The sequence below is a fragment of the Acomys russatus genome, chromosome 12, assembly GCF_903995435.1.
Source record: "Acomys russatus chromosome 12, mAcoRus1.1, whole genome shotgun sequence".
NCBI classification, from domain to species: Eukaryota; Metazoa; Chordata; class Mammalia; order Rodentia; family Muridae; genus Acomys; species Acomys russatus.
In genome coordinates, this window is record NC_067148.1 from 3046461 (window position 1) to 3118549 (window position 72089).

General features: G+C 44.2%; 1 protein-coding gene and 1 pseudogene across 1 annotated transcript; both read right to left on the reverse strand.

The window, feature by feature from the left end:
• Positions 1-1612: 1612 nt before the first annotated feature.
• LOC127196138 (40S ribosomal protein S16-like) lies at positions 1613-2144 on the reverse strand (annotated as a pseudogene).
• Positions 2145-5138: 2994 nt separating this feature from the next.
• Positions 5139-22538, reverse strand: Nemp2 (nuclear envelope integral membrane protein 2). The gene is made up of 9 exons (XM_051153793.1): positions 22445-22538; positions 16933-17048; positions 13600-13831; positions 13398-13470; positions 12282-12375; positions 11447-11561; positions 9330-9555; positions 5859-6035; positions 5139-5373 (listed from the first exon to the last, which is right to left on the reverse strand). The coding sequence occupies exons 1-9, from the start codon at positions 22536-22538 to the stop codon at positions 5235-5237; spliced, it is 1266 nt and encodes a 421-aa protein (XP_051009750.1). The 3' UTR covers positions 5139-5234.
• Between the last annotated feature and the right edge of the window lie 49551 nt (positions 22539-72089).

Below are 72089 nucleotides of genomic sequence, written 5' to 3' on the forward strand. Positions count from 1 at the left end.
CCAAATTCAACATGCCTTTGTTACAAAATGTTTACTGTGAGCATCGACCCAACAATGCAGTAATTTCCAGCCTTTTGAGCTGACACTCATGAGTTTGTGGACTTTGTGACTTTTTCTTCCTGTCCTTAAAGTGCCATATGTCACTTAACAACTATTAAAGTGGATTCCAATCAAACTTGACTTGAGAATTTTATAGCCCCTCTTGAGACCCCTGGAGGTACTCAAGGGTGTCAAAACCCAGGCTGGTAATCACTTCCTTAGTGACCTGCCCTGCTCCCCTATGCCTGGAGCAGCAGTAAGTTACCCAGAGTTCCGTGTGGACTCGCACTGGCTGACTGCTAATTACTAGACTAGTCTTAAAGCCTTGAGCAGAGCAGAGTAGCAGCACATCACAAATGGCAGTAGACCCAAAACGCCATTTGCAGCACGGTGTTACTTCAAAACCCTAGTTCTGTGGCTGTGGGAAGTGGGCAGGTGGCTTAAGTTCTGGGATTTGCAGCTTGCCCCTGGGACCACTGCCTAAGCAACATGCCCCCCAGCACATTAGTTAAGTGGAGCACCACAGAGGGAAAAGCTCATCCACTACGTGTGCTGAGACTTTCATTTGTCTTTGTTTCTTTAAAGCCCTACCTGTTATACAGCACCATCCTCCCTACAACTGAGGATTCTCAGCTAACGGGGCCTAAGTTTATGGTCGCAGAGCCAGGATTCAGAGTGAAAATTTTGCTACCACCAGAGCCCCCGCTCTGCCTACCACCTCTCCATCCAAATGGGAGGGAAGGCCTCCATTGCAGTAGAAGCCACAGAAAGCCCTGCCCTGAGTGGGGTGTGCCGGAAACCCACGTGTGTTTATTTATTGTGGATTTCCAGACATTCCCAAGTATTAGCCTTACCCTAGTAAATCTTCCTGAAAAGATTGGGGCTTCTTTACTTTTGCTGTCCCAGTGTGAGTGTCATGAGCTGCCTGTGACTCTTACACTTGAAATGTGACTAGTGTGTCTCTGAAAAATTGGGTCTCTAATATTAAACCACTTCCCGCGGGGTAAACTGCCATACTAGACAGCACAGTTTGTGGGACGACATCCCCTGTGGGAAGTCGCAGGTCCTTCACTCTCCATCTTCTGCAAAAGCACTTGGACCCAAGTGAGGTTACTCTCAGAGGATCAGGGTATGACTATGAGAGACTATTACAGGAAAGGAAAATAGTGACGTCCCATCCAGACGTCCTTCAGCCTTCGGTGCCTGAGACAAGACACGGGCTACATTGGAAACTCTAAACCACTCGTGTACTGTTTCTTCAAAGCCTTAAAAAGAATGCCCGATGTAAAACTTCTAAACCAACAGGCAGCTGGGAAAGTGATGCTCGTACAAGAACAGGATAAAAGGGGCAGAAATTACATAATTTATGCATGATAGCTACGGCTTACAAAAAGGAGTTCCTCGCTGATACCTGGGAAAATGTAAGCCAGCCCGGTGAGCAGCATCACACCAGACTCCTACCTGCTTAGGGCAGCTAACACAGTTGCCCCACTGCGGCTCCAGATCAGTTTTTTTTTTTTTTTTAAATCCTAGGATGTTTATTACAAAGGTAACCCCAATCCTTGAGATGGGTTTATCGGTAGGATTTCTGGTACCGAGCATGGGCCCCAGGATCTCCGAGCTTTTTGGACTCGCAGCGACGGGGGTCAGCTACAAGCAGGGTCCGGTCATACTGGATGAGGATGTCTTTGATCTTCTTCTTAGAGGCTTCATCCACATATTTCTGGTAATAAGCCACCAGGGCTTTGGAGATGGACTGCCAGATAGCATAAATTTGGGCCACGTGACCACCACCCTTCACGCGGACACGGATATCCACACCAGCAAACCGCTTCTTGCCCAAAAGCAGAACCGGCTCCAGTAGCTTGTACTGCGGCGTGCGCGGCTCGATCATCTCCAAGGGGACGCCCGTTCACCTTGATGAGCCCATTCCCCCCCCCCCCCCCCCCCCCCCCCCCCCCCCCCCCCCCCCCCCGTTTGCAGTGCGCCACAGCGGTGGCTGTCTTCTTGCGTCCGAAGACCTGCACGGACTGCAGCGGACCCTTGGACGGCATAGCTGCGAGGAACGAACACGAGGTCCTCACCGCGCGGCGCCGTCACCGGAAAAGGGTCCAGATCAGTTTTAACACAGCAACTCAGAGACCTCATAGTACTAGGGTTAAAACTGTGGGCACTGCGGCCAGACGTCTGTCTGGACTGAAGTGTTAGTGATAATTTACATGGGCCTCCTGTATAAATCTGAGGTTTCAATGAGAGACTAAATGGTACAGACCCATCTGCCTTTTGAGACAGAATCTGCTGGCCATGTGAGTCTCGGCGTCTTTCCCACGTACAAAGTATGAAACACTGAACAGACTATAGACTGGTTAATGGGAGACAGGTATTGAGAGAGTCAGCTATGAGTGAGGGCCTGTCCATGCAGTGCCACCCAGTGGGGAGTTGGGGACAACAGCTTGTTCACATCACATCGGAAGATGCCTGCCTTACTGCTCCATCAAACCCTACATCCCATGTTACCTATGCATAGGATCCCACTGCCAGTTAGACAGAAAAGCTAATCCAGAAAATTACACATCTAATTCTGGAGAATCAAATAAAAGATAATGTGAGTCCTACTTGGGTTATTTATCAACATCAGCTATGGGTCTTAAGCTACGTACATGTTCAGAAATACTGATGCAATCCACCAGCTATGCCAAAACATTTAATCTCTTAAATTTCCAGAGAGTCGAAAAAGTCATACATTCAAATATTTTCCTGTAACATGGCCAATCCCCTATAACTCAGCACTAAGTATTCTTGGCAAACTATATAACTAATTCACAAAAGCATTTTTGTGCTTGTAAAATGTGTTTTAAAACCCTTTAAAAATAACATTTAAATGATTAACAATTTTCGAGCCATTTAAGCATGGCCACCCACTGCTTCTCACCCACACATCTGGCGTCAAGCAGCTCAACTTGCTCCTAACAGGAAGCCTTCGTGAGGCAGCTGCTCTAAGCAAGGGCAGGGCACAGGGTTCCGGTGTGCACATGTGCTCACCCAGGAAGGTGTGAAACACAACACTAGCTGCCACCAGTCCGTAGCTGAATGGTCATTGCAAGTCTGTACACTGCTCAGTGGGGAGCAGGGCTGTGACTAGGATTTGTAACAAACACGGAAAAAGAGGATACAAGCCCCCGCCCCAAACATTTACCAGAAACACTTTGTTTAGCTTCCTACAGCTGTCACAAAACCATCTGTTAGGTCTAAGATGCCTTCCAGAAAGAAGTAAGCAGGAAAAACAGCATCCTGAAATACTGCCTGTTTTCACTGTGGTCATCCCGGCTTGGAGCTGTCAGGAGCTGCTGCTTTGCAGTGTGGTCGCTACTGGCTCAGCAGGTGTGTCACTCACACACATATACATTCTACATCGGACCAACTGCTTAGTGAGATGAACACGGCTATGCACAAGGCCTGACACACCTGGCTTGTGACAACACACCACCAATGAGTTACAGAAAACGACAACCTCATTAAGCTCTAATGGAATGATGCAGAACTCCTATCCATACCTGCAACATGGTCGCCAAAGGCATGGAAGCACACCACCTTACACGCGAGTGTTCTGCCTGTGTGCACATACCCCCTGGCACTGGAGTTACGAGTGGCTGCGAGCTGCCATGCCACATGGATGTTGGGGGCTGAACGCAGGTACTCTGCAAGGCTCCTAATGGCTGAGCCATCTCTCCAGATTCCATTCGACTTTTTAAAAACTCCATGTCTATGTAGAGGCACAAATTGAACTGAGTGAAGTTTCTAAGGAAAGGGAAGACTCCTGGTATTAGATATGCCTGTCAAAACGCAGAGCCAGAAACACTGACACAGAAAACGCTTCAAAGGGAGTGTTATTTAATAGTCAATCTAGAAAGTTCCAAAAAGTCTCAGGAAATGACAAAGGCAAACTCTGTATGTCCCTCCCTCACTACGCCCTTTTTTTAAAAAGAGGATTTCTCATGATTTTTTTTTTTTTAATCATCACATTATAAAAAAAAGCTAACCCTGCATTTGATTCTCAGAGGATTGGGCAGGGCTGTCTTCAGTGTTTACCATGCTCAGGCCTTACACCCAGAGTTTCCACTCCTTTACTTGGAGTCAAAGCAGTCAGTGGCTCAGTTCACGTTAGGCTTTAACATGGATCAATAAATAAACATGCATGCTCCGTAAAAAAAAAAAAAAAATCACAAAGCTATTTTGTGAGAAATCATTGCAAACGTATATAGTCAGTTTTTAAAAATAAATCTCAAAAGGTAACAAATGGTTCCATGCGTTCAATTTCAATATATAAAAAGTACAAAAATTATAATTTTTAATCTGTTTGCATATAAAATCATATCAAAACATTAAATATAACTCTAAAAAAGTTTCTTTTTAATCAGTTATTAAGTAGCTAATTGGTTAATATTAAAAAAAAAAAAAAACAACAAAAAGACTTGAGGCACAAAGACGAGAGCAAGGTTGCAGGGACAGAGCTCTGAGCCAGCATGTAAGTAAGTGTCTTATTCCTGAGTCCCAGCATGCACCAGGGCTGGAGTGCTGCCAAGGCTGCTGAGGACACTTCTGTCCTGATGCTCAAACCTAAATTTCACCAGCAACAGCGTTTCCAAACATGTGTCCTAAAGATTATTAATCTCATGAGAAGTGGTTTCCAGTCAGTAAGCCCTTGTATATGAGGTGTGCCTTTTAGGAGACCCACACTACGTTCGCACCACTAAAGGCCGAGAAGCCTGCACGTGTGGCTCTGCGTCAACCACAGCCGGCTCAGAATTCCTTCTTTCTAGTCTCACGTGGACAGCGCTTTAGGAAGCACTGACGGAGGAAGATTAATGCAGCCGATAGAGCTTCAGGGCACCGGGAAAGCAGGTCATGCCTGGTGATGGGAAGGCATCACACCCTGCTCACCGGTCCTAAGCAACAGTTTCCACAGTTCCAATGAAGGTCTTTGGTCAAGGCAAATGGATTGATTCTTAGAGTCTTCCGGCCACATACAGCACAGTGAGTGAGCTGCCAAGAGGAAGTTCTCCTCAGCGAACGTGGTTCTCCTCCTTTGTGTGGCTTAGTTTTCTCTGCAGCGCATGCTCTCTCCCCACCAGGCAGGTTCTGCTCAGCTGTAATAGGGCCTTTGCCTTTTGCCCACTTTGCTGTTCAGAACGAAGTCAACTTGCAGGTAGACCATCAGTCTGCAGGCTAAAGAGCTGCTCTTCTAAGAAGGCACCCCCAAGGCCATACTGCTTCTCATGTGTGCTGACTTCCTCTGGTGACAAGTGGCTGGCTCCGAGAACAAAGGCTGCAAACCTGAGAAAAGTGTGTTTTCAACTGTTAATTCTGTCACAGAGGCTTATCTGAAAGATGATGTGTGCCTCACTCCTTATTCCCTTTAACTGAATTTGACTTGTGTCAGCTGAGGATGGTGGCATTTACACTGTGTATAGGGAATGGCGGTGTGATTCCTCTGCAGACAGCTATGCAGGGGAAGGTGGGAGTGTGGGCAGGTTTATGCACCAGGCAGGTGTGTACCCTGTCATTCACTCATCTCTTCCTCGTTCCTTGAGTGTAGTGTTCAGCCCTCTCTGCTGATGCCTCGCTCAGATCTACATGACACCTCAGACCTCAGCAGCTCTCCCGCCAAGCCAGAGCACCCAGGAAGCAGACCAGCCACAACTCTGCTGTAAGATCTGACAAAAAGCAATGGCTGCTTCTCAGCAGAAATGCATGGCCCCCAAATACTGTGTGACTTTCAAATCACTCAGAACACGAGCTGTGGCCAGGGCAGGACTTACTTTTGAGGAGCCTGGAGTCTGGAGACAGCCAGCCAGGAAGGGAAGTCGGGCCTGCAGCAGGCGCGGCGCAGTTCCTCGAGGGCGCGGGCTGTTTCGGCCTCAGTTTGCTCCCTGTACTCATCATCACTGAGATACCTCAGCACCAGCAGCTCTGTGGTGAACCATGGCCTCATCTTCCTAAAATACACGACATCGGGCTGCCTGATTCCTGGCCAGCTCACTTGACTTTCTGCGGTTCTCTGACTAACGGGGAAAGAATGGGAGCGTGGGCCTACTGTGCTTCCCGTCTTCTCTGACCAGCCTGGTGGTGTCCTAAGGCCTTTTAGAGTCAATTTCTGACTGAGATGTTGATTATATTTTTTCAATGTTTTCTAATCAAGCAATTAGACAAAACACCTGGCATCTTGCTTTGCCAGTCGATTATCTTTAGCACAAACAGAAGCAAGCTTTCATTGTGTCCTTTTATGGAGACCAACAGGGACATCCATCACTCGCTGCCTTTGTGCGGTATCACTCCCACCTAGTGGCAGTACTCCTAATTAACCTGGCACACAAAAGAAACCCCGCACAAAGGTCTGTAATGGCAGAGAACTTGCATTAGCTCTTCTTTGGCTACATATACACTAAGAAGCCAGAAACTAGATTTTCTCTCCCAGTCAGAACAGGGATACGTATGGTAATAATATAGCAATCTGTACTTTAGGAATTAAAGATGCCAATAAAGACATATTCCTGATAAGGTTTTAAGTAACATTTGTGCTACATTCATCAGTGAATCTTAAAAAATGTTTGCAAGTAACTTCACATATAACTTTAGTAGAGATCTTCAAGGATTTAAAAACACACACACACACACACACACACACACACACACACACACACACACACACACACACACTCGAGGGCTGAGATCTTAAAGATCTTTTAATTTTTTAAGGGCTGGTCTAATGGTTGATGAACTGGGTTGAAGAACCAGTGTCATTGCTTCTGGCTCCTTTTCTGAACACCTAGCCAGGTTCCCTACAAGAAAAACCCAGGTTCTGACCCAGACAACTGGAGCCCAACCGGGTTGAGGACTCACTCACTGCCTGAGCTTGGCCAATGCCTTCCCGGTTCTGAGTCACTGTTACATGAAAAGGACAGCAGTGCCATTGCCTTATATGTCACTGTATAGAAGAAGTGGGATATTTATACAAATTGCTCAGCAGTATAAAAAAATAGCTATTTTAACATATATGTAGACAGTTCTTTGAAAACTTGAGGTGTGATACTACATAAGTCAAAACAGTCTCTGATCTATTATTTAGCTTATAGATTCCTACTTTAGTCCTATGGTTTCATATAATTATTACTTACCAAAATTTAAAGGAGACAGCATAGCAATACATATAGATGATTACAGATTGCCCCACAGATACATAATGGAGCCATAGGGCAAATGAGGAAACACACTTGCTACTGGCAAGGCAGATGGGTAGCTAAGGGAAGGAGCCTGGCAAAGATGGTGGCCTGGCCTCCTCCTGGTGGAGGGGCCTCTGGTAATTCCAGATGATGGCAAAGAGAGAAGCCGCTTGGTCTCAATGCCTCCCACGTGTACTGCTACCTTTTAGCCTGTCACTACCCTTCACTGTCACTGACCCCTTCACTCCAGTGATGCGGCCATACGTGCAGCCAACAGATCCATAAACTACCTGTCACCATGGAGTGTCCTTCCTCACAGCCGTTTACCAAACGTCTATTAACTCCTCTTCCCAGCCCTAGTCTCACTCTCCTCACTCTCCTCCCTCTCCTCAAGTGCCTGCCTAGACCCCAAGGGTGTCTAGGAATGTCACCTACTACAGAAGCCCCCTCCCTGATTAACAACCCTGCTGCTAGAAAGCAGAGACGTCCACCCCTCCAGCCAACGATTACCCAACTCTAGCTTGGTTTTTGTCTGTCAGGTCTGCTTTTACTTTTCATTAGATTAACTGCCAACATTTACACTGCGGGGATTACATTTGAATTCCAGTCTACATTTGCAGCTCTCCTGGAATATCAGATCTGAAAGCGGGATCTTGTATGCAGCACCAATCAGCTCCTGCAGGTTTTAACTGCTGGACGCAATACAGACTTTCCCATAGTTGCCCCACTGCCTCACTCGTGCCTGAGCCCAAACTTTCGGATTTATACGTTGTGTCTAGGAAGGCATCAGAGAGAACTAATGGAAATGCAAACTGGTTAGACCCCCACCAGCTCCCACACGCAGAACCAGGCTAGACTCCTCAGGGCAACCTGTGGCACTAACCCTGTGGCACTGCCCCACACAGTCCCACCAGAGCACAGCTCAGTCACTGCACTGAGAGCACCATTGCCTGACGATGACACTACATGGGGCCTTTTCTCTGACAGGAAAGCACTCCATGTTGGTTCAAGGGCTACTCTGGGCCATTAGTTAACATTCAACCCAGGAATGTTATTCCTGGACTAACACCACTTCAGCCCCTGGGCAAGCTTTGTTCTCACAGTTAAAGGATAGAGAAGTCTGGGGCAGGAAAGATGGCTTAGTGGCTAAGAATGGCAACTGCTCCTGCAGAGGGTGCAGTATGGGTTCACAAATGCCCGTAATTCCAGCTCCACAGGATCTAATGCTCTCTTCTGGACATTCTGGAGACCCATAAATATAAGGCAGGTGTGCACGCGTGTGCACAGGCGTACACGCACACACACACACACCTTTTTTTTTTTTTAAGGCAGCAGATATATAAATGTATGCCCATGTTCCACAATGCGCCTCAAGGGCAGGACCCTATCCATCTGTGTGTCTGACACAATTGCCCACGCTAAGGAAATACAATATTGTGTCAGCAGATGTGACCTTTTCTTTCTTTAGTAGAGGCTTAAGCCTTAATTCAAAACCTAAAACAAAGCCAGCCCATAATAAGAATGAATTTAATAACTTCTTCCAATCATTTATAATTCATCTTCCCCCAGTTCTTATCTTATGAGCACTATTAATAATATCACTATAGCAATACTGGCTCTAGTGAAAAGAAATGTCCGATAAAGGTAAGGGTTTATGCAACCCAGAGCCCAAGCAATTTGGCACTGATTTTAGGGAGCTCTAACTATGGAGTAATTGGTGTTACAACAGAACGAAAACAGGAGCAAATGCTTAGAGATGTCTTTCCTCCTGTTCTTTTAGAGTGAGGCCTCCAGATTAAACTTAAGTACGGGCCGGGCGGTGACAGTGCACACCTTTAATCCCAGCACTCAGGAGGCAGAGGCAGGCGGATCTCTTGAGTTACAGGCCAGTCTGGTGTACAGACTGAGTTCCAGGACAGCCAAGGCTACACAAAAACCCTGTCTTGAAACACCAAAAACAAACACACAAACAACAACAAACATTACTTGTAAGATGTAGCCATCTCTCAAACAGTCAATGAAACCAGAACTCAAAATTTTAGCTGTGGTAGCCATAGAAAAGACACCCACCGCCTCAGATAGCCGAGTGCTCTGAGTGGATAGTGCCTACCCCTGGAGAGCAGGAGGAGTGTCGCAGCAGCACAGGCAAACTGAGGCACGGCCACACCACTGTAGACCAGAGCCAGGGAGAGCAACCGCAGTGTCCACATCAGAAGGCCTCTGCTCCTGTCATCAGTGAGAGGCCCGTGACTGTAACAGGCGGCAAAGCTGAAGAGTCCGACAACCAAGACGTAGCCTGGAGACACAGAAGAAGGGCCACAATTTAAGCCTGAACTTGAAAACTGATGTGGAAAACCTGGCAGAGCCGTGACTGAAAAAGAACATCTACCAGAAAACTTTAAACTAAAAAAGTAAGAAAACTAACAAAGAACGTTTCCTTTTCCCAGTGAAGTTTGCAAAAGCGCCTGCAGCTCATTAATCCTAGTGCTTGAACTTAGTGTACAAGGGCTGTGGCTGGCCCTTAAAGTCATATTATTATTTTTTATTATTATTATTATTATTATTATTATTATTATTATTATTATTATTATTATTATAAGTAGTAGTAAGCAGTCGTCGTCGTCTATGTGTGTCCATGTGCATGTGGCATGTACAAGGGCCAGAAGAAGACATCAAACATCCTGGAAATGGATGACAGGCAGTGACAAGCTAACCAGTCTAGGGGCTGAAAACTAAACTCGAAGCCTCTGGAAAAGCAGCAAGAACTCTAAACCACTGAGATATCTCTCCAGCCTGACAGGCTGATTTTTGTTATAATGTAAGATACACGCTCACAAGTATGTATGATAATCTATTTTTAAGCCCAGTGTCCATGGTGGACAAATGGTTTCGTGATTGCTTTGGTAAGCCAGTGGATGCCACACTTTGCTACAAACACTATTTTTCATTTTTACCTTCCAGTCACTAAAGGCGAATGTAGTTGTATAGAGGACCAATCAGGTGGCTTCCCGTTGCTAGGCACCCCAAGTCCATCATTACCAATGGTGTGACCATCTGATACTTTGTTCCCAGTGCTAGCAGATGGTAAGTGTACATCGCTTCTAATGATTCCCATCGTAAGTGCTAAATTTGTTTCTAAGCAAACCTTGAGGTTAAATTTCTTATTTACAGTAGATACAGAGGAGAAATACACAAGCTAAACAATGCCACAAAACAGGGCCCGAGAGGGATGCAGAGAGGGAACTCTCACAGGACACTATATTGGGCTTCTCCAGCACACCTTTGTGAGGCACGGCAAGTTGCCTGGCCTCCTGGCCGCCTGGCTGCTTCAGCACAACATGCAGGTTATACAGACAGCCAACACGGGTAACTAGAAATCTCAGTATGACCTGGGCGATAGGTGACGCTATGCAATTGTTAATCTTTAACATCTACTAGTGAGGTTGGGGGTAGCTCAGCAGAACAGCAGATGCTGAGTACGCGTGAGGCCTCAGGGCCGCCCAACCCCTAGCGCATGCAACTGTAATAAACAGTTATACGAAAAATGCTCTTGGTTTTGGAGACAAAGAGTAAAGTTATAGGAATATTCCATGTTATGAGTAAATTATACTTTAATAGGAAAACGGGCTAAAAATAAAGTCTTCAAGAATGAATTGCTTTTTTTTTTTTTTTTAGCAACATTGCCTTTATATGTGAAATCTCATGTTAATAGGTCTCCATTTCTCATTATTACCCAACACAATGAAAGAATTTTTGTAACACAGAACAAGAGAATTAATGGAGTTTTTAATCCTCTTTTTCTGAAAAGTCAAGTTTTCATTAGTTGCAATTTCCACATAATTTCTTTACATACAGAGTGAATAAAGAAAACCGCGAGCTGGGGCGAGCCACCCTTTAGGTAGGCTTTTCTACCACAGCTAACATGCGGTTAAAGCCCAGCTGCAGTTCTCAAGCATTTACTCTCTTGATGATCTGTACAGGAAACTAAGAAAGGTTATAAAGTAAAAAGGTTTAAAATGGGTCTAAATGAAGTACAGCACCCACTATGGAAAGGAAACGTTATTTTTAAAGCACCTCGCCTTATTACATCAAATGAAATGTGTGTGGAGAGAAACATCAGCCAGAAGTGCTCTGCTCGCACTTTTCAATCTAACCGGTGACAGCAGGGTCTCTGTGTATTTACCTACCTAATACATACATTCTGTTTTCACACCACAGCCGCTTCAGGTCTTCCATCAGCTGGCACAAAACATAAACTGAAGCAAACCAACAACCAACCATTAGCGCCCCAAACGTGCTATACTGTGTGCGGAAGAAAATAAATGACACAATATATACATATATTGGTTCATCCGATCTCATAAAAATAGAAGCAAACAAACAAATTCTTTGTGCTAGAAATGTCTAGGTCAAGTCTCCGTCATGTACTTATCTACTATTCCCTGCGTCTCACTGTTCAAGGGATGGTCTTTCAGAGGGGGAGAGACATTTTCACATAGAAGTTTAATGGCAGGCACGTAGGGTCAGGTCCCACTGCCAGACCAGAATTGACATTTTAACAAGCCCCCCTGGGTATCTACCATGTACATCAGACTTGGAGAGCGCTACTACTAAAAAGTTATCGCAAAATAATGCCGGTATTTAGAGCTTTATTCAGAGTAACCATAAAGTTACCATCATGAATTAATATTTATTTATCCTTTGGGACATTATTTCATTGAAGGTGTAGAGTAGAGCCAACAAGGACAAAAAAAAAGCTGGATGTAGCACAACTGTTATATAAACCTCCAAAGTCTCGGGGTCATTCTGCCAAGATACACTTCACGAAAGGGTCACAAAAATGTCACCAAACTTAATATAATCCTATATATTGCTAATGAATAGATATATTGAAGGTCGATTTATATAGCAGGGGAGCATAGATGGGCTTAGCAAGTGTCATATGGATTAATTTTGATTAATTTTTCATATCTGTAAACTCTTAGATCCCATCCCGCACTTACTTGCATACAGAATACCTACCTTTGGAACGTGTCTCTTAGTCATCAGAAGGACAAAGACCGGTGTCATTACAACCCCTAACACGGTACCCGAAGAGTAATAGAAAACAGAGCTTCTGTCAAGACAGAAAAAAGCCACATAAACACCAAGCAGCATTTCAGCAATAAAAACAGAAAATAAATTCAGAATGCTCAATGTGGCAACAGCAGCCAATAGGGAATATTAAGAAAAGCTCAAGACAAAAACCTTGCTCACAGCCCATATACGTAAAATTGAAATGGGCACTCGAAAATTTCAGTAAATAGACTGCTGTGGCATGTCCATAGTAACTTCTGTATTCAGAATGTCTTCCAACAAGTCCTATGTTCCTGTCACACAGCAAGCACTCTCCTGACAGCTTTCCATGAATTCCCAGGTGGCCACGGGTAAGCGTTACAGAGGAGAAAACTGAGATATGAAGAAGCAAGTCGGCTGCTGGAGGATTCAGGGCAGCAGCCCAGCGCATCAGCACGCAGGACCAGGGTTCTAGGCTCTCCTCTGTCTCTACACGTGCACCTTCCAGTCAGGAAAACTGGCAGGCACACTACACACAGCTGACCAAACCACAGGAGACATTCCCACGAAGTGAACAGCGGTGGGCAGAACGATGCTGGAACATGGGCACCAAGTGAGCATTGGAAAGAGGGTGGGCACAGGAAACAAAGCATCAGGGTGACAGCAAGCATCTGGCATGCCCAGTACCCTGCACAGGGCCCACCGGTCTAGGAGGCAAGCCTAAGGTAACAGCGGCAAGCACATGGTGTCAGAGAACATGAACACAAACCTCAGCACTCATGAGAACAGGTTGAGGGAGGATGGGTGTGGGTTCTATAATCAGCAAAGAACATCAGTGCCCAGTTCATATATGCACATATGTGAACTAATGTAAGCAAAGGTACCCTGCTCCATGTACAGCTCTGTTATCGGTCACTGCTGTCTTTGAAGTTGATTCAAATGCTGACTTCAGACCTATCGCTTATCTGTAAGTCCTACCAGAACCACAGACGCACAGTGGTGTGTAAATTTTTAGCTCAGAGTCACAAACAACCTATACACTTTTAAAACAGAACACTACAAATATAAAAATCTGGCACTTACTGGCTCAAGGTCTTGGCATAAATGAAAAGAAAAATGCCCGTCACAAACACAAGGAAGAGTTTGAAATCCACAGCTGGAAAAAAAAAAACCACACACATATACACAACAGATGTTTTCTTCTGTGTCAGTATATAAAATTGCAGAAAGAACAGGCAAGGCAAGTCATTGGAAAACCAGTCAATTATAGTGAAAACAGACTTACCTTTTCTATTCACGCTTACTACGTAGGTAAATATCCTCCCAACAGGCTTTACAGAGAAGCATACAGTTTCCCCATATGGGCTGAAGACTATGGTCGTTTCATTAGACTCCTCTGGTGCCCAAAAGTTATGAATCACACATCTGATAAACGATAGGACAGTTTCTGGGTGCTGGCACTTGTGACTTCCTGTGATATATACTATGTTGAGCAGGCCTGGACTGGAAACTGTTACCTACGAAACAAGAACAGACCAATCCAGGCAGAGTCAGAACCTTCCCCTTGGATCTTCAAGAAATAAGCAGAGGAGTAAGAAGCCAGGACACCCCAACACACAGGAACACATACGCATTTAGTTCACAGATACTTTGGGGAGTGGATGTTTTGCCAGGTGTGCTGGTGCACATGGCTGTAGTCCCAACACTTGAGTGACACAATGATGACAGCTTAGAGGCCAAGTCGCTAGCAACATGGACGTGCTGGAGACCTTAGTCTTGGTAGCCTTCTGTGTAAACACCCGACTCAAGGAGGTGTTTACAGAGGCTGGGAGAACTGCAGGCTGCAGACATCAACTTTTAGAAGGAATTTTATTGTTGTGAGAAGCAGAAGAGCTAGAGGGAAAATGGAGTCCCTAGAATTCTTACACTTTACAAATGGGAAAGTGTTCCTGTTATTTGTTTGTAGGAATCATGTCATGGAGAGGGTCGTGCTGGTGGGGCGGACTTGAGCAGGCAAGGGTGGGTGTGATTCAGAGTGGTCAAGGACTCAGACACACAAACGTCCTCCACGGCAGGGAGCAGAGCATGTGCCTGCAGGCGCTGAGAGAAGAGCTAGTCCACAATCATTTCTGATGTTTTTCTTTTTCCTTTTCTATATGACTTTAATCTCTACTTTTTACATTTCTTTTTCCCCTTTTTAAATTAATTTTATTTTTAACTTGTTCACTTTACATCCCAGTTGTAGTCCCTTCCCTCATGTCCTCCCAGTCCTACCTTCCCTCCATCCATCTTCCCCCCATACCCCTCCAGTCCTCAGGAAGGGGGAGCCCTCCTCCACTATCATCTGACCCAGCCTATCAACTGTCATCAGGACTGCCTGCATCCTCTTCCTCTGTGGCCTGGCAAGGCCGCCCCACCAAGGGGAAGTGATGAACAAGTGTGCATCAGGGCCCCTACCCCCCATATTACAGGACCCACAAGCAGACTGTGCTGCCTACTGGCTACATCTGAGCAGAGGGTCCCGGTCCTCGGCTGCTGCATCAGTCTCTGCAGCAGCCCCACCCCCAGCCCAGCTTTGTTGGCTCCTTGTGGCGCTCCTGTCCCTTCCAGGTCCTCCTACTCCCCAACTCTTCCGTAAGACTCCCTGTGCTCTACCCCAAAGTTTGGCTGTGAGTCTCAGCATCTGCTTCGACCCCCCTTCCCCACTGGGTGGAGTCTTTCAGAGGACCCCTCCTTTTGTTCAACCACTTCCAATGTCTATTCTACTTTTTACATTTCTTTATATTGAAAATAATTTTTTCTCACGCAATACAATCTGACCATAGTTGCCCCTATCCCAAGTTCTCCCAGATCCTCCCCACCCACCCAAATCCTCATGCACTTTACTCTCTCATAAGAAGACAGGCATCTAAAATGAGTAAGTAAATAATAAAAACAAACAGAAAAAAGTACCCAAAGAAAAAGCACAGGAAACAGGTATAGACACAGAAACACACATTCACATACGAACATCCCATAAAAACACAAAACCAAAAAGACGTGTAAAAAAAATAACTGCAGAACTATCATGGAGTTCATCTGGTGTTGCTCATCTACTGCTAGGCATGGGGCCTGGCCTTAAGTGTGGTTTGTATATCCAGTAAGCCTTTGCTGGAGAAAGCTAAATTTTCCTTTACGAACAGCTGTCAATTGGAGAAGAAGATTCTTGGCTGGAGATGAGGGCTTCTGTCCCCTTCCCTTCTGTGTTGGGGCCCCATGTGGCTTGAACTGTATAGGCCATGGGCAGGCAGCTACAGTCTCTGTGAGTTCATTTATCCATTGGCCCTGCTGTGTTAGAAGGCCTCGTTTTCTTGGTGTGTTTCATCCCTAATGGCTCTTACAATCTTTCTGCCTCCTCTTCCTCGGAGGATTTTTGCCCCTACCCGCCTGCAGTTTTTAATGAAGTGGAAAGATCAGCCAGAGATGAAGATAGGGAAGAGCTGTTGGGAGCTATGGAGCCATTTGTTAAAGAGTAGAATAAATAAATAGGAATGTGGGGTATGAATTACTGCAGCTTTCATGTCCCAAAAGCTCCATGGCAAAATGTCCAAGATGCTGGGCATGGTGGAACAAGAAACCACATGAGCCTCCAACAGCCTACTCTCTAGTTCAGGGTACAAGTCAACATCACGTCCTGGGATGAGGTCAGCCTATAGTATTCCTTTTGCAGTCAACCTTTTGGGCAATTCACTTTACCAAAGTCTTTCGGAGATGTCACATTCTTGGGGAGAACTATTCACATTATTTTTTATTACTGGCTCCCCAACCTTCCTGTCCTGGCTGGTTTTGGGTGTCAATGTGACACAAGCTAGAGTCATCAGAGAGGAAGGCGCCTGAGTTGAGGGAATGTCTCTGAGATCTAGCTCTAAGGCATTTTCTTAATTAGCGATCAGTGGGGGAAGGGCACAGTCCATGGTGGGTGGAGCCATCCCTGGCTGGGAGTCCTGGGTGCTATAAGAAAACAGGCTGAGCAAGCCATGGGGGAGCAAACCAGTAAGCAGCACCCCTCCATGGCCTCTGCATCAGGCCCTGCCTCCAGGTTCTTCCATGTTTGCGTTTCTTTCAATAACGAAGAACAGCATGGACCTGTAAGCTGCATAAACCCTTTTCTCCCCAGCTTGCATTTTGGTCTTTTTTTTTTTTTTGTTTTTTTTTTTTTTTTATCACAGTAATAACAACCACAACTAAGATACTTCCTAATGCTGATAGCTCATGTTGTAGTGATCCCCAATCATAAAATTAGTTTTTTTGCTACTTCATAACTTAATTTTGCTATTATTATGAATAATAATGTAAATGTTTGTGTTTTCTGATGGTCTTTGGTGACCCCTGAAGGGGTTGTAATCCACAGGTTGAGAACCACTGACTTAGATAGTATATTTATTAGGCACAGTCAGGGCAGGACATGGGTAGATATAAAGAGGAATTAATGTCCTCTCCCACATAACTCCTCCTCAGGTCACTGTATCTATCACCCTGATAGATCAGCTATATGCCTTATAAAATGTATTTTTAAATCTCAAAGTGGTGCACTTTAATTCAACACTCTTAAGACATGATTAAAAGAACAGGCCCTGACCTGCACAGTTGACCACACATGCATCCACTCTATCTGTAAGTTTTGATTGTAGCAGTAACAGTCTGACACGGACGTCTTCATTAAGTCTGTTTCCTTCATAGATTTACATCTTGGAACTGAAAGATAAAAAAATAAAATAAAATAAATGGGTTTCCTAAGTATTTAATTATCCAGAATCCTTTTTTAATGTGTTCATAAGAAGCTTTTCATAGCTTTGAGTATCTTATAACCAAAAATTCTTATACACAGTGATTATAGTCCTTCCCAATGTAGCAGGTGTCTGTCTGAAAATAATCACATCCAGAGTCAGTACTCTTATGTCACCTGATGACGTAATACATGCACGGAGAACAGCTGGTTCTAAAGTACACAGCAAGAGTTAAGGGAAGCTTCCTAGAAGAGACTCAAGAATAAAGTACAAGAGTAAGACAGTATCAGAACTAAGAGGTGACAACTGGGAGCATTATGAAGATGAGCAAAGTCATGGCAGCTCAGCTCAGCAGCTGGTGAAGAAGCAAGGACGGAGCGAAACAGATGTAAGGCTGCAGCTGGAGGCAACACGGACTTCACCCTGAAAGCAGAGCACAGAAGGACTTCAGGTAAGTAGCAAGGACTCAGTAGGAAACAGAGGACATTAAAAAGGGCTCAACTCAGCTGCCTCATAAACTGTGGGCAGGCTAGGCACCAGGTCCCAGACAGAGGCACCCACAACAGGATGAAACTTCTATTACCTCCAGGTCCCAAGGCGAAGAGAGGAAGGACCTGATTACTTAGGCTATGAACCAAGGAGGGAAGAAGAACAGATTCCAGAGCTCTTAGGAAGATAAACCAGCACAGTCCGGAGCTTCAGTGGATGAAAGAGACGAAGCTGGAAAGGTTTCTGGTGAACAGAGCGATGGCGAGGCACCTACCCAGCTCAGAAGTGCTAATGTAAATGTCAATTTGTGAGAAGAATAGGAGATGAGCTCAGTTCTGGACAGACAAGCACACACAGGTTTCACTGATGGTTCTAAAGATGATGGACAGTTCTAGAGACAAGAAGACATTTGGCTGGAGGTGGATATGGACATGTGAGTACTATCGTGTGCACAAGCAGCATTCATGTAGTAATGTGATAAATGCTACAGAAGAGTTAAGAATGTGGGTCATTTTTCTTCTGAGGCTGTTTCTGTGTTTGAATTTGTACTAAGTTCTTTGGGATCCAGGACAGTGCGTCAAAGAGGAACACCCCTGAAGAACAGGAATAAGGGGCATAGGTGTGCAGAGAAACAAGCCCTCTGCCCATTCACAGTGCAGGGAGGAAGTCTGCAGACCACCCTGAAATAAAGTCGGAACACACTGTTATAATGGACTAAGTAACCAGTAGCTACTAGTTGATCATGTGTGGAGAGTAACGCTGACTAAGTTCCACTGGTATCTGCCCTGGCCTGAAATATCTGTTGTGACAGGCTGAAGCAAGGACAGGCACAGTTCCATCTCCTGAAGCAGCTGAACCGAAGTGACAGCTCGGTTACATAATGGCCCAGGATGCTCTATTGTGACACATGAATCCTTTCATTTTTTTTTTCCTCTTAGCATAGTGATCAAACACATACGCTTTTAAATTTATCAACAGAGCCTGAGCTGAAAATACAAGAATCTAGGTCAAGAGCCAGGTTTCAAAGCACTTGGGAGAATCTTTGTTAAACACAGGGTAGCAAAAATTAAAAATGCATTCCTCCACGGTATGCTTGTACATCTGAACCCAAAGAAGGGAGCGTGACCGATGCTATGAACACATAAGACAGGCAAGGTGGAGCCACTCTTGGGTACACCTGAGATGCACGCAGCTCAAGGCCAAGGGCAACATGCCCAAAGCAACAGTCTTGGGACATCTAATACTGGCAGTTAGCCAGAGAAAAGAAGGAGGGTACCGAACATGATGTAACAGCAGGAAGTGCTTGAGCAGATGCTTGAATACAGCGACACACCTGGGAAGTCCTACCTGTTCAGCCACAGAACAAAGGATGGAAAGTCTCGGGCCTGGCCTTCCCATATCACATACTCTTTACCTCGCGCAAGGTTGCTGAACCAGAGCTAAATTGGGCAGCTACACCTGAAAACTCTGGACAGTGACTCCGTGATTAGGGATCCGTTTACCACTGGGAAAGAGCATGCCCCAGGAGGAAAGGAGGACATGGGGCCACAGGTTCACAGCCCCAGTGTGCCAGAACTCCATACAAATGTTCACTGGCAGCTTGGCATTTCGTCACCAGGCATGCTTCATGCTAAAGGCACTTTTCTTAGAGATGCCAAAGGGTTCTGCCAACTCCTCCCCTAGTGAGCCCCATTATTTAAGGGCTGAACTAACTCCCACAAAAACCTTAAATCTTTGTGTCTGTGGTCCACAGGAAGCGTCTTCTTGTGAGGACTGAATTTGTAAACAAAGGCTACCATCAAACAAAGGCTTTCCACCGGGTCCCAAGCCTGTCTTCTAAATCACTGGGATGCCTGTAGCTCTTAAAAGCGAGATAGTGTATGCAAGTATAGGTCTATAGCACAGCTGTGGGAACAAACGCTTCTGTTATGCAAATCATGTTCAGTGTGCACTTTAGGTTACCCTAACGGCCCCATGGAAGTTCTATCTACTTCTAAAACCACCCCCATGAGGCCCTCTACAACCGTTCTTCAGTCAGGCACACAGATCTTCTAAAAGCATCACCCAGGGTCCATTACATTTCTCTAATGACTTCCAATACCACCATGACAAAATCTACTCTCCTTTAGAAAGGCCCGAGTGCCTTTCTGACTTCCTCTTCCTCTCTTGCTTGATGGCTCCAGCCATATCAACGCACCAACCCTCCTCAAAGTACCAGCTTACTTCTGCCTCAGGTCTCCTTGAACGCAACTATCTTTGCCCCATCCTGGCAGGGCTTACACTGTCAAGAGCCGTCCTGTTTGCCCTGCTGTCACCTTCTCTGGAAGGCCATCTTTGAGCTATGCCTGAACACGTACACCCAACTATGCTCACCTTCTTCCTGCCGACTACACAGTCTTCATCTTACACACGTACTTCTTATCTTGCCGTCTTTCTGTATCCTGCAGCATTCAAGTGCTTGTCGTAGGAATGTGTGTTGCATTCTGAGGGGATTATGGGATTACCTGGGCAAGTGTAGTCCAGCCAGAGAAAGCAGAACCAATTTCTCTGAAGAACTGTTAACACAAGAGGAGACTGCTCCTTAATGCCCGGGAGCAGTGTCACCCCGTGTTCAGCCTGCCCCATGGCGTTGATTCGAGAGCCCATGCAGAAGGGAGCCAAGTGTGAAGTCACAGCTGCACCCCTCTCCACTCTGTCACCAGGGTGCCCTTAACTAGAGGGTAACTGGCCACACTTTACAGCCTCTGGCTAAGGACCATTCTTCTTGCTCCTCCCCAGATACAGGAGGCCAAGAGGTGGTCAGAATCTTGGTTTTGACATCAGTGTGTACATAAGGCACTTCCTGGTTAGAACTTGTTCTGGATTACCCCTCAGTCTTCAACAGATTAAGAGACATACAGATGGAATTCGTCACGTACATTGCCAAAGGCCTCGAGTCAGGTTTATGCAAACCAGTGAGACAGAGCCCTCAGTGAACTTTAAATAGCATTCAGCTAATGTAGTGCAGGAACCACAGTGCCACCCGCTCCCCTTCCATGAGTTTCCTTTCTACTGTCCGTTACCTTGGGTCAACATGTGAGCCAAAATTATTAAATAGAAATTTCTAGAAATAAACAATTCATAAGCTTCAAGTTACTGCTGAGTATATTGTTAGTGTTGCTGTCTTGTTAGTCATTGTGACTCCTTGATTGATACAGGGCTCCAGAGAGGGAAAATGACATACATGGGGCTCCGCACGCTGTACTTTCACTCATCGACACAGGTCTCAGAATATGTCCCTTGTGGCCAGGGAGCATTACTGTACACATTAAAAAAAAAAAAAAAAAAAAAAAGGCCTCACATCACTTGCTTTGTTTGTTCTGTTTTGTTTTTCGAGACAGGGTTTCTCTGTGTAGCCTTGGCTGTCCGGGACTCGCTTTGTAGACCAGGCTGGCCTCGAACTCGCAGCAATCCGCCTGCCTCTGCCTCCCAAGTGCTGGGATTAAAGGCATGTGACACCACGCCTGGCTCATTACCTGCTTTGTTAAGCGGTCAAAAATGAATGAGTTCTTTAATGCTTTCTTGTTTATTAGCTTCCTTAATGCTTAAGCTTTTCCAGTAGCAGCAGCCAATCAGGGGGTCCCCACAGTGTCACTGAACATAGCAGGACAGTTGTCACCTCCTGCGTGTATTTAAAGACTATCCGGAATAGCAAGACAGGAGTCGCCATTTCTCTCAGCTGTGGAGAGCCATTTCTTACACTTCTCAGGCAGGGAAGTCCTGGTGACCACTTCCGTGAGTCTTTAACGCAATGGAGGACAGTTAAGCAACGACCTCGACCTGGGAGGTGGAGGCGGGACTGCTGTACATTCATGGTCAGCCTGGTCTATATAAAAAGCTCCAGGTCAGCTAGGGCTGTACGGTGACCCTATACCTCAACAACAACAAAACCTGTAAAAAACTGGGCTCCTTGAAGCAAATAAAAGGAGAGGAAAACATGGAAACAATCTCGTTTTACTGATGAGAAAACTCTGGTCTGTAAAGAGTGCCTGCCTGGCCCTGGGGGAGACAACTACAGGCTGAGTCCAACAATTCCACTCCGGCGCAGGCCTCTGAGTCCTGCGCTGTAACTACTTCTAATTGGCTGCTGCCAGGCCAGGAGCCTTCCTCCTCAAACTGTGTTTTATCTTTTCCCAAGTGTCTTGTATTTACTACTCTTTGCTCCCTAGCCTAAGATGGGCATATATGGATAATAAGACAAGGGGATGAAAGCAATTCATTTTTGCACAGTACAAAGTAATTACTCAACAAACACGTGTAATCAGAAGCTAATAACTGCTTACTCAACATCCATTCTGTCTTTGAGTCTCAGACACCCTGATTTTGTTGCTGTGGGGAGATTATCCAATTAAAAGACTATAACTTGATGGCCTCCCTTGAGTCAATAGGTGACCAATGTAATGGAGAATGCAAACAAGCAATTGCTGAGCTTTTATTACCTAGTAATAAAATGAAGACTGAGTTTTGCAGCTAGGACTTTCTAAGCCAGGATCTTAAGCACCCAGACTGAGCAGCTCCGAGCTGCTTCCTAAGCAACTAGGTTCCGGCATCAACAGTGTTTTGCATAGCAACAGCAGCCAATCAGAAACAGAATTCCCGGTTCATACTAAAGCTTTTATCCTTCTCTAGTCTTCAGTTTCATGAGATTTCTGGAGATGGATAAAATAAGGTTTCAGACGTAAACTAGTGACAGGTGGCCAGCTGTGCTGGGGTGTGATCCTGAACAAATCAAAACGGGAGGCACCCGGATGCCCACAGTCGGGGGCGGGGCCTGGCCGCGCCCACGCGTGACCCTGCCACCGTGAGGGAGGCCCCCTTGCCCGGAGCCGGGGTTACCTGACATCGCCGCCTCCTCCTCCTGCACCGCGCCCGCGGGCAGCGTGACCAGAGGAGCCATCCAGAGCACCAGCCACCACAACCGGGGCGGCATCGCGCGACCAGAGCAGCGGAAATGGCGCAGCCCGCCTTGGGCGGGAAAGCGGGACGCAGGGGGCGGAGCCTGCCGCGGCCCTGCCCATCCGCGACCCGCCGCTCGGCTCTCCATGTGGCCTCCAGGGGGCGCTCGCCCGCCTTCCCGCTTCCGGCTCCCGCACCCGCGTGGAAGGGCCGAAGCACGCTGAGTGGGCGGGCAGCATTGCAAACACGCCTGGCCCGGGCAGGCGCAGTTCCCAGAGCACTGGTGCTGGCCACCCAGGAAGGGCCTCTCAGAAATCAGATCAGCAAGCCCCACTTAAATAAAAGCCAGTTTCTTTTCATTCCTCTTTCCTCTCCCTTTTCTGAAAACAACACCACACACTGGAAGTTCCGATGCTTAAATAACTGCCATGTCTAAGCACATTTCAAAAAACACAAGGGTTATAAAAGTTCACTATTAATATAGTATTGTTTTCAAAAGAGATTTGGAGGCTGGAGAGATGGTCCATTGGGTAAGGGCACTTACTGCTCTCCCAGAGGACCCACCTTCAGTTGCCAGCGCCTGCATGGCAGCAGCCCACAACCATAAGTAGCTGCAGTTGCGGGGCATCCGGTGCCCTCTTCTGCAGGCATTCTGTACACAGACTTTCACACACTCCAACAGGACAGAAGGGTGCGGTGGTAGAGGACTATAATTTCACCACTTGAGAGAGTAAATCAGGTCAAGGTAAGTAAACCTTGGTAACATAGGGACTACAAAGTTAGCCTGGCTACTGGAGACCTTTATTCAACCTCCTCTCAACTCCCACCTCTGTCCCGACATACACACACACACACACACACACACACACACACACACACACACACACACAGGAAGAAGTTGTCTTCTTTTCTCTAAGTCCACTCTTCCACTGACAGCCCTAAGCTCAATGTAATGTAAACCTTTAAATACTCAGCATCATTTTTCTTAAAGGTATAAATAGGATAGATTGTCTTGGAATTATATAAAGGTTTTAGCCATATACCCCATATGTGTGTATATCATATGTGCCTTTAAAAGTTCAGAATTTTCTTTTTATGAACTTACTGGGGAGCTGACTTTTAAAATAATCCATCAATACTTGAATTCTGGCGCGTCTGTCCTTGAACAAATGTTTTCTCAAATTCCTCTGGTACGCCTCTTGCAAGACAGCTTTTTTTGCTGTAATTCCATTCGTTCTGGTTTGGTTAATTTGGGAGAGTGCTAAGGAAAGCACATCTCCAGCTGACTAAGGCACTTTCCTGCAGGTGTCTCCAGTAGATAGCAGCAGAGAGGTGCTGTGAACAGCGCTGCGCATGTGTTCTGGATCTTCACTCAGTGTCAAAGGAACTTTTCTGAGGCCTGATACGGGGGTGGGAGTTCAAGGCCAATGAGGAGGAGGAGGAGGAGGAAGAGGAAGAAGAGAAAGAGGAAGAGGAGGAAAGAGGAAGAAGAGGAGGAGGAGGAAGAGGAGAGTAATTTTATAGTACTTTATAGATTTTGGATATCAACCCTGTCAGGCATTATCTTTAACATATTACAATAAAATTCCCATCATGCATCATTTAATGTAGCACTTTCACAGTATACTTTCATTTCCCTCCTCTCACCCTTTATTGTTTTATTATCACACATTTTAATTATAACAATGATATAAACTCTACACACATGGTAACTTCTTTTTAAAAGCACATTAATTTTTCACAGTGATTAAAACAATTTCAGTTTCATTCATGGTCACTTTTATTATTTTGGGGCCATTTATTTCTATGTGCCTAAATATCTCTGTGTTATATTTCTTCTGTTGAAGAACTTCTTTTAAAACAGAAAAACAGTAATATGTGTCCTTATTTTGGTAACATGTTGCAGTTGGGTATAGATCTTTCACGGTGAGAAGATCCACTTTTAGTCTGAGCCACATTTTCTGCTGGCTGCCTATGCCGTGGACATGGGAGAGGAGACCCTGCTCATTTTGTGGGCTTCCTCATGCTAAGCCCATTCCTCCGTGGTTTTAGGGCCTACTTCCAGACCAACAGAGGCACCCAGCCTCATGGCCTGAGAAGCTGCTGGGTCCTTAGACCTTCCATTAGCAAACAGCCATTGTTGAATTAGCTGTACCTTACTAAGCCATTCTAATAAGCCCTATACACATATTTTTATCAGTTCTGTTCCTCTAGAGAACCCTAACTAATACAGATTTTGATACCAGAAATAGTTCTAGGGCAACAGAAGTAAGTATAAGGGTGATTTTTTTTTTTAAAGTATCTGGAATAAGCTTTCAAATTTGCTAGCACCTAAAGTTACCGCAGCCTCTCTAGCTAGAAACCTCTCCTAGCAGTGTGGAGAACACTGAAGGCCCACAGTGTAAGCTATTTTAAAAACGTGAGGAAACAAACACATTGGATTATCCTGATTCTTCAGTGATGAGAGGCAAATGATTTGCCTGTATATAAAATGTTGGGCAATTTGTGGCAACAGAAGAGAGATGATGGTGGTGGGTTGCTCCTACCATCTCTGGGTAAATTGACGAGGGAAACAATGTGCTCCACAATGAACCAGCTTCTACCTGGTTCTATCAGAGTATGGCATACACCAACAGTCAACTCACAGAGAAAAATGGCCAGCTTCAGATATGTATAAGCAACCTGAAGGTTTCTACATGTGGCCTGGAAGAGAGTCTTCTCTCAAAGCCACAGAGCTCAAGTACAAAGCCCTTACTGTAAATTGGCTAAATTACAGCAACAACTCAAGCCTCAGCCTCAGAGGGTGTCATCATTAAAGGAGGCCATTAACTGGTAAAGAATAAGAGATGTGTGGGAGGATTCCAAAGCCTAAGAGTCTCAGGAGTTTATCTCAGCTGAGGAAGAAGTCTCACCAACCCACAACAGATGATGTACTCCCACCTCTACCCCTGCCTTTTCCATTTTTGACTGAGGAAAATAATTCTTCATTGTCTGCTAAGCCAGCAATGAGTTTCACCGAAGAAAATGCCTGCCAAGACAATACTGATGTCCCTGGGGACCCATCAACAGTTAACTCTAGACCTACAACCAGACTTAAGGCAAAGCAGGCTCCTAGAGGGGTGGTAGAAAGGGTAGTCCATGAGGAGACATGCTAATTCATTCAAGCAGAAGTCTGGGGGAGTATGTGTGTGAGTGGCTTTTAGGACTGTGGAATAACGGTGGAAGGACCATAAAACTGAGTCAGGTGGAGTTTGTTGATACAGACCCTCCAAGTGGATAGAATCTTGCACAGTTAAAAAAAAAAACCTGTCAACGTTTGCTTGAATGGTTGGCTGGAACAAGTGCCAAAAGACATCCTACTGAAAGGAGTTGGAGAGTTTGAGAGTTTTACTGTTAGCCCGTTCCAGTCCTTTCCTAGAGGGACCTAAGGTCTTTTCCAAGAGAAACTGTCCACTGAGGAAAAAGAAACAATCAGACTTTCCAGGGTCTATTGGATGCTGGTCCTGAATCGATGCTGATTCTAGGAGACTCCAAGAAGCACTGTGGCCCTCAAGTTAAATCAGGGCTTATGGAGGTCATGTGCTTAATGGAGTTTTGGCTGAATTCTGTTTCTCAGTAGGTCCATTGTGTTCCCAAACTCATTCTGTGGTTATTTTCCCAGTCCCAGAATGCATATTTGGGATAGATAAACTTAGAAGTTGGCAGAATTCTCACGTTGGTTTGCTGTCCTGTAGAGTGAAGGTTATTCTGGTTGGAAAAACGCAATGGAAGCCTTCAGAGTTGCCTCTGCCAGGGAAAATACTGAATGAAAAGCAGGACCACTTCCCTGGAGGAAATGGGTGGTAGAGGAAGTAGTTATCAACACCAGCCAAGGCCACAAGGCCCATGCAGAAATGAGTGGTTCTGTCCTGTTTTGTTAAAATGTGTTTGTGCAGACATTTTTTCTTTCCTCTATTTCTTTAACATGTGATGCAGCATAAGTTATGAGAATGTGGTTATCATATGTTTAAAAAGAAAAATAGAAATTTTAATGTATTATCTTCCATGAGGAAGCTACGAAGAAATATGAAATCTGAGTATAGCTGGAATAAGATGAAATGATATCATTTCCAACAAATCATATTTGGAAAGCCATATATCCACATGCAGAAAACAAAATTAGAGATTCGTTTTACCCTGAACACAGAAACAAACTCAAAATGGTTCAAATATTTGACCCCATTAAACAGAAGAAAATCTAATGTTGCCATGGCAGTGGCCCCACTGACCTGGAGTCTGATCACTTAGTGTGTGTTTCAAAGGAATGGCAAGCAGAGATTGTTCAAGTGGCCCCTGGTAGTGACTCAGTTCAGTCTCCATCAGTCCTGTGGCATGCTTCAACTTCCATGGTCCTCACCCCTGAGAACAGATGCTGTCCTGTCACTCTGCATCAGCCCTGTGCCTCCATCAGCTCTTCCACGGGATTCTTTAATACCTAAGCCTTCCCCTCTACCAGGATCTTGATATCACCTTGACTACTTTCTTATTGGACGTGGCATCTTCTCACTCCGTATGGCAACACAAATGTATGGTTTGTGTCAAGCATTGAGGTAAGTTTCCATTAGCCCATCAAGGCTATATCAAGGACATCTTCTTCTTCACCGGCAAGCATAAAAGAGAGGCCTCCATAAAAACTGAGTAGACAACTAGTCCTCATAGGTCACTCTCCTTCTCAAAAATAAAAACTCTTCAACTGAATTACTATATTCACCAAGAATAAAAGTTTGCTTCCTAAAAGTTAATTCACAGGAAGAATTCTTCTGTGTAAAACATAATAAGTACTTTAAAAAATTAATTTATTCATATTACATCTCAGTGGTTATCCCATCCCTGGTATCCTCCCATTCCTTCCTCCCTCCCTCCCTTGGTTATCATATTAAAGTTTGAGATACTAAAAGAACACCCCTCAAAAGACATTACCACATACCCTAAATTTATAATGTGTTGGCTGTTGTACAAGGGGTGCTTATATCACATTAGGTACAATTATGATCTGCTTAAGTATATAATGTGCTGAAAGATTATTAATATTTAATATTGATTTATTATTTTAGTAAACCAGCTGTTATGCCTTAACCAGCTATATACCCAAATAATCATTACACAGAGACTAAGAGATATTTAATTAGCTTAGAGCACAATGCTGCGCAATAATTACTCTACCCTAAACCTCCAAGTTTCCTCCCATTCAGACTTTCCACATTATAATTGTTTTTTACTTATACCTTAGGTTTAATGGGTAGATATGATTCTATAGATAGATAGATTCTATAAAAATAGATAGATAAGGTCTTCAAAAATAGAGACCTACAGAATATGGTATTTCAAGGTGTTTTTATTATTTTAGTATTCTTTGACAACAAGACAGGTCAACTCCTGGCAGCACCCAGCTACCTCAAAGAAGATGGTGAGTGTAGAAGAACTTCCTTATGGAGATAACGTCAAATGTGGCAAAACCACCAGACAAAGAAAATGTCCTTATTTCTACCACAGACAGAATGCCTCCTAAAATGGGCAAACAGATGCAGGCTGAGTCGACTGCCATACTCTGGCAAGATTGTGTAAGCCAGTCCTTAATAGTTCCTGCTTAACAAATATGTCTGTCAGATATACTGGGCCAGAAGGCAGAAGATGATGCTTCAACATTATAGAGAGTTTTGGGTGGTTGTCCAGGCAGCAAACTGTGTCTGTCATTTTTTAAAAAATATTTAGAAAGCTGCTAACTTGAACTTTGTGTTTACTCAAATAATTAACTTTATTCCTTCTGAAGTCTCTGATGGGGTTAAAGACCAAATAACTATAGTTTTACAATTAAGCTTATTTGCTTAGGAATTTAAGAAGCTGTATCAAGGTCTAGATAAATGTTTTTAGACTGTTAGATACAAGATACGATAGAAATTAATTTGGGTATTAAACTTTAGACTCACCATAGATAACATTTTCTTCAAGGTTGCCAAATGCTTTTTAATTAGATGTTATGTATGTATATCTTACCTATTGTTTTTTTATAAATATTTCATAATTACACTTATTGTATGTTATATATATGGCCTTTTTATTTAGACAAAAAAGTGGAATTGTTGAAGTATAGCCTCGTGGTTTATATTTATTAATTGCTTGCCCCCCCAAATTCTTACTGCTTATAAGCAAACTCTCATGTACCCCAAATACTGCTGTCTAACCTTGCCTAAGAAATTATTCCTGATTGGCTGATTAAAAGGCCTAAACCTGGGCAGAATGCAGTAGGTGTGCCCAAAGTCCAAGGGCTTTGGGAGAGAAGGCTCTTGGAAAGGAGAGGCAGATGGACAGAGGAGGAGGGAGGAGGAGACTCACCATGAGATAGGAGAGAGCCATGTGGACACCAGAGGAGGGAGGAGGAGGAAGCTCACCATGAGATAGGAGAGAGCCATGTGAACACCAGAGGAGGAGCAGTGAAGTTCTACATGCGGAGAACTGACAAAGATGACCAACATTAGGAAGTGTTTGAGCGTTATGAATGGGAGGCAGTCCAAAGAGAAATTATTAGCAGCAGATGGCATGGGATGGAGGTCTGGGAGATAACGGAAGGTGGCTTAGGAGTTAATATCTGCCTTATCCCAGGTGATAAGGCTATTCTAAAATATATCAGGTGTCTGTGTCTTTATTGAATATGAAAGCTGGTTAAGTAATACTGCCATAATAATTATAAGCCTAATAATAAACACTTATTAGGCCGTATCATTAAAATAACAGCAACAATAAATCATGTGCAATTGTATGTGGGGTAGTTATGTTGGGTGCAATTTTGACCTGATTGTTGTGTTTATTTGGAAATTAAGCATGAATAAGGAAATATGATTGTGTGTCAGTTGACAAGAGGTAGACTTGTGATGGCTACTCTTCATTGTCAACTTGAGTACATTTGGAATTACCTGAAACCCACGTGGCTAGGTACCCCTGTGAAGGATTTTTCTTAATTAATTATTTGAAGTGGGAAGACCCACTTCTAATCCAGATTGTTTGAGGTGAGACTATAAACCATTAATCCAGATCTTTTGTAATGGGAAAATTTACCTTTTATCTAGGCCAAATCTTCTGATGGAAGCCTATATAAAAGACACAAAAGAAGGAAGTTTTGCTCTCTTTGCCTGCTTGCTCTCACAGGCCAGTCCATTCCTTCACTGGCGTTAAACCCTAGCCTCTTTAGGATTCCAGTGTCTACTGAAGACCAGCTGAGACATCCAGACTCCTCATAGAATGAACAATAACTACCTTCTTGGACCTCCTATTGGTACACAGACACTGATGAACTAGCTAGACCACAGTCTGTAAGCCTTTCTAATAAATCTCCTCCCCCCCCTCTCATATACATAGATAAGTATCTATGTATATGTGTGTGTGTATTTACACACACACACACACATATTCTGTCTTTCTGTCTGATTCCTCTAGAGAACTCCAACTATTAGTCATTAGAGAATTACAAATAAAAGCTGCTTTGATATTTCATCTCATTCCATCAAGAATGGCTGTCTTTCTCTCTCCCTCTCTTACCCCCTTACTCCCTTTCTTTCTCTCTCTCCCTTATCCCCTTCTCTCTTACTCTGTCTCTGTCTCTGTATCCCCCTCTCTCTATGGGGTACCCCTCCTCCTTTCTTTCTCCCCCATACTCTTTTAATATACCTCATATATTCTGGGGAAAAAATGGCTGTCTTAAAGAAAACAAATGCTGGGTGGTGGTGACAAACACCTTTAATCCCAGTACTCGGGAGGCAGAGGCAGGCAGATGGATGTGAGTTCAAGGCCAGCCTGGTCTACAAGGGAGTCCAGGACAGCCAGGGCTATTACACAGAGAAACCTTGTCTTGAAAAACCAAAACAAAAAACCAAAACAAACAAACAAACAAACAAAAAAAAAAAACAAAAAAAGAAGAAGAAGAAGAAGAAGAAGAAGAAGAAGAAGAAGAAGAAGAAGAAAAACAAGTGTTTGAAGATGCAGATGAAGAAGAACCTTTATTCACTGCTGATGGGAGTGTAAACAGATGCAGCTACCATGGGATTCAGCATGGAGCTTCCTCAGAAGAAATGGAATTACCATATCATCCAACTATACCACTCCTGTGCATCTTCCTTACTGAGTCTAAGCAAGCCACACCCCTCTTTATTGCTGCACTATTTACAATAATCAAGAAGCAAGACCAGTCTAAATGTCAATCAGCAGATAAATGGCTGAAGGACTATGGCACATATGAACAATGGAAACTTCAGCAAGAAAGAAAAATGAAATTATGTATTCACAAGAAAATGGATGAAAGGGGATTATTATGTTAAGTGAAGTAAGTCAGTCTCAGGAAGACAATACTTTTTTTCCTCATGAGCAGAATCTAGATTCAAAATTTTCTACATGAAGTAGAAAGTTGGGCTATGAGAAAGGAAAGGAGGTCTAAAGAACGAAGGGTGGAAAGATCAGGAGACAGAATGTATGTGCGATGAAAGCACAAGAGAGAGGTGATGGGGAGAGATGGCGACAGTGAGAGAGGAGGGACAGGAGAAGTGAGGGAGCTTGAGGGGAAACAAAAACAAATACACACACACACACACACACACACACACACACACACACATGAACTCATTTCTGTATGCTAACCAAAAGAATTAATTAAAAATTGTAAGTAAAAGGAGAGTTCAAGTTGTATACTGTAAACCTTCTAAAGCCTTTTAAAAGAAATGTAAATAAGGCTGGGGAAGACGGCTCAGTGGGGACAGTATTTATGTCATTCTTCCCAGATGTTCACAATAGTGCATTTCATAGTGAATACAGTCATGCATTTAGTGCTTGTGCATCATAGCAGTGCTTTTATAACAGGCCCCAGGCCTTAGCACAACTGACTCCATGATTCAAGAGTCACTCAGCCTGTAAAATTCTGCATATAGACAGTAACCCCTGCCAAAACGAGAACCAAGCCTAATCCATCTAAGTCCATAGTTCTGGGAAAGTCTCTCAGTGCATTAACCTTGCTTGTGTAGTTCTGATTCTGACCAAATGTCCTTGTTAACTGGAGTATGTCAACCCACAACGTGGTTTCTGTGCTTAAGAGCTCACCCTTAGAAGGGCTCAGTGCTACAGCGCTGGGATCATGAATATCCAGTCATCGGTCAGCTATAAAGGCTTTGTGTTGGCTTAAACCCATGTCTAAGCTCTCTTCTCTGGTGAATACCCCACACCACTTTGACCAGTGACAATAACATACACACACACACACACAGACACACACTCACACTGGCTGATCTCCTCCAACTCCTGGTGCTCATGGCTTTGAGCCATTCCTTCCCATTTAGCGTAGGCTAGAAATATGGACTCATTCAAAGATGAGATCTTCCTTCTAGTATTTAATTATAAAACACAAGTGCTGGAGGAACCGGCTATCCCACCGTGAGGCATCCAAGGGAGAGACTCAGATGGGTAAGTGGGAGCTCCCACCAGAGGCCTGAGGTAAGCACGTCCCTGGCTGAAACCTCGACTGCGCTTCTGAGAGATCCTAAGCTCAAAACAGGCAAGTTTCTCCCGAGAGGCAATAACCACTTACTGTTCCTACATGCCAAGCTGTAGAGTTATTTGTTATATAATATTAAGAAACTAATGCAAAGCTAACTTAATTAGCTCTGCCTGTGTTGGCTAGTCTTCTCTTATTAATGTTAATGTTGTTTCCATAAAAATCTTTCGTGGCACTGATCATGGCAGCGAACTAAAAAAAGAGGGAAGGAGAAACACAAGAAAATTGGGTCTTGAGTGTCATTAGATTTGGGGAGACACTGAGGCCCCTGGCACCATCATGTGTAATTGTTTTCTTCTCAAAAGAACTAAATGGGATAAACAAGCTAATAATTTCTGTCTATTGCTTAGAATTAAAACATCTTTCTAGGAGTTGAGCTATATTGTTTAAACAAAACAAACAAAAAGTAAAATGAAATCCTGGCACTTGCAAGCATCATCTTTTTGGTGTTGACAGGTGTTGACTAGGCTTGCCCTTTGGGCTTGCATTAGGAAGCGGAAAAGGTTTTTCCTCGGAGAAGGCGAGAAATCTGGAGTTACAGTCATCAAAAAACTTGTCCAGAACACATTGTATTGCAACTAGATGTTACCACCAGCCTGTGAATTTCTACACAAAAGATATTTATCTTAAAGGAGAGGTTGTCTTCTTCTTAAACCTGCTGCCCTTCTGTAAGCCAGGATGAAAGACTGGGCATGTGGGAGGCTCTCAATCTCATAGAGGAAGTTTTCATCTTTCTCAGAATGCTACTGATAATAATAATAATGTGTGTGTGTGTGTGCACGCGCGTGTGTGCATGCGTGTGTGTGTGTGTGTGTGTGTGTGTACATGCTTATGTATGTGTGTATGCATGTGTGCATGTGTGGGAGCATGCATGTGTGTGTGTGCGTGTGTGTGTGCATGTGTGTGTGTGTGTATGAATAAACTCCAGCAGTTCCCCATGAGTCACCAAGTAATTCAAAGTCATAAACTAATCTTACTGCCATGCAAGCATCATGCATGGCAATAGGCATCTACATTAAACATTTTGTCACTGTGACTATTACCTGAGACGAACAATTGAAAAGGAGGTTGGGTTTATTTTGGGCCATGACTTCAAAGGTCTGTGGTTACCTAGCTTAACGGCTTCGCACTACAGATGAGGCAGAACACCACAGAGGTGGGAATATGGCAGAGGACAGTGACCATGGATCCCTGAAGTCCAAAGACACCTACAGGAAAGGACTGGAGACAGGGTGGACTCTTGTCTACCGTTCCGCTTACTCCAGCTAGGCTCTGCCCTCCACAGTATCCACTGTCCTGTAGTACAGCCAGTTGTGAATTCATCCAATAAATGAAGTTAAAAACCCCATGACCTAACCACTCCCCCAAAGTCCTACCTCTGGGCACTGGGGCAGCAGGAGTCAAGTCTTCAGCACATAACTCATCAGGGAATATTTCATCTCCAAACCACATTAGGAACATTTTGAAAAAATTAGCAACCACAACTAAATCATTACCTGTTATGGTATGCATGTTGCTTTAATATGGCACGTAAGTACTGACAATGGCAACACATAATAAAGACCTGAGATAGTGTTAGTGACCTGAGCTCTGTAATTCTATCAGGCTATTCTCATGGGTATTAAAAAAAAAAGAAAGATGATAATTCAATTTTTAGCCTCTACATTTTTTATTTCTAGAGTTCTCGCTCTTTGTAACTAATTAATTTATAACTATTTAATGTCTTAGCGTTATAAGCAGTCAGTATGAATCAAATGAAAATTTCAACTCATGTCAGAAAGTGTTTAGAAGCCTGCATGTGGCTTCTATAGAACATTGGATGCTTTTCTTAGCATAGATCATTTAAAAAATATTTTGAAATCGAGTGTTTGGTAGTTTTAGTAACAACCAAGTTATATAAAAACTAAAAGCTAGTTGGGATCTGAAGAGGCAGCTTGGTGGTTAAGAGCACTGGCTGCTCTTCCAGAGTGACCCGTGTTCAACTCCCAGGACCCTCATGGCAGCTCACAACTGTCTGTAATTCCAGTTCCAGAGATTCTGACACCTTCACACAAAACCAATGTACATAAAATAAGAACAAATAAAACATTTTTTTAAAGCTAAAAGATGGGCATTTTCAGTGTGAATGAATGACAGTGGGAAGAACTAGGATAAAAATAATTTATTAAGGTATAAATAATACTTGGCTGGAGAGATGGCTCAGAGGTTAAGAGCACTGTCTGCTTTTCCAAAGGTCCTGAATTCAATTCCCAGCAACCACGTGGTGGCTCACAACCATCTATATATAATGTGATCTGGTGCCTTCTTCTGGAGTGCAGGTGTACATGCAGGCAAAACACTATATACATAATAATAAATAAAATCTTTTTTAAAAAGATATAAATAATACATCTTCTATACTAACTTTCTAAAGCCCTTTGTAAAAAAAAAATAATGACTATTCAAAATTCCTGTATATAGACAAATGCAGACTTACCTTGTGCATTCAAAGCAAACACTTTATTACTGAGCCGTGTGTGTGTGTGTGTGTGTGTGTGTGTGTGTGTGTGTGTGTGTGTGTGTGAGAGAGAGAGAGAGAGAGAGAGAGAGAGAGAGAGAGAGAGAGAGAGAGAGAGAGACGTCCACGCCCACGTGCATCCAAGAGAGGTGGGGCCATGGGCAAGTATGTAGGCCCAGGAGAGGGTTGCTCAAAGCATTGCCTCTCAGTTGGGGTTAGGGGCGTGCTCACTCCTGCTTGGCTGATTGCCTATAGCAATCTACATTTAGGACCCTGAGGCAACCCGTCTTCAGAAGTGATTGGCAATTAGTAATTGATGGCCAGAAACTGGTATCTATGGGGAAAGTATAAACTGTTAATCTGCAATAAACAGAAAGATTGAGTATTTACAATTTTGTCAGTCGAATTAAGGAACTAGGACACAGAAAAATTTTCATTAGTCATTTACTGGGCTAAGAAGTGGATAAAGGCACTGAGTTGAAAATTGCACTACACAAAATATATTCTTTTGGGATTGGGGGGCCCTATGTGTATTTTTCCCGGGCACCACACAATCCTCTTCCACTTTGCCTAATTCCCAAGGAGACTTCGCCAGTTTTCCTAGACACCAACATCCCCTTAGGAGACATTTTTTTTAAAATCACTCATTCTCTACAGCCTAGTGCTTTCCCACTGGGTAACTTCTACTCAGGTGATTTATACACAGAAGATGAATCATATCTCAAAACTGTTTTACTTCAGAAATAGCTAGAGACAAGTTATTCTTTAAGCTCCCTTCTCAACTGCCTTTATTAGACATTCATTGCAATTAAAAATATTTGTGTGTGATTCAAGAACATTTCAAATTATTTGAAACACCAGAATTTTCTGTCCTAGCTTTCAGTTACTGAATCTTCGCTTTAGAAAATCCCTGGCAGTCACAATCTGTCCAGACAGTTCTGTTTTCTTTCATGTGCATTTGGAAATAACTATTTTTAAAGAGGGGTGGGTGGAGTCTGGGAGAAGCGACCGATGTACCAAACTCAGATTGTGTTGCTTTGACCCAAAGTATTTCTCTTCTTTTTTTTCTTTCCCTTCTTAAGCTCTGACCTCAACAGCCTCCATTTCCAATATTGCTGCCACTTTTTTTTAATGCTGCATGGAGTTGGTTCCTGGAGTTGTTGCAAATTTACTCTTTCCTGTTGCTCTGTTTACATTATTGTTGATCAGAGGAGGTGGAATGTCAAAGAAAACATTAATAGCTACTTGGAAATAATTTATAACCAAAGTATTTCTACTCTTCTGTATATAAAACTGAAAACAGAGAGTCCACTTATTCTAGGTGTTCTAATAATAACATAATAATTTCTAGATTAATCATTTTTCAAAAGAAGTCATAGAAAGTAGAAACTATAGATAGTTTTCCTAACATGTTTCTAAAGTTATTAATCACATTTCCCCATAATGCTTACCTACCTGAAATTGAACACACTTTTGTTAACATTAAGTAAAGCCTGTGATATTTAATACATTGCAATTGCTTGCAGTCCCCTGGGGTGACTTACAGGTTCTGACCTATCAGCCTGAATGTTGAGGGTACATATCAGCGCGAATATTTCTAGCCAGCAGTCACAGAATTTGCAACAATGTATCTTAAACAATGGCAATTTCTCTGCCACTTGAGCTCAGTCCCCAGGCAACTTGACTTTGTAACTTTAAGTACAGTCTTGAGGACAGGCTGTTTCCAGCTTTGTCCCCCACCACTCGGCCTTTGCTGGACTTTTTCCTTAAGATTTTTCTCTTCATAATTGCAAAGGCTTTCAGAGGGGGATGGTACAGGTTGTCATATAGCTGTGGCCAGATGTCAGAGCACTAGGCTATCTCCTGGCCTATCTCTCAAATGATAAACTTTCATTTTGATCTAGGGAGGCTCTTTTGCTGCTACCCCAATTGGCAAGTTACCAGCCCTTATCCTTGCCAAAAAAACAAAATATGGAGATAGTTACTAGGCACATGACAGAAAATAATTTTCTAAAAGACAAAAGCTGGAACAACAGGAGACAGGGAGAAGTCACTATGCTGCATTTTTATGAGCCTGCATAAATGTGTGAAAAACAGCAATTTGAAATTGTCTGGTGACCTCCCAGTTATGTTGTACTTGTGATATTAACCATTACCAAATGCATTTTCTATTTGATTTTCTTTTTTTGTTTGTCTGTTTGTTTTTTAAGACAGGGTTTCTCTGTGTGGTCTTGGCTGTCCTGTACTCACTTTGTAGACCAGGCTGGCCTTGAATTCGGAGATCCATCCGCCTCTGCCTTTTTGAGTGCTGGGTTTAAAGCCTGCATTTTCTATTTTCTAATTTACAAATTGAGTCAAAATTAGAGTTGCCTCTACATCAGTTGTTTCCCTCAGTTGATCTGCTTTACTATGTTGGTGGGACAGTTTCCTCCTGAGTCTCTACTTCTACTTTGCAGGTAGCAGGTTTTTTAAACTTTTATAATTCCTTTGTTTGTTTGTTTGTTTGTTTTTGAGACAGGGTTTCTCTGTGTATCCTAGGGTTGGCTGCCCTAGGCTCACTTTGTAGACCAGGCTGGCCTTGAACTCATAGCGATCCACCTGCCTCTGCCTCATAAGTGCTGGGATAAAGGCGTGCACCACCACGCCTGGCTTTATTTTGTTTCACTTCTTATTAAAAAAGAAATTAAGGGAAAAGTATAATTTGTGGGAATAAAAAAGAAAGAAGAAAGGATGAGAGAGAGAGAGAGAGAGAGAGAGAGAGAGAGAGAGAGAGAGAGAGAGGAGGGAGAGGCATGGTACAAGGGTGAGTGACTAATGTGGATTGTCTAATGTGAATGAAGTCAGCTAACCAGGTCACTTGCCACTTGAGATAATATTGACAATAAGCCCTTGAGACACCAAAGAAAGACAGAGGAAGGAGCAAGGAAACAATGCATTCTGCATGTTAGAATCTGTCCGTACTAACCACAGGGCAGGTGTGTCCTGGAAACACATGCTCACACAGCTTTGACAGTAGGATTCTGGAGGCACTCCTTTTTTCCCCACTCATAGATGATTTTTCCTAACAAGCTATCTTAATATTTAAGACTCTTAATTTTTCTCTCAGCAATAATTACAGCAAGCTTACAAGAGGTCAAAGAATTGTTTTTTGTTTTGTTTTGAGGCAGGATCTGGCTTTTACCCAGGCTAGCCAGAAACTCAAGGCCCTTCTGTGTGAGCCTTCCCAAGTACTCATGTTTGTCTGTCTGTTGGATCAACTGTCTGTCTGATAGTTGGTTACATCTTGTGTGTTTGTAAGTGGCTCTGCTGATGGAGCCACGGGCTTTGCAAAAGGGAGGTAAGTGCTCTGCAGCTGAGCTACAACCTGAGCTTCAAAAGAACTAAACTTTGCGTGTCATGGAATCTTTGAAAAGTTTATTCCTCTGTGTGAAAGTTAAGGCCACGTGAAAGCCAAGAGATCATTTATACTAGAATTGCTTTCTGATTTAGAGGCTGTACTTTCTGCTTCCTATGTCATTGCTTCCTGTGGTTCCTCATTGCCTTTTTAAAGTTTTTTCCTCTTTCTACCTTTCGCTAGACACAGTAATTATCGGAAATAACATAGGTGCATTTTAAAATATAATTTTCAGAAATGGGGATTGACTTTAGGGCTTTGCACAGGATGTTAGGCAAGCACGCTGGCACTGAGCCCCCAGCCCTCACTGCTCTCTAGCTTGAGTAATACATAGGAGAGGATCCTGTTAATCTTTCTCCCATTGTTGCGACAGCTATCATTTATGCTAAACCAATTTTTATTCCTTTTAATCTCCCTATCTACTGTGAAATAAATAGGTTTCAAAAGCCATCCAAAACAAGTGTATACTCCAAAGAGCTACTGTATGGCAGACATTCTTGCAATGAACAATAGAATCCAGAGCCAGGGTTTTCCAGCTCCTCCAGAAGCCCCAGGAATGCCCTGAGGTGTGTGGCAAGCCTGTCCTTACTCCACCAGCATGTACGGCAGGAGCCTGGTGAGACTGGGCATCACCTCTGTGCATTTCTTCAGGGTTGGTTGACCCCAGTTTGTCCATAAGCACTGTGTTTTGTACATTAAACGTTTGTATGACTCACAAGCATCCCACATTCTACAGTCCCGTTTTCCTTCTATACTTTGAAGATCTGCAGCTACCAGATTGTGTAGTTTCCAAGCAGTTGAGCCCATCTTCCTGAGGCAGGCTACATGTTCAGTTGTCTTCCTGCTAACTGGAGATGGGATTCACATCACACTAAGGGCTTACTTCTTTGAAACCTACACATTAAGTATAATGGACACTCTGAAAGAACATCCAACAAAGGCAACTTAAAAGGGGGAAAAGATTATTTTGCCTCATGGTTTGCAGGATGCAGTCTAACATGGCAAGGAGGTGTGGTACCATGTTGCTCTCTGGTCCATTTAAATCCAACATAACTCAAACACCAGGTCAATGCAAATGACAAAAATTTAGTGCAATGAAGCTGCTACTGATAGATCGGAGCTGCATAACAAACTCAGGAGGTTAACTAAGACACTTAGGAGACATTGCACAGCATATTTAAAGGATACAACTGCAGAGCTAGGCGGAACAGGGTGGGCTATAGCATTGTCCAATCATATTTTGACATAAAGGGTTGAGCAAGGGAGTTTTTACCAATCAGGATAGGATTTGGTTCCTGAGCTGGGGAACATGATCTTGTTTGACCCTGCCAGCAAGATGGAGTTGTCTCTGAGATGTCTGGACTCAGACAACTGCCTCCTTACAACACCAGCTGTTCAGCTGTTGGGAAGTCCCCAGTTCCTCTAGGGCCTGGGACCTTAAGCTTTCTCTCTGTGATTAAATGGAGTCTGAAAACGAAATGGTAATACTTGAGTAAGTTTCTTTTGCTCGTTCCCAACAATCTGGCATCCACAATCAGGAAGCAGAGAGAGAGGGGAATGGCAGTGCTCAACTCACAGTCAGGAAGCAGGGAGAGGGGAATGGTGGTGTTTAACTCACTATCAGGAAGCAGGGAGAGTGGAATGGTGGTGCTCAACTCACTATCAGGAAGCAGGGAGAGCGGAATGGTGGTGCTCAACTCACTATCTCCACCAGGGGATGGTACTGCCTAGACTTAGGGTCCTGATGTCCTCCCACCTCAGTTAACCTGATCTAGATATTTCCTCCCTTACAGACACACACACAGAGATTGTTTTCCAGGTGATTCTGAATCCCACCACGTTGACAGTCAAGATGAACCCTTAACTGGGTATAACTGACTGAGAGACAATTGCACCCAGCCCACCCATCTTTCTCTGATCCATTAGTTTACTTGGTGTTGTAAAATCATGATATTAAAATTCTAGTCTCTTTTCACTTGTGAGCTGAAATCATCCTGTAAAGCAACACATCTCTTTTTCTACCAAATGACTGTTCCTAGTGATACAATTCAAAGGCAGAACATTGCTTTTCTCACATATGCTAATATTCAGGTAATAAAATTTCTCCACATAAGCTGAACAATTCTTTGTTTCTTAAAATCATAATTATGATATTTTGTAAGGTTTTAGCTAATAACACCTATTCTTGAAACTTACAGTGTCCTATCTTTGGGCCATAGGGCTATCTTTGACTTGGTTTTCTAGTCCCTTTAGCCATAGCCTAGAAATTTTTGCTGACTTTTTTGACATCAGATATTTCAAGTTTATTGTATGCTTCTTGCCTCAGATGTATAATGAGTCTTTTCCCCAAAAGCCTTATTTTCTGTAGTGAGAAAAATCGTAATATAATTTCAAACACACAATCCAGACATTAATTCTTAGTGTTGCTGTGTGGTCATTTTGCCAGTCATTCTACTCTCACTAAGAGGATGGAGATACAATTTCACAAGTGAAAATTATCAGACTGAAATTTCTAATCAAAATTCAGGACTGTGTATGGTTTTTACGTTTTGTTTTGTTTTTGTTTTACCGTTCTCTTAAAATCTGACTTCCTTTGCCTCCGCATGAAGATTCCTATCGAAACACTACACCATAGGCTGGTATTTTAATCAGTTTGGATTATGATAACAAAATACCATAAAATGATTAGATTATAATCAATTAAAATTCACTTATCTGGAGATAAGTCCAAGAAGGGCCTGCCAGCATATGACAAGGGTCTAATTTGTTTTTCACTGATGGTCTGTCTCTGTTCTCCTGTGGTACAAGGGATGAACAAGGCCCCTTAGGCTTCTCTGGAGGGTGCCAGTCCTAGTCTTGATGCCTTCTGCCCTCAACCTATAGTCACCTTCCCAAAGGTGCTGCTGGCTGACGTTTTGTTGGCAGAGGTTACTATGTCAACATACAAGATTGGAAATGCAAACACTCAGATAATAGTGATGGATTTTCACATAACGATTCTTTTACTTCATGCCACGTTGTTCATACAAAAGGGTCAAAATAACAGTACACAAATTATCACACCAGCGTAACTGCACGGGACGCCTTAGTTTCTCTCAGTCTTCACTCAGATTTCACTCGATATAGTTGTATTTTATCTGTATTATGTGAAAAGAGTTTTTTTTTCTAAGTGAAGACTCGGTTTCTTAGTCTTCACTCACAGTCCAGTTAATATAGTTGTATTATATCGGTATTATGTGAACACATAGCATTTTTTTCTTTTTTCTTAAATAATTTTGTTCTTTGATAATTTTATATATCATATCTTTCCCATCCCCCAACTCTTCCCAGATACTCTCCCCAACCCACCCAAATTTATGTTTTGTCTCTTTCTCGCTTAAAGAAAAGAAAAGAAAAGAAAAGAAAAAGGCCACCAACACCATGGAGTCTGATTTGCACTGCCATCTAATCCTGAGCTTGAAGTCTGTCCTTCTCAGTAAGTATCATTTGCAAATGGAATGGGACTCGGTGCCCACTTGCCCTCCTTCATGCTAGGATTTTTCTCTGGCTTGAGTTTGTGCTGGCCTTGTACATGCTGTTATGATCTCTGTGTTCATACATTGAACATGGCTTTTCCCCATGTGTAGCAGAAAATGCTGGTGCGACCTGGCAGCTAGCCCGGCCCATCATGCTCCAGAGTGCTCCCAGAAGTCAGAACACTGAATTCTGAAGTAAAGAAGTTGCCTGGAGTTGGCCTGCAGCCAGGTCTGCACTTGCCACGTCTCCTTCAATGTGCTCCTCCTGTACAGAGACCCTGTTTCCATCGGCAACACAGAAAAACAACAGACTGTCATCATCCATCCCCACAGCAGATCCCTTCATAAGAGACTTGCTCTCAATTCTAACTGTGTGTTTGTTTGTTTGCTTGCTTGTTTGTTTGTTTGGTTTTTTGAGACAGGGTGTCTCTCTTCAGCTTTGACTATTCTGGACTCGCTTTGTAGACCAGGCTGGCCTCAAATTCACAGAGATTTGCCTGCCTCTGCCTGCCTGAGTGCTGGGGTTAAAGCTGTGTACTGCCACGCCCAGCTCAATTCTTACTTTGTTTCTTGTTTCTCTGTGAAAACGCTTCTTTGGACTTTCTACTTGAAAATGTGCTCTGTTTAACTCTGCTGATATCACCGGCTCTCTCTTCTGTTACCTGCTTCTGTTCTGCCTGCTGGTTCTGTTCTGCCTCTGGGCTGTATTTCCAGCTACTTCTCTTATGTCAATCTGGGTTGGTTCTGTTCTGCCCCTAGGCTGTATTTCCAGCTACCTCTCTTATGTCAATCTGGGTTTCATTTAGTGGTGCTCTTATCTTTCTGTGGTTCACTTGCAGTGTCACTGCCTACACTCTTCCTGGCACATTCTTCTAGAAGGGAACTCCAGTGCATGGGCTTCCAAGGTGGTCCATAGTGTCCAGACTGTGTAAGTAAGTCCCACTTGCTTTGGTTTAAAAAAGATTGCTGTTTGGGGCTTCTTTTATACCAAAGGCTGTCACTCTATCTTGCTTATGTGTTCAGGGGCTGATAGGCCTCAAGACATAACTCAAGTTATGACTGCGCAGTGGCTTTTACTCACTCACATGTATGTTAAGGCTTGTATGAGTACCTTGCAAGCAAGTGCCATCATAAATAGTGGCCATTGTGTTAGACACTGTTCCTGAGGGGACATGAACTATTTGCCCCAGATAGAGAGCCAACAACAGACGAAATAACAATACCACTGAAGTCCAGTTTGGTGACCCACTGAGTTTGGGTCCTGGCTAGAGTATGGGTGAGAGATTACTTATAGGAGCAGGGACAACTTAAAGGCAGCCATATCACTCAAAACCTAACCCAGTATGGGTGACAGTTCACAAAAGCTAACCCCCTGGTGCTCACTACACAGTTTACAGAGCTTGTGGCAGGCCAGCAGGATTTGGAGACTATATTCTCAATGTTATGAAAGCCTCTTAACACATGTAACAGAATCAGACCTGGCAAGGGGCCTGTGATCCCAGCTACCAGGAGACTAGAGTGTAAGGAAGCCAGTTCAGAGCCTGCCTGAGATACAGAATGAGTTTGAGTCCTGCCTGGGGAACTTAGTAAGATCAAATATCAAGATTAAAAAAATGTTAAAGGTGGTGACGGTGGTAGATATAGCTCAGCAGCAGAGCGCTTAGAATGTGAGACCCTTGACTTACCGACAGCGCCCCCAGAAAACAAGAAACACAGCGGGATCAATTGTGTGTTTCCACCACTGTTCTTCTGGGAGATTAAAGAGAGGAAAGTCTGTGTCCCAGAATCATCTCAAACAACAAAGACTAAGTGTTCAGCCAATGTTCTGCTTAGATATTGGTGTAAAACAGTTTGTAAGACCAATCTTATAAAAATAATCTTCCTGCAGTACAAGAAAGGGCTTGCTTACACTGTGTTTGCCCACACAGTAGATTATTTATTTCCTAAACTAATCCTTTTAGGAGGGTATGGTTAGAGTGCTGTAATCTGGAAAAAGGAATTGAGCTTGGAGACCTAAAGGTATTATGATTGTTCAGGAAGAGATTTTGCCGTCCACCCGCCCGCCCGCAGCCCCTCAGCCCTGGTGGCATCAATGTGAGGTACTAGAGAAGCAGACAATTGCCGGTGCATCCCCATCAGTCACACCTTCCCTAGAGTCCTACAGAGGGGCTTGCTCTCTCTGACTCGTTATGAGCTTTCCTAGCACCTTAAACTTTGTACGTGATGGTAGCATTTGAACACGTGTTGTTGACCCTGTATCCTGTGGTGTGTTTCTTTTGATCACTTCATCAGAGACCTTTGTGGGGCCTGTGCAGCTCTCGGGGTGCACCACTGGAACAGCATGTTGAAGGAAGTGGATCCTTTCGTTTGTGTGTGCGGAAGATAGTGCTAGGGCTTTCCCAGTGAGTTTGTTTGTGTTTCTTGCAGTGTGCCCCTGAGTGCCCCAAGATACAGACATGCAGACCCTGACCTTTATCTCCACAGAAACTTCCACTGCATTCTACTTGTTTGGCTTTAAAATTTACACAAACTGGGACAGGAAACTGACTTGGCCTTTAAAGTTTTTGACATGCAAGCATGAAGACCTAATCTTGGATCACCAGCACCCATGTAAGGCCAGGTGTGTGGCGCATACCTGTAACATCCGAGTTAAGGTGATTGTGGAGACAGACAAATCCTGGGAGTTTGTTGGCTACTCCGTCTAGCTGAAATGGCAAGCCTCAGGCTCAGTAAGAGAATCTGTCTCAAAGCATAGGGGGGAGAATTTGTAGAGGCAAGACATACCAATGTCAACCTCTGGCCTCCGTATTTTTCCCACTTGTGCAGGCGAGTGCATTGCTGAACACATCTGTACACATGCCCATTTAATATATGCACACATAAAATGAATGCTGTGCTGTCAACCTCTGGCCTCCACACATGCACCATGCCTTTCCTATTGCTGTCAAAAAACATGAGCTAGCAACTTATAGAAGAGAGAGTTTATTGCGAGTGTGCTTACAGTTTCAGAGGGCCGTGACCACCACTGTGGGGAATATGGCAGCAGGCAGGTAGGCATGTCACTGGACAGCAACCAAGACCTTACTATTTATTGAGACAACAACCACAAAGCAGAGAGAGAGCCAACTGGCATGGCATGGGCTTTTGAAACCTCAAAACTGACGCTCAGTGGCACACCTCCTCCTATAAGGCACACCTAATCCTTCCCAAACAGTTCAAATATATGAGCCCACGGGGCCATTTTCATTCAAACCACCACAAATACCCATATATACAACACATAATAAATGCACACAAGCCAGGTGTGCTGTGCGCGCCTTTAACCCCAGCACTCAGGGAGGCAGAGGCAAGCAGATTGCTGCGAGTTTGAGGCCAGCCTGGTCTACAAAGTGAGTCCAGGATGGCCAAGGCTACAGAGAGAAACCCTGTCTTAAAAAAAACCAAACCAATCAAACAAACAAGCAAACAAAAAAGTACACAAATTTGTGCAATTTTAAAACAAAGAAATGATTTCAGGCTACGAAACAGTTAAATTTATTGTTATCAGGAGATGGAAAATGGCTTGCTCAACCTGGTTACTTATCACACCCAGAAACACCTGCCCGGGAGTAGCCCCGCCCACAATGAGCCTGGCCCTTTTCCATCAATCATCAATCAACACAATGTCCTTCACGCTTGCCCACAGCCAATCTGGTGGGGCCGTTTTCTCAAATGAGGTTCCCTCTTTCCAACTAACTTTTCCTCCAACTCTAGTTTTTGTCAAATTGACATAAAACTATCCGACATACATTATATTTTCCATTGTAATTTACTTTACCTGGAAAAGTCAGTGGTGTCCACTAAACTGCTTGTACACCCCCTGCTGGGATGTGCTTTAGTGTGCTTGGAGACAAACGGAGGGAAGACAGCAGAAAGGGGGCAGCAAAACATTTAAAGTGCAGACTGGCCATACCAGCTAGCATTCAAAGCAAGGCAGTGGCAGTGGGTGCCACTAAAATCCACTTAAAATTGCCCACAAATTTCTCATGAAAGGGGTTTCTGACTTGAGTTAGTGGCTATCCTGCTCGCTGATAGAAGGAGACAAAAGGTAAGTTGGGAAAGGGATTCTATTCGGAAGTGACTTTGTGGAGGATTAAGGAACCAATAAGTAACTGGACAGGAGAGCATGGGGGAGGAAGGGGGGGGCGGAAGCGGGGGCGGGGGGGGGGGGGGGGGGGGTGAAGGCTCCAGAAGGTACAGGAGAGAAGATGTGCGACTGGTAAGCGCCTGAACGCTGAGTGAAGCCGAGAGCATAGGGATAGAGTGTAAAGAGAGAAGTAAGAGGCCCAGGAAAGAAGGCTGAACAAAGGTCTGCCTCTGAGAGGAGGCAGGAAAAGAAAAGCCAGCAACAGAAACCGAGAAGCCATGCTGGAGAGAGTGCCACAGAAGCCGCTGCAGGGGAAACTTCCCAAGGAAGGAACAGGGTCCAGTGCTGAAGAAGGAAGGGCCTGGTAAGAGAGGCTTCCCGGGGGCTGGAGAGATGGCTCAACGGTTAAGAGCACTGCCTAGTCTTCCAGAGGTCCTGAGTTCAATTCCCAGCAACCACATGGTGGGTCGCAACCATCTATAATGTAACCTGATGCCCTCTTCGCAGACAACACTGTATACTTAATAAATAAATCTTAAAAAAAAAAAGAAAGAGAGGCTTCCCGGAGCGGAAGGTTCCGAGAAGGAATGGAGTGTGTGCAGAAAGGTGACATAAAACTTAAGATGTGTCCCGGGTGGGTGAAAAGGGGACCTTAACACCCACCTGATGGCAGGGCCAGGAAGACAAGCTCTGCCTTTTCCACGGAGGGAGCTGTCATGTGGGGAAAGCTGCAGTGTTCCATGGAAAGCAGAAAGCCACCTGTTGTTATGGATACACATGCACAGGGCAAAATGAGAACGCAGATCACATAACTGCTCACTGCCTAAGAGAGTTTCTGCTCCTGGGCCAGAGTACCATGGGGAGCTGGGAGCAGCAGGCAGAGGCCAGGCAGCAGCTCAGTTGTCTTCTCGGTTCCTTTATTAAGCTGCTGTGCTTCTCAAAGTTCTCCCAGAAGCGCTCCGAACTTCTTACCATCATCATCCTGTTTTCATCGTGTTGACTGCCATTTTAATGTATCCTTTTATTCGTTGCTATGGTGTTGCTGTGATAAAGCACCATGACCAAGCCTACTTATGAAAGAAGGGCATCAAGCGGAGCTTGCAGTTTCAGAGGGCTATAGTCTGTGACAATGAAATGAGCCATGGCCGTGGACAGCTGGAGCAGCAGCTGAGAGCTCACACCTCAGGCAGGAGGCAGCGAGCAGGTGCGGCATAGCATGAGTCTTTTGAAACTCCAACGCTTGTCCCTAGTGACACGTAGCCTCCAAGACCACACCTCTTAAGGTATCAAACATACAAACCTACTGTGGTGTCATTCAAACCCCCCACAAGTCTTGTTTCTACTTGATAGTGATTTTATTTCTTTAAAAATATAGTCTTATGGTACACTAATTCAAAATGGAAGAAAATAATGATATTTTCTCTCACCACTGATGCCTTCTTCTTAAAATCTAACATCTGGGTAACATATTGTCTTAGTTATAGTTTTTATTGTTATGATAAAACACCATAACAACAACAACAGCAACAGCAACAACAGTAAACAATTTGTAGAGAAAAGTGTTTATTTCATCTTGTAGGTTACAGAGACGCCAAGGCAGGAACTCAGTGCAGACCTGAAGGCAGGAACTGAAACAGGCCATGGGGTGCTGCTTGCTAGCTTCCTCTCCATGGCTTGCTCAGCTCTCTTTGTTACAGGACACAGGACATCCTCTTCTGTGCAAGTCTGTGCCCTAACCTCATCCTCCAGGGACTTGTCACACTGGGTGCGGCCTCCTATTCGCCTCACTTCTTTCCCCTCTGAAAAGGCCTCTCACCTCTGTTTATGGCCATATTCAGGGATGCTGGATTTCAACATACGAATACAGAGATGAGATCGCAGTCAGCCTTGATGCCAAACAGGTCTATATTTTTAAAGTCAAATATAGTGACATCATCTACAAAGTAAATGACAAAATAGAAGTGTCTTGGTCAGTGTTCTATACCTGTGAAGGGACACCATGATCACAGCAACTCTCATAAAGGAAAGCATTTCACTGGGGCTGGCTTACAGTTCAGAGGGTTAGTCCACTGTCATCACGGCACGACGCATGGCAGCGTGCAGGCAGACATGGGGCTGGAGACAAAGCTGAAAGTACTACATCTGGACGTGCAGATACCAGAAAGAGGGAGACATTGGGCCTGGATTAAGCATTTGGAACCCCAAAGCCTACCCGTAGTGACATAATTCCTCCAACAAGGCCGCCTCACTTAGTCCCAGTCAAGCAGCACTACTCCCTAATGACCAAGCATTCAACTCTACGAGCCTATGAGGCCATTCCTATTTAAACCACCAAAACACCTATTGCAATTAATAGTGCAGTCTTCTCAGCTCCGTAATCACCTATGGGCAGGCAGGTTTTGTATTTCAGTGACCTCTGAAGCATCTTGGAGGCTAACAAGGATTTCTTTTTCTAGGTTTTATTTTAATTTTTAAAAAATCTCTTGTTGTGTTTACTGTGATGTGTGTGACGTGTATGTACTTACTAAGGTTGACATGTGCACATTTATATGAACATGTGCCCCCATGATGGTGGAGGCCCAAGGTCAACCTCAGATCTAGTTCCTGAATCCTGCCCCACTTTGCTCTTGTGAGAAAATGTTTTCTCAGGGAACAGGCTGCTTATTGCTCAAACAGGCTGGCTGGTCTGGGAGCTTCTAGGGTCTCCAGTCTCTGCCTCTTCAATGCTGGGGTTACAGGCAAGCAGAACAACCCCTGGGTTTTACATAGATTCTAGAAATCTAAACTTAGGGTCCTTTACAAACTGAGCCATTTCCCCAGCCCACTTAGTTTTGTTTTAAATAAAAAGACCATTGCTTTAATTTTACTGTGTGTTGCACAGTGTCATTCATTTAATGCCCTCAATATATAGAAAACATTTGCATTAAAAGTTAGATTTTTGCCAGGCATAGTGGCGCACGCCTTTAATTCCCAGCACTCAGGAGGCAGAGGCTAGTGGATCGCTGGGAGTTCGAGGCCAGCCTGGTCTACAAAGTGAGTCCAGGACAGCTAAGGATACACAGAGAAACCCTGTCTCAAAAAAAAAAGTTAGATTTTTAAGGTTAAAGAAGACAAATCTGAGACTTAGGATTGGCTGACAAAAAAAGACAATCCGAAATTTCTTTTCTCTCGTTGGACACTTGGCAGCCAGCAAGCTCATCTGAAGAGTAGCTCAAAGGGACAGTGGTCAGGTTAGCAGAAATGGCAGAGGGCTTCCTCAGCCAGGCTCCGCCCTAGTGAGACTCACTGCCAACCAGGAAACTCACAGCGGTTCCACGGGGACTTTAGTGTCCCCCCCCCCCCCCCCCCCACACACCCTCCCACTTGTCCACAGAGGAGAACAGTGATGCCAGAGTGAGGGTTTGTGTTCTGTGTCCAGCCGCAGCACAGCGTGAGCACCTCACTTCTCCAGTGACTCAGTTACTTCACCTCTGCCCCCAGGGTTCCCACTCCCTTCCTACCTCATCAGGGTGCTGTGGGTAAAGACCAACACCCTCGCGTTTATCCCTGTCAGGACTTGGCTGTTGTTGCTAAGAAGGGTTCTTCTCCGCCCCCAGCTAAACTCTCTATGAGCTGAGACTGGCTTTAACCTCCTGTTCCTCTGGCCTCGGCTTTCCCGATGGATGCTGCAATTATAGCTGTGTCCCACCAATGCTTGCTTCTGATTAATTACTTGATCCGTCAAATTGTAGAAACTCCCACTCCATGGCCGAGTCCTTCTAAGCTCTCCATGTGTAAATCAATAGACAGCACCGGGGAGTTCACCAACCTGACCTCTGGCTCCTTGTCTGCCTGGTGTAACCATGCCTGTCCAGGCTTTTAATCCCATTTACGGTTAGAGCAGTGACACTCTCTTCCTGGGCCATTAAGGATCGTTTTGAATGGAAAGTCTAAGATCATTTTCCACTCATTCCCTGCTCTGCCTGCGTCCTGCTTATCCACCGCCAATTATCGGGTTGAAAAACAAACAAACAAACAAACAAACAAACAAAACCCCACAAAAACCGGAAACACCCACAGGTCAGAAATAACTTAAATAATATTTTGAAAACTTTAGGCAGCGTGGTCAGCGAGACTCAGCTTCAGTTTTGACTCCCAGTTTTCTAAGGCTTTTTTAAAAAAAATGCCTGGGCTATTTCCTTAAGACATTCGCATGCAAAGCTGCTGAGCGGCTTTCTCCACCCGCCCTGCCCGCCCACGCATACCTGCCCTCCTCCTCGCGCTGACTCAGCGCCCAGCCTCCTCCCACGCCAGCTGACTTGGTGACCCGCACCCACTTCCCACAAGCCCACGCGCTCCGCTCCCTCACACAGGTACAAATATTCACACTCCCACTGCTCAGCAGACAAAGCACTCTACTAAGGTAGGGGAGAATTTTCCCCTAATGACCATTGTGTTTTTTTAATTCACAAGCTTTACACAACACAAGGAGCGACTGATGAAGTTATTTATTCTTAAACTGGTTTTTCAAAAACTCCCTCATGTTCAAAACTGGATTTTTTTTTTTTCTATTTTTGAAAACTCCACCAAAATGTATACAAGGAGTGTTGGACCTTTTTTCAAACCCTAAGGTTTGTCCAAATTAAAATATTTTACTCACATTTTGCAGCCGACTGCACCTACGAGACAAAGGCTCACGGGGTGGGTATTCGCCATGAGGGTGTTTGAGCTAAGGCTGGCATCAGCAGGCTGCCTGACAAGATTAATTGGCAGTGAATTAGACCAGTGCAATCCAGAGCCAACACCAGAAAGGAGGCCCAGCCCACTCAGCAAGCCGAGATCTGCTGAGCGTGGGCTGGGGGAAGGCAGGGAGGTCGGTCTCTGGTCTCCTTGTGTTCCCAAGGGCCGCCCCCATTCCTGACAATGATTTTTCCCCCTGTTTCCTGCATATGTATAATATCTGTGTGACTTGTGGTGGGAGCACCCATGCCACAGTGCAAGTGCGGGGAGGTCAGAGGACAACTTCGGGTACGTGGTGTCCTTCTCTTCCGCCTTGTTTTAGGGAGGGTCTCCTATTCACAGCTGCTTGGGACAGGTAGTGGTCCGGAGTTTCTGAGAGTTCCCTGTGATGACAGCCTTCCACCTCCCAAAAGGTACTTTGTGACTTAAGGCTGTGAGAGGCTGCGTCAGCTTTGTGAGGGGCTAGAGGTCTGAACTTGCGTCCTCCCACTTGTGTGGCCAGAGCTTTGAAAGCCTCTGAGCCATCTCCTCAGCTCCCATGACAACTCTTTGTCTTCTGGGGTTGATACTATCCGCCACACGATGTGAGCTGGAACAATTCTACTCTTTAACTCACCTCCTCCTTAAAAGGAGATACAAGCAAAACAGTGGATTTTAAGGAATGTCGGACTGATGTGTGCTTGCTGTTTTTGCTCTATCATTCATAATTGATGTGAATTCTTCAGGGAGGAACAGAGGCCGTTTCTCCTCTTTTATCTCTAAGCATCAGGCAGGCTTGACGTGTGATTCCCTGGATGGGGAACTGAGAAGTGATTTTCTGTCGTGCCGGTCCTGGCAGCCCTCAGACATAGGGCCAGTTTTAATCACTTTCTGCCTGTCTAGTACTCTTTGCTTTGAATTTCCACCAATTTGATCTGCTCTCATGCATTTTAGCACTTTCTCTCTTTTACCATCTTTAAATGGAGAAGTCGTCTTGGCTCCCTGTGACTTTTCAAGCACATCGCTGTATGTTTAACTTTGTAATCGTTATAAAAAGCCAAGCTCCTCACACAAAAAGCCCCATGTAAGAAGATGGAGAAGCAAAAGACAAATGTCTCCTGTCACCCTTCAGAGCCACTGTGGTGATGTGACTGCCACCACAGGCACTAACTTCCAGCAAAATGTGGCAGTAGGAACAGGAACCGTCTGTCTCCTCACTAGGCCGGCAGAACAGTATGAGCAAGTGAGATCACTCAGCGGACAGACATGCTGTGATCCTGTGTGTCTCCTGAGAGTTCAAGTGCTGCTAGCTCAGCCACCAGCATCATGACGAGAGGGAGCAGCAGAGCCTGCTGGTGGGGACCAGGGGAAGGTGATTGGGTCCTTGTTTGAACCTTGTGTGTTGCTCAGGTGTTTTATTACGGCAACAGCAACCACAGAAAGCACTAGCGTATTGGTTGGAAGGGAATGGAGGGGGTTAACCTACTGTGAGTGAGTGCTGAAGCCTAGGTGTGCATAAGGCACTTCACTGTAAAGAAACAGAGGTCAGGATTTAGTTATCTCTCTTGAAACAGAGAGGAGTGAGGTATGGACTTAAAGTTTGAGATAAATTGAAAGCACATGTATTCACCAAACAACTCTCTTTACACACCAAACACAGAAAACCAGTAGGCACAGTGCTCCCACCTGCCCCAGGATGCACAGGCTATTCATAGGAAACCATAGGCAAACCGATGCACCTGCTGACTAAAGGGTAAAATATGGGGGTGTAGCAGGGAGCCAGGCAGGAAGCTGTGCTGGGGATGGCCCTATGTATGATCTTTGCTTTCTCTCTCGACACACAATGAAAGTTCTGTTCCTCAGACAGCAGACCCTTAGGCCAGTGTTTTCTAGCTGTGGATTATGAAATTGGTTATGATTAATGGATTATGAAATCAGTTTGGTGGATCATAATCAGCATGCTTATGGGCCAAATTCCCCAGGAAGCAGACGTTGAGATGGTGTGGGGAGCTGAATGTTGTTCAGGGGATACCCTTAGGAACAACATCTGAGGAGAGATAGATAGATAGATAGATAGAGAGAGAGAGAGAGAGAGAGAGAGAGAGAGAGAGAGGGGGGAGATGAGGGAGGAGAGGAGAGGAGAGAGAGAGAGAGAGAGAGAGAGAGAGAGAGAGAGAGAGAGAGAGAGAGAGAGAAAGAAGTGGGGTAATGGAGTTGCAGAGCTGTGATGCAAAGCCCAGTGACAATTCTTTGGGTTTTGTCCCAATTGAGGCCAAGAAAAGCAGATCTTTATCCTTTGTTGTGGACTAAGCTGTGTCCCCCAAGTCCCTGTGCTGAAGTCCTAGTACCTCAGAACAATGTCCAAGTCTTTAAGTAGGAGATAAAGTTAAAATAAAGTTCTTAGGATATGACCCCAGTCCCTGGAGGTGGTGGCCCTGTAGAGAGAGACATTACACCACTGTAAAGCAGTACACAGTAAAGGTCATGAGAGGACACAGGGGGAAGGCCGGCGGCTGCCAGCCAGGGAGGGGTGGAGGAATGCAGACTGCTGACAACTTAATCTTACACCCAGCCACAGAACCCTGAGAAAATAAAGTTATATTGGTTAAGCCCTTGAAAAGTAATACTTCCTTGATGGGTGAAGCCGCAGAGGAGTGGGTAAGGGAGTGGGTGCTGAGATGACCCCGGGGAAATGTCTGACATTGAACCTGGTACCTTGGGAGAGCAGGGTCCTCACGGTGAACAAATATAGCTCCACAGATGGCTCAGAGAGCACCAGATACACAGTACACAGGAAAAGTGAGTAGTGTAGTGTGTGTGTGTGTGTGTGTGTGTGTGTGTGTGTGTGCGCACACACACACGCACACACACTCGCACTCTAATATTTAGAAATATATTACACTGTAACAAATGTTCTAGAGTTACTTCCTCAGGTTAAAAAAATATTGGGGATTTTTTTCTTTCCTATAAAAACTAACCAGATCTTGGGTTGGTCCAGGCACTGGTTGGACATTCCCTCAATCTCTGCTCTATCTGCTCTGTCTTTATCCCTGCACATCTTGTAGGCAGGGTAGGTTTTGGATCAAAGTTTTTGTGGTGTTCTCCTCCTTCAACTAGGAGTCTTGTCTGGTTAGAGGGTGTCCTCTTTAGTCTCCATGGCCCCTGCTACTAGGAGTCTCAGCTACAGTCCCTCCCTATGCTGACTTAAGTCTCCAGCTTGTCGCAGAGATGCCCCCATCCACAGTTCTTTTTTCTCTGCAGGCCTTCTGTCCTCCTGCCCTCTCCCCTCCCCCCTACCCGCTCTCCCCAGGGCTGATCTCCACCCTTATTTCTCTCTGCGCTCCCTCTGCTACTTTGCTCCCTCTCTACAACCACGACCTCTGTCTATTTAAACATCCTCCCTTGGGTCCTCCTTGTTACGTATCTTCTTTGGGTTTGTGCATTGTAGTTTGTTTATTCTGTACTAAATGGCTAAGAGCCGCTTGCTTATAAGCAAGTACATGCCATGTGTGTCTTTCTGAAGGATCTGGGTTACCAGACCCACCCCATGCAAGAGAGCCAACCCTGACACTATTAATAATACTCTGCTATGCTTGCAGACAGGAGCCTATCAGAGTTGTCCTCTAAGAGGCTCCACCCAGCACTGGTTTGAAACAGATGCTGAGACTCACAGGCAAATATTGGGTGAAGCATAGGGAGTCTAGTGGAAGAGTGGAGGGAAGAAGAAAAGAATTTAGAGGCAACAAGAGCTCCACAAGAAGACTGACAGAGCCAAACAGGGCCCAGAGGGGCTTATGAAGTCTGAAGCACCAAACAAGGGCCATACAAGAACTGGACCTAGGTCCTCTACATAGATGTAACTGATGGGCAGCTCAGGCTTCATGTGGGTCCACTAGTAAGGGGAGTGTGGGCTGTCTCTGACAAGGGCTCTGTTGCCTGTTTTTCTATCACTTCCCTGTGATGAGACTGCTTTGTCCAGCTACAAGGGAAGAAGAGGAGCTCAGTCCTGATGTGACTTGATGAGCTGGGGTGGGTGGGTGAGGGACTCTCCTTTTCCAAGGAATAAGGGAAGGGGATGAGAGAAGGAGGGTGGGACTGGGAGGAGAGGGGGAGGGGGCTACGTCCAGGATGTAAAGTAAAAAAAAAACAAAAAACAAAAAACAAAAAACTAAACAGATCCCAAGAAGAGACAGATGTTTTCTCCACCCCAAAGTAACAAGCAGTACTCTATAAATATATTCATGTGCCCACACAGGGCCCCTCATGAACTGTGAGCCCCCATTCATAAATGCGAATGGACAGTAGCACGTTTGTAAAGCACACGTCTAAAGAGAAGGCTCATATGTCAAACACAACACTAACTGCAAAAGGAAGCTATAGAAAACAGAAATATGCTGTTTGGTCTCAAAATGATCAAATTTCTGGAGCCAAAGAAATGGTTCAGTGGTTTAAGAGCACTGGCTGCTCTTCCAGGGAACCCAGGCTTAATACTCAGGACCCACATAAAAAGGGGTGAGAGAATGCATTCCCACAAACTGTCCTCTGATTTACTCATACCTAGTTCATGACTTGTACACACAAGCACACATGCACACAATAAATAATATTTACAGCACACAAAAAGAAAGAAAGAAAGAAAAAAGAAAGAAAGAAAAAAGCACATGACCCTTGGAAATAACACATATAATTTTAAAATTTATTAAAAGGCTTACAACATAAAGGTATGGAAACCTGCTAAAAATAGAAGAATGCATAGACACGAGACTTAGAAAGTCAATGTAGAAGGTACAATATCAGAACTGTAGAAATATCTGAGTAAAAGGAACCCCAGACAAAGAAGAAACATTTTCAAAACTGGAGGCTGCAGTCTCAGAATTGAAAGTGCCAACAAGAATTTAGCATATCAAATTTTAAAGTGCTCAGATCACTGAAATAATAAGATAATTTCAAGGCTCCTAGAAAAATAATAAAAAATGACCCATGCTAAAACTAGGAGTCAGAATGCATCAGAATTTTAAACTTCAATATTATTGTTGTTGTTGTTATTATTATTATTATTATTATTGTCATTATTATTATTATTATTTAGTTTTTAGATATGGAGTTTCTGTGTATAATAGCCCTGGTTGTCCTGGAGCTCACTTTGTAGACCAGGTTGGCCTAGAACTTACAAAGTTCTGCCTGCCTCTGCCTCCCCAAGTGCTGAGATTAACGGCGTGCCCCCACCACCTAGCTTCAACTTCCATAGTAGATTTGAAATAGCCAACCAGCAATGTGTAAAGAATGAACAGATAGTTTTAAGGCCAGAATGTAATACTCAGCCAGTGTATTAACCAATAAAATATGAAAACAAGATAAAGATATCCTCAGGCACAAAGTAATTCAGAAGTTATATTTTTCCTGCATCTATTTATGGGAAGCTACTTCAGGATGTGATCTAGAAAAATGAGAAGGTAAAAACAAGAACAAGAACGAAGGGAATCTGTTACACCAGAGATGACGACAGGATCTGTATGAACATTGGGACGACACCTGATCATAGAAATTCCACAAGAAGTCTAGAGATTAAGACTCACATAGATACAGGGGGACACAGGGTATGGGTAACGATGTCTGCAAGAAAAGAAAGGCACATGCTGAGTCCTTCACAAATCCCAGAGCACCAAGTAGACTTACATTAAGAGACTTTGCACATAATAGGCCCGTGAAAAATGAAACTTAACGGATAAAGAGCATAGCTATTAATTTCAGAGAAAATAGAGATGCACACCTGAAACACAATATAGAAACAGTATATTATATTCTATGTCCTGTGTCTTAGCCTTGAGCAGTATTTACTTGATCTTAATGAAATGTTTAATTAGTCAAATAGGAAAGCTGAAGAAGAGCGTGAGAACAGCACTGTGATGTACGCACACTGGAAGAACGAGAGAATGTGAAGTCTAAGTCTGTGTCTTCCATTGAAGGAAGTCATAGTCATATCTAGAACCGAAAATTTAAAAACAGTTGTTAGTGATGTGGAGATAAACCCCTAAAGAAAGAGCTAGAAGCGTTGAGTGAGTTTGCTTTGGGAAGTGCAGGGAAAACCAGACCTATAGAGCAGGTTGTTCAGGGAACAGGCTGTTCCCTCTCCCCCCACCCACCCCCAATTTTTTTCTGGTGAGCAAGTGGACTTTAAAACTAGAACAATCAGAGTAGGAACGTAAACAACAATGCTAGAAAGAGGCCAATGTATACATATTATTTTTGAGATTTAGAGGCAAGCATCCTCAAGGCTAATAGGGGGTGGGGTGGGGGGTGAGGAGGAAGGTTAGCGGAGCTGGTGTTTGCTGCAGTCCTTACAAAACCATCTGACCAGGGCACTTGCACAGGGCTTTCCAGGCATGTTGACACCTACCAAGGGTATGGACTTTAGCTTTGCTGTTTGCAGTGCTCTGGTCTTTAAAATCAGTAGCATCTTCCTTAGGCGAAAGGGAGTAAAGAAGCAAACACCTTTGGAAGTTCCTGGTAGAGCGAAAATGATCAAGGAGTCTTTAGCTTGTTCCTGGAACGAGCTAAGCCTAGTTTTCAACAGTCAGCACTCTAGTTCTGTGAAGGCCCTCCCCTAAACTCAAAAGGAAGCCAGTCCTTGAGGCCGCATGCCTCAACAGTGGCGTAGTCCCAGAATATGTATTCCCCATGGAGAGGGGGTGACAGCTGGCAGTTACTTGGTCTACAACGTGGGGGTACCTCAGGAGTTTCATTCTCAAGCCCAGAATGTTTCTGTAAAGCCTCTGGTCGCTATGCCAGGATGGAGGCGGGGAAGCACTGAATCTGTGAACTGAGTCAAAGAAGGAACAGCCAGCAGCAACAAAACAGGCTGGAGCAACAGGGACAGACAGGGGCTGCTGCCTGAAAGCGCTACTCCCTGTGTGGTGGGTGGGGTAAGGCCTTAGCAATCAGAGCAATTCTTCAGAAGAGGCTCCCTATGCCAGTGCTTCTAATTTGTGGTGAGTTGACATTAAATCCATATAGCAGTCTTTTTCAGATGCATTCTTAAAAACATATATATGCACATGTACCTATGCACATATGTGTGTGGGTGTGCAAATGAGTGTGTGGACTTGTGTGTTCGTGGCATGAAGGCCAAACATCAGCACCAGTTGTATTCCTCAGTCACTTTCCATCTTACTTTTTTTGAGGCAGGATCTGTCCTAGTTTGCTTTCCATGACTATGAGAAAACATTGACCACAGCCAATCTGGGGAGGGTTTTCATCTCACATTCACTTTACCGTCCATCAACAAAGAAAGTCAGGGCAGGAGCTCAAGGCAGAATCTGGAAGCTGAGGCCCTGGAGGAACACTGCTCACACTCTTTCTTGCCATGGCTTGCTCAGCCTGCTTCTGTCTGCATCCCAGGACCACCAGCATGGGTGTGCCACTGCCCACTGCGTGCTGGGCAGTCCCACGCCAATCATGAATCACAACAGCACCTTACAGACTTGCCCACAGGCCAATGTGACGGTCAACAGAGTCCTATTGTGTGTCAACTTCACAAAAGTGCTCAGCATCGCTGACTACTCTGCCAGCCTATCACACAAACCTATCACCACAACCTTTCCTTGGGTATCCCCAGGGTTTCACGTTACCATCACATATAAAACGCTGCAGAACTTTGAAGGCCCTAGAGTTTCACTTCCACAGGTTTATAATCCAAACTATCATATGAACAGCTATTCCCAGCCCCAAGGTAGATGAGTAGCCAGGCCCCACCTTACAAGAAAACAAAATCCCATCAATCCCTGAGCCTGCCCCAAGATCAGGCCATATAATCCCTCCAACCCCAGGGCACCCTGGAAAGCTCCACCACACCCCAGCACCAAGAAACCCTTTATAAACCCTAAGTTCTGCCAGTTGTCTCTGCTGCGTCTCTCCTGAGCAAAGGTAGCCGGCCTCCTGGGGTTTCCCCTCCCAATACATCTCTTGTGTGAAGTTTGTTGTGCAGTGTGACTTATTTGTGTTTCTTGGCTCCAGACTGCCAGGATACCTTTCTCATCCAAGCTGTAATGCTCACATTTGGTTCCATGGCTCAGATACTAGTGCCTGAGCCTGTGGGAGGTCTGAGCCGCACTAGGTCCCTATCCTCTCACCTCTAGTCTATCGGCAACACGGTCACCATGGCACTCCACCCACCAGTGACAATTAGGTAAGTTTCCCTTTTGGTACGTAAATGCTTCCCTGGGTCTGAGGAAGTGACTCGCTGAGCACTCTTGGAGGCGGAGATATCCCCAGCCAGGTCAGAAGGCTAGGGCTGCCCTCTTCACCCGACCCGATCCTCCTACCCTCAGAGCTTATAGATGAACCTTCCTGCATCAATCATTAACCTAGAAATGCCCTTCAGATGGTCCCCAGGGCAGTCTGAGGGAGGTGGTTCTCCTTCAGATGGTCCCCAGGGCAGTCTGAGGGAGGCGGTTCTCCTTCAGATGGTCTCCAGGGCAGTCTGAGGGAGGCAGTTCCTCAGTTGAGGCCCCTTCTTCCCAAGCGCCTACAGTTTGCGTCACCTTGACGCAGACCTAACTGGTGCTCTGTCTGAACCTGGAGTCACTGATTGCGCTGGACCGGCTAGCCAAATCCCGGAATGTGCCTGTCTCTGCCTGACCAGTGCTGGGACTGCAGGCATGCGTCACGCCTGGCTTTCTACATGAGTGCCGGGGATCTAGATGCAGACCCTCAAGGTTATGCAGCGAGCACGTCACCAGTGGAAATATCTCTCCAGGCTGTGTATGAAAAATTTAAAAGCAGTGTACTCATCCCACCACGTCCTCAGATTCAATCAACAACGGATAGAAAATATTTGGTTTTTTTCTGAATTTAACATTGTTCACATCTTGGCATTGATGCCTAAGCAACACAATGTAATGGCTGTTTTCATTTTATTAGGTATTATAGTAACCTAGAGATTGTTTAAAGTATATACTATGCCATTTTATATAAGGAAACTGGGAATCTGTGGATGCTGGTGTACTTGGGACACAGAGGGGTTTGGAAAACAGGGATGCCTTGAAACGAACGCCTTGACTATAGATTGTAGCTGAATTTGAATCAGGGTCCTGACTTTCCAAGTCTAAATGGAAATCATGCAACCCTAGGCTTATGAATGACCCTTAGGTTTATGACTAAGCTTGGAAAAATCTTAGCAACAAGTAGCTCTGTCATTGTCAGAGGTTCCAGACATCCACCTCTCTCCCATGGCTCAGGTACAAGCATACTTGGGGAGCTCAAGCCAGTATGCTCTCGTCCCAAGGGACAGGATAGAGGAGCAGAGATTGTGGTTTTCACTTTATGGAGGCTTCCCATGAGGACCATTTTGTTTTTATTTAAGATTTGTGGAGTGGATTTTAGTCACATGACTATGGTAGTCACAAGCATGGCTGCAAGCTGGCTGTACCTTCTAGGTGGGTGGCAGCATGGTCAGATTAAAACAGTTCTGTTAGCCTAAAGGAGAATGGAAAATGAATATTTGTTTGGCAACCAAGAGTCTTCACATGTTTGAGTAACTGCTGTGTAATTTACTTCAAACAAAGCTAATCTGTCAATTCATTATTCTATATGCAGTTCTAGGCTACTGTAAGCATTGTGGAAGGCCAATTAGCAAAACCACTACTTGCAGTCTTGATTACATATTTCTTATTGGATCTAATAATTTATGCTTTATTCAGTGCAGGTGGGGAGTAAAAGATCAAGTTTTAAAGTTGACTGTATGGTTGGCTGAATGGGCTTAGTAAAACTGCCTAAACATTCAGACTCAGACATTACCTTTTGTATGATGATAATTGTGCCTAAGTGATAGGATTTTGGGAGAGTAAATGAGTTGATAAATATATTTTATTATATAGATAAGATTGGATGCATTCTTAGTGGTATGGGCATAGGCAATATGTATCAAATAGTGCCTGGCTTGTGAAAATAATTCAACAACTTTAGTTACAACTTTTTCTTAGTGTGTGTTTGTGTGTATATATGTGTATGTGTGTGTTTGCATGTATGTAGTGTGTATGTGTCTGTGTGTATGTGTTTATGTGTGTAAGTATGTGTGTATGTAGTGTGTATTTGTGTGTATGTAGTGTGTATGTGTGTACATATGTGTTTGTGTGTATGTGTTTATATGTGTGAGTATGTGTGTATGTATGTGTATATGTGTGTTTGTTTGTACATGTGTGCTTGTGTGCTTGTGTGTGTGTATGTGTGTGTGTGTGTGCACCTGTTGGTGTGCACTGAGGAAAGAGTTTGATGTCAGGTACCTCCCTTTACCCTTATCAACCTTTCCGTCCTGCGGTGTTTGGTTTTTGAGACAGTTTCTCATTGGGCCTGGAGTTCCTTGACTGAACCAGATTAGCTGGCCAGCAGGAGTAATCTCTCTGTTTCCTGCTGGGCACCTCTGGGATTACAGGCATGTGCTGGAACATGCTCCGTGGTAGAACACCTGCCTCAGATGCATGAAAGTCTGGGTCTGATCCTCAGCACTGAGAAAGATGGGGTGCTTATCCCTACAGTTAAGCCACAGGGCTTTACTTGAGACAGTAATTGTTACGTGTAGCATGTGAAGGAAAAAGAGTACTAGCAATATTAGGCAATAATTGCACTGTGCCTGTCCCTCCTCTTCCCCACCCGCTTTGAACATGCCGTGCGGGTGATGCAATCCTCACACACATGCACAGTGTGGCAGTCTTCTTCCTGCCCTGGGCTGCACAGCATCTTGGCTCTCTTCGTCGCCATGCTACATGTCTCCGGTAGCCCTTTTCTGTCAGGCTCCCTAACGACTTCTGACTGTTTAAAAAACAAAATTGACCAAACTAGGGCAAAAACATCATTTCCATGTTCTTCTGTGTCTTTTCCTGAGCTTTTCCTTAAATATCTCCACAAATATGAGAGGGTGTATTTTCCCTTAAGGCTGGGGGGGGCGGGTCTACCCCATGGGACTGTGAGCATTGAGTCAATCCTTGACAGCTCACACTCCAAAAGGAACGGCAATATTTAAGACAGAATTTGATAGTGAATAGCATTAAAATTAGAGTTAAAACCCCTTTCACCTTGTTTACATGAGAGAAATGGATTTGAGGATGGTCTTTTTAAAAGGACAAAATTACATTTTGTAACTTGGAGCCCTCATCTTCAGACCCAAGTCAGTACTTGAAAGACTGCAGGGCTTTGTTTGTTTGCTTATTTTTGAGGAAAGGCTAAATAAAGCATCGAGGAACACATGCCTTGTCAGTTTTACTTGGTAAAACTAGGAAATTACAGGCATCCCTTCTGTTTATACTCTCTTGGCATTGCTGGGATCATATGGCCATACATGGAGTCAGGAGAAAGCTGGAAATGAGGCTGTGTGGCCCTCAGAGGTTGGAGATGTTGTGGTCTGTACATCTCTGGCCTGCCGAGGTTGGAAATGTGTACTCTGTTATATAAAGGAGTGAGGGGATGCTCTTGCAGTCTGTCACACAAACACAGGATAGGTACAACTTTCTTTTGCTTTTTACTTTCTCAAGAAGAGGTTTTAAAACATTATTACATGGTCCTCTTAATTATACAGTACTTTTACAATGCATGCATTGTATTATTTAACTCTCTTTATTGAAAGTATAGATTGTTTCCGGTTCTTTGCTATTATTATAAACAATGCCACCACAGAGGTCTTCATGAATATAATTTATTTTTTAATCTTAGGCAAGCTTCCTCTTAAGATGAATTCCCAGAACAGGATTACTGGGTCAAAGGCTGTGTGAACATTTTATGCTCTTAGTTCTTATTCTAAATTGGTTTCTGAGAAGACAGTTAAGAATTGGTCCCCAAAGGAAATGTGCATATTTTTCTATAAATGTGGGTGGGAGAAATTTTCACATATCTTTGTAGGTAGAATATTTTCAGCTTTCAGGGTCAAGCTGGAAATAACATAGCACAAAGTAGGACTTGGGTCTAATGTCTTTTTTTCTGTCATCTTTACCTATATCCCTGGGTTATGGGAAAATCCTATTTCTCTGTACCTCAGAATGCTTTTATTTTATTTTCTAAGACTGAGACTATGACTATTTCCCTCACAAAGTTGTGTGGTAATCAGTGAGGATATTCATTAATACCCTGTCCTTCCATTTTGTCACATGTTGAAAATGTCTTCCTCTTTGAGAATGGACATGACCTTGTAACAGGTTTTAGCCAATAGAATGAAGACTGGGGGCTGGGCACAGTGGTGCACACCTGTAGTCCCAGCGCTCAGGGAAGCAGAGGCAGGAGGATCTCTCTGAGTGTGAGGCCATCCCCGTCTAACAAAGTGAGTTCAGGGACAGTCAAGGCTGCACAGAGAAACCCTGTCTCAAAAAACCAGGAGGAGGAGGAGGGGTGAGGAGGGGGAAGGGGAGGAGGAGGAGGAGGAGAAGGAGGAGGATGGGGGGGGAAGAGGACTGGGGTAATGTGTTATTGTCAGGCATTGACACATAACTGAAAATTTTTCAGATAGTACCAGCTATTTAAGCTTGAATCTTTGAATAAGGATGGCACAGAGCAGAGCCCCCACCAACCTGTGAGAGGTCTGAGATTGAGTGAGAAGTGAGCCGTTGGGAACCTCTGTAATTCTAATATCACTTAGTCAGCCTCGATTGCAGCTGGCGTTCTGGAGGATAAGTACACACCTATGATGTTGAAGCAATGGTCCAGCCTCAGACTACATCCTGCGCAATAATAAGTACCACTCATTAAATGCACCTTTGTGCTAGATACTTATATCTATTACTGTTACAATAACCATGGTTTTGTATATAAGTCTCCTCTTAGCTGGGATTTCATGGTCTGTAGTTCAGAAATGATAAACGGAAACATTTGTAAGTTTTAAATTGTGTGCTGTTCTGAGTCTAGTAATGCAATCTTGTGCAGGCGCACTCTGTCCATCCCTAGGTGCAGTGATTTTGCAATGTTTACGCGACCTACCTGTTGGCCACCGGTAGCTGATTCAACTTCTAAACAATTGTCTGTATTTCTTGCTTATGTTAATGCTAGTCTTACTTTTAATAACAGCTCTAAAACGCAAAGTAATGCTGGCGACCTTATTACAGAACAAACTTTCTCACAGATACATGGAAATCATAGTGCACATAAGGATTGGAGTCATTCATAGATTTGGGCATCCACTGCCAACATCTTGGGCTATATCCCAAAGGGTAGCTGGGGACCATTGTGTTGTGAAATGCTTTGCTTTTATAAAGGCGGGTTTGCTGAAGAGACACAGAAGACAACGTTTCTCCCGGTCTTTGGTCCTTTTTTCTGGTCCTGGATGTTTGTGTCCTGATTTCATTTGTGGCTGCTATCACTTTCACAGTAAACCTTGCAAGACGGACTGAGATGAGCCAAGTCAAAGGCTGCGCAGCTGACAGCTCAAGCCTTTGCTTGCTCTTCAGCGTGCTCATGAACTAATGCTCCTTTCCCATCTTCCTTGGTTCTAAGATGCCAGAGAAGAGCTCGAACTCACGTGACACAAGAGGAGGGTAAGCTGTTCGCGGTAGAATAAGTTGGATGGAGGAGATTGGACAGTCTCAGCATCTAGCACTGTCCTTCCTTCTCCCTTCTCTCTTCTGACTTCACACAGTCCATGGACCATACAGTCACCCATTTAAAGTGCAGAATTCAGTGGCTCTAAGTATATTCGTGGAGCCATGAATTGAACATAAAATAAACCTTAAAACGTTTTTCACTTCTCAAAACCGACTGCCCCTCCCCTCAACCGTCTCCTCCCCAGCTCCCCTCAGCAGGCTTCAGTCAGTCAAAGAGCTTCCCAGACTGTCCATTTGTCTTCACCAGCCACAGCGCCTCCTCTGCAGCCCCACCCAATCATTTTTACTTCCCAATCCAAGATGTGTGTAGTAATAGTCTATTTAATTTTGTTCAGTTTGCCAGCCATATACTTTTCTTGTCGTCTATTACTCCAAATCTGGCTAGTCAGTCTTTGGGGCTTTTAGAACATTCTCTCTGATTGTCCCTACGAGCCATTCCAGCTTGTTAGGACCTCTAAGGATTAGCAAAAGTGGTGAAACTACAGTTGCTAACTTAGGTGATTGTGATTTTTTTAAAGTGATGTTTTGGGAGAACTGTAAGAATTTAAGTTCATAATTAAAGAGATTAATAACTACCGTGTACAAATTTCAGTTACATATTCACACCTCTTGTGAAGGGATTCCAAATTACACTTTGTTGTTATTTTTACTTCTTGGCTGACTTTTTCTTCTTTCTGTTATAGCCTCAGACTATGCTGCCCAGGTCTTGAACATTGAGTGAAGCAAACCCTCAACACACCCTTCCTAGTCACTAGGATTATAGGCATGCGCCACGCCCAGCTTGGGTAACTTTTTATGGTGTTCATTGCCATGGAAACTTGTTGGCAACTTGTTGAATCAAGTTGTCTCTCTGACTGAGATTCACAGTATCTCACCCGTGGGGCTAGAGGAAAGATGGCTAGGCCCTGCACCGGTTCTTAAGGCTCGTCGGTGAAAAGGAGTCCTTCATGAAACATGCATTATTCTTGTCAGGTTAAAAATGAAGAAGAAGAAGAAACAAAATGAGGGCAGGAGGGTGAGGATGCGTGACGTGTGTCCCTTGCGCCCCGCCGTAGGGCGCAAGAGCTGACTAGTGTATTCAGGGTCTGCTTCCAGTCTCTGCTTGTGCAATGCTGCCTGGCTTTCTGTGTGTTTTGGAGATAGTGGTGCTAGCAACCTGTTAGCCTCTGATAAAAACCAGTCTGAGGCCGTGTGAAGCCCGGGCACGTGAGGCTGAATAAGCACATCCTACGGCCACGAAACACGTTCACTCGTTTGGGCAGTTATGGCAACGGAAAAACAGTTTGCGTGGAAGAGGGTTTAAAAGACGAGAGCTTCATCTAGGGATAAAGCAGGCACCTAGAGGTAAAAGGACAGACCCTTTATCTATTCATGAGCTCCGCAAATTCGGACTGTGCCCCAACACACCTGCCTTGTTCTCAGGAAGCCTCCCGTCAGCAACCGCTTAGCTTGCAACAACAGAATAAAGCACTGGGCTGTGAACTGTGAGGGATTAAAGTGCGGTAACGACAGGACGACCGAACTCAAGACTCTTGAAAAGCTCAAGCCGTTCGGAAGTCAGTGACCGCAGTGAGTGGGCAGATGGCAGTGTTGATGAGATCAGTAGAACAGGGAGTTGAAAAGGTGTGTCGGACCCAGCATGCTAGACTCGTAAACGCCAACTTCATGTGTTGGAACTTTACTCTATGGGAAGCGGGAGACCCATTGAACTTTTAGCATTCAAAAAGAAAGGCCAAAATTGTTGCCGCTACCTATTCATATACACGTATACAATACACTGTTTTTTTTTTTTTGTTCCATTGATGTCTTTTTTAGATGGTAAATTTTCAATGAGCAAAATCAGTATGTCTTGCTTGCTTAATGCCCGCTGCAGTGTACAGACATTCCAGTATTTACTTCATGCAAGTGGTAGTTATACTTAAAGAGTCATGACATTGGGCCTGCAAAAAGGCTCAGCAGGGAGCGGCACTTCCTGTCAGGCCCGACTATCTGACTCCTATCTGTAGTGACATTTTGAAGAATTCTAGAATTTTGGTTTCTTTCAAAAAACACAGCAATATTATAAGGCTGTGGGGATGGGAGGTTGCCTCCTACTGTCCGCAGCAGCTGACTGTGATTTACTCATGCTCTGGCAGAGGTGCGGTTTTGTCAGCTGCAGTTTCTGCAAATGTGTGACTTTTGGAATTCTGGGAACTTTTCAGAGGGTGTATAAATGCTAGATCCCTGGTGGGTCAGCAATGGTTGTTGGCCACTTACGGGAGGTTTGTTGTGGTTTGCTGGTAGCCGTGGTCAAAGAAGAAACAAGAGGAAAGAAATTAGATTCAGGAATTTTCCTAATTCCTTTCCCCACGCTTTCCTTGTTTCTCTCTTATCTAGTGTTAGGGGGTGAAACCAGGGAAATGAAAGGTGGGAAAAAGGAGAACCCACAAAACACCAAAGACCTAGTGATACCTATCTGTGGGCCATTTGGGGAAAGGACAAAGTCAGCTCCCACAAGTTGTCTTCTGACTTCTACTGTGCCTGAGTTGGTACACACAGAGACACACAGACACACAGACACACACACACACACACACACACACACACACACACACACGTACAAATGTATTAAAAAATAACTCATGATAAAATATGTCAGAGACAAAGAACTTCCATTTTTCTAAATGTTTATTAGACTAAATTATTATCTACCATTTGCCTGGGATCACTGAGGTCTAGTCCTAGCACAGCTGTCAGGTGCTGGCGAACACGGCCATGCCGCCAGCTGAGAAGGGCCGTGTTTCACAGGAAAGCAGAGTACATTGAAAGTATATAAGATTCGATTGAATATAAACTGCCGTATTCCGCCTCATTCACTGCCCTCTATATAGTCCATAGAGCCTGTCAGTCATGCTAGACAGGATGTGAGAAGTGCCATAGCAGGGGACACTCTTATGATTCTGAAGAGCGGATGCAGGAACCTGGCCACGGTTACAGAGAAAGAGGAAAGCTGGTAACGATTTCGAAGCTGGAATGAATGGTTCCTTTAGCAATTTAAGGAGGGAAAATGAGTTTCTGCGGTTTCCAGAAATAGACTTGCCGCCAGCAACTTCCCTTCCCCCCTCTCAGCCTTGCTGCACACCAGCAGGCAGGCACATGCAGGGCAGACAATCTTCCTGCTGGTGACAGATTACAAATGTGCAGAGGGAGATTGAAAGCCAGCTCACCCAGGCTGAAGGAGCAGAGTAGGAAGAGCTGGGAGGCAGGGAAGCAAGAATAAACTATAACAACCAGGAGAGGAAGTGCTGTGTGGTAGATACAGCCTACAGGGAGGGCTCTGAAGGCTGCAGAGAGGATGCACAGAGTGGATGCACCGCCATGGAACCGCCCTGTGCTGCCTGGGTGTGTGTGTGTGTGGGAGAGTGTGTTACGTGGGTGTGTTTGGAGAGGAAGTTGGGGGGCATGTGTGTGCTGAATGTGTTAGGGAGGGGTTTATTGATGCAGGAGTGGGAGGGTGTGTGCAGTAGGGTGTGGAGTGTGGGGGTGAAGAGAGAAACAGAGCCCAGAGAGGGGGAGGAGAAGGAAGCAGCGAAGGGGGAGGAGGACTGGCTTTTATGGAGTGCCAGGAATACCTATTGCACCAAGGAACGTTGCCAGCTGCTGGGGAGTTAGATCTCCTGTGTGGGAACGGAGCAGCTCCTTGAGGTGGCTTCTGGCCTCTAACCCAACCCAGGATGTTTGCCAGATGTTTCAGCCATGTGGGGAGGAGTAGAGCTTCTGGAACCTCACGCACCACACCCTGGTCCAGGCTCTTCCCCAGCTCCTGAGGTTTTGCTTGTGTGTTATGGCATTGTTGGTCACAGAGCAGTATTTATTGGAAGACAGCTTAGAGAGAAAGAACTGAATTAAATACATTCTGGTCTTGGTCTTCAGCTACTTTTTTTTTTTTTTTTTTTTTTTTGCAGTGGGGGCGGGTGTGTGTGTGTGTGTGTGTGTGTGTGTGTGTGTGTGTGTGTGTGTGTGACCTCTGGATCTCTGCTTTGTGCTCATCTCTCACGTTTTCTAAGTAACAAGAAGGAATACACGAAGCAGCCGAGAGAAAGCTGATGTGGAATTAATACCCACAGTGAAGAGCTATTACAAAGATGAGCCCATAACAATTTTTAATTAGATTTGAGGAAGAACTTCAATTACAGGTATTCAAAACTAGAGGAGAAACGAACGGCGTGGAAGGTGGTTTGTGTCGTTTTATTACATGCATTTAAATAGAACGAAGGTGATCATTTGTCATGCTTTGATTCTGAACTACTCCCTAAGGCTGGCGTGTTTAAGGCTGGATCATCAGCTGATGGCATTTTGAGGGCTTTCGTGGAGTTTGTCAACATGTTAATGCATTGATGGAGTCTTAATCTGCTGCTGTTGATGGGAAATGATACAGACCTGGGAGCTGGAGGCTAGCCAGGGGAGATGCACTGCCCATGTTCACCCCTGTGTCCCAGGCCCCTCTGACTCTGCTTCCTGGTCACCGAAGTGGAGCAGTGTGAGGTCAGATGACATAGACTGACTATGAGCCAAGATAAATATTTTATCTGCCATTTGTCACAACATTAAAAACCAACAAGTCATTTTCCATCGCCACCTGCTGCCTGACCCTGCAAGGCCAAGCTGATCCGGACTGAGCAGTGAAGTTCTCAGAGCCTGCACCATTGCCTCACTGAGGGTCTACACTTGTACAGTGCCCATGACTGTACAGTGTCCTCTGAGCAGAGAGCCATTGTGGAAACAGACACTGACGTAGCTGTGTCTTCAGGGTACAATGGAAGGCCAGCTCTTTGTTCCAACTTGGCTGTGAAGTGCTTCTTTGATTAGGACCCCGTCTTACATGAGGGTGATACAGGCAATGTTGGTGTTGTGTGGTCTACTTTAGGGAGTAAAAAATAGTTACCGAATCCCACTGCTCACTGGCGAATGGACTTTTAAGTCCAGAATTAGAAGTTCGAGTATTGAAAGACACAGGAAGGGATTTAGGTAGTTTCAGCTCTGTTAGAAAGAGTTAAAATTTTGGCCAAGGCCAGAAAATGAAAGAAAAAGCAACACATTGCCCCGAAAGTGTGGAGACTTGCTTGGAGTGTGTTTGTGTTTTAACACTACAGACAGTAGCTTTAACTTCTGAAAGTTTCTCATTTTCTAAGATCAGAAGAGGAAGACTTCTGTTAACATCGCATGGAAACTGCTTCCTTCTCTGTAACTGCTGTTTGCATGCACATCTGTACCAAGACAGGGTTTCTCTGTGTGGTCTTGGCTGTCCTGGACTCCCTTTTGTAGACCAGGCTGGCCTAGAACTCACAGAGATCTGCCTGCCTCTGTCTCCCGAGTGTTGCAATTACAAGCGTGCTCTGAGACTTTTAAACACCAAGATTACAGGCACAGATTTTATTTGAATTGGGTTATTTAAATTATGCCTTACCACAAGCTTACTTTGTTTTCATTTCCTTTTTACCATTAGTGTTTTTATTCAACAAACTTGAAGTCTTAAAAAAAAAAAAAAAAAGACCAACTGATATGTCGTGAGGGTGAGATGGCCCCAAACCCATCTCCTCTTACCTACTTGTTTTACACTTTCTAAAATGTGTGTTTTCCTATGGGGGAGCAGTATCATTTTTCCATAAGATTTTATCAGTAGTTTTTCTCTCCTGGAAGGGCTCAGATAGTGAGGAATTTAGGAGATGACTTTTCCCAAGGAGCTCTTTAGGATTCCACATTTCCAAGCTACTGGGGAAGAGAACGCTTTCAGAGAAATGTAAGATTTTGTGATAAGAGGACAGATTACTGTGTGGAAGGGCTTGCTTAAATGGCCTTTAAGGTCCCTCCACATCCTGACTGTAGCCAAGCTATCTCACACATAGAGGGAAGTGTCCCTTGGGAAGAGTCCCACGAAGGGACTAAGCCTTCTTCTGGCTGATCAGATTTGTCAGCTCACAATGGAAGTCTTGGTCCAAACGCAAAGGTTTTGAGGGTGCAGGGTCACTAAGCTCACCAGCTGTCCTCTGAATACTTACTTAGTGATGCTGCTTCAGCGATTCAGAAGGAACTGGATTCCACCCTGTTTCTCATCTCAGAACACATAGTAATCAATGTGGTTCCTTGTGTTTTAACCTATGCTAACTGATCCACAACCATATTCTCCAACAGTATTGTCTATTCGGGCCATAGCCGAATATCAAGAATTATTAAAAAGTTCTCCAACTAAGCAAAATAGATGCCATTAAAGTAATGTGTTTCAACTCATGAGGTCAATGTCCTAGTTTTATATTTCTTGGTGTCAGCAGTACTGAAAATACTATATGGAAAAAAGCTGACTACTGAAATTCTTTGTCATTAATTGAGGTGGAAAATAGTATAATGGATTACACATAAGCCTTAAAACAACAAATCTCTTAAGTAGTAATTAGAAAGTGTATCTAAATAACAAACGACCTTATTACATAAAAATGACTAAACAGTGCTTGTTGGTCATCAGAGAATTGATACAGCTGTTAATAGCCATTTCATGTGCTTTGCTTTTTTTGTTTTGTTTTGTTTTGACTGCTTACACTGTTTTCAATGTGTACTTATGATTCTGACTTTCTACTGTTTTTCTTTCCTCTTACATTGCTGTTAGAAACATTCCACTGACTTATAAGTTTCTAAGTGCACATTGCTCCTTAAAGAGACACGTGCCCTAATCAGGTTGAGTGGGGAAGAACAAGAGCAACTAGACAGACATTTGTGGTGTGTGTCCTGTGTTGTCTTGGGCCAGTTTGTAACTGGTTCACAAGAGACAACTGTCAAGTTGGTAATAGCACACTGGTGACTTGAAACTAATTGTGATGGGTATATTATGCCACAAAAAGTCAAACGGCGTAAATCGAAGGCCCCTCCACCTTATGAGAACTGGTGTTCTAGTTAGAGTTTCTCCTGCTGTTACAGAGCATCATGCCAAAAACAGCCTGAGGAGGAAAGCGTTTATTTCACCTGATAGTTTATAAGTCCATCTCTGCTGTGCAGGTGGAGGGACCTGGGAGAAGGAAGCCAATAAATGAAGCAGACCAAAGTCTCATGCAATGCTCTCATCCTCTCTTCAGAGCATCAGAGGACTTACACTCTCAAGGTCAAGAAAGGCCATATGAGTTTAAGTTCTCATGAGTTCATGCTGTGTTCAATCACAAGGACAAGCCACATGTGGCAAAAATATGTTTTTCCGTAGAATCATATAAAGGATAGTTTAAACATTTAATTGAATAACATCAACAGGCAATAATAAATAATGTGAAGTAAACTCGCTGCTACCTGCTAAATGTGGGAGGAGCAAAAAACGCATTCCAAGAACAACTCTATGTATTGAATAGACTGAGGTCACAAGACTCTGATCTGGTTTCTTTGGGGTGTTCTCACAAGCACTCACAATTCTCCTCACACAGCTCCATCCTTGGACCATGTTCTGACATAAGTCTATCGCTGATGGAAGCCAGGGCAGGAACTCAGGGCAGGAACCTGGAAGCCAGATAAAAACAGAGCAACAGCCATGGAGCAGTGCTGCTTAGTGGCTTGTTCAGCTTGTTTTCTGATGCACCTCAGGACCACTTGTCCAGAGGTGGCAATATCCGCAGTGGGCTGGACCCTCTCATATCAATCACTAATCAAGAAAATGCTATTAATGTTATTTTTATATAGCTGTGTTTCTTTCTCAATTTCTCTCTTAACCCAGGTATCACACAAATAATTGAGACTCCATTATATTACTTAAGCAAGCTCACAGCACAAGAACTGAGCAGTTATCACTCTATTCTTAACCCTCTAAGGTAATTTGGCTTCCTCCCAGCTTACATCCCAGAGATACTTGCACTTTGTGGCTTTTGCTGTTCCAGCTCTCTCTTCTGGTCTCTCCTTGACATCTGTCATGCTCAGTCTCCTAGCTGGATCCTCTACTTCCTCCTCTAACTCCTCCTGCCCTGGCTGGCAGGAAGTCCAGCTCTACTATCTCCTTTCTCAGTGATTGGCTGTAAGCTGCTTTATTGGCATATCAGGGGACAATGGGGGAGCAGTGCACACAAAACATTGATACAGGAGAATCTCAGAATAATGACTGCAACCAGATATGGGGGGTGTATAGAAACCAGTATTTGAATTACACAATAACCTTATGCCTACAAAGTGCACTACAGATTTGCCTGTAAGCAAATCTTACA

Coding starts and splice junctions, on each gene's coding strand:
- Nemp2 (XM_051153793.1), bottom strand. CDS start 22,538: ATGCCGCCCCGGTTGTGGTGGCTGGTGCTCTGGATGGCTCCTCTGGTC. Junction 17,049..22,444: donor GGAGGAGGCGGCGATGTCAG/GTAACCCCGGCT, acceptor TTTATCTTTCAG/TTCCAAGATGTAAATCTATG. Junction 12,376..13,397: donor TATGCCAAGACCTTGAGCCA/GTAAGTGCCAGA, acceptor CTGTCTTGACAG/AAGCTCTGTTTTCTATTACT.